A 72,089-nucleotide genomic window follows, 5' to 3' on the forward strand; every position below is an offset into this window, starting at 1 on the left:
TATCAAGTCAGTCTGCTTTAAGTGTGATTCTGAAGTTATCAAGTCAGTCAGCTTTAAGTTTGATTCTGAAGTTATCAAGTCAGTCTGCTTTAAGTTTGATTCTGAAGTTATCAAGTCAGTCTGCTTTAAGTTTGATTCAGAAGTTATCAAGTCAGTCTGCTTTAAGTTTGATTCTGAAGTTATCAAGTCAGTCAGCTTTAAGTTTGATTCTGAAGTTATCAAGTCAGTCTGCTTTAAGTGTGATTCTGAAGTTATCAAGTCAGTCAGCTTTATGTTTGATTTTAAAGTTATCAAGTCAGTCTGCTTTAAGTGTGATTCTGAAGTTATCAAGTCAGTCTGCTTTAAGTTTGATTCTGAAGTTATCAAGTCAGTCTGCTTTAAGTGTGATTCTGAAGTTATCAAGTCAGTCTGCTTTAAGTGTGATTCTGAAGTTATCAAGTCAGTCTGCTTTAAGTTTGATTCTGAAGTTATCAAGTCAGTCTGCTTTAAGTTTGATTCTGAAGTTATCAAGTCAGTCTGCTTTAAGTTTGATTCTGAAGTTATCAAGTCAGTCTGCTTTAAGTTTGATTCTGAAGTTATCAAGTCAGTCTGCTTTAAGTGTGATTCTGAAGTTATCAAGTCAGTCTGCTTTAAGTTTGATTCAGAAGTTATCAAGTCAGTCTGCTTTAAGTCTGATCCTGAAGTTATCAAGTCAGTCTGCTCTAAGTTTGATTCTGAAGTTATCAAGTCAGTCTGCTTTAAGTTTGATTCTGAAGCTATCAAGTCAGTCTGCTTTAAGTTTGATTCTGAAGTTATCAAGTCAGTCTGCTTTAAGTGTGATTCTGAGGTTATCAAGTCAGTCTGCTTTAAGTTTGATTCTGAAGTTATCAAGTCAGTCTGCTTTAAGTTTGATTCAAGTCAGTCTGCTTTAAGTGTGATTCTGAAGTTATCAAGTCAGTCTGCTTTAAGTTTGATTTTAAAGTTATCAAGTCAGTCTGCTTTAAGTTAGATTCTGAAGTTATCAAGTCAGTCTGCTTTAAGTTTGATTCTGAAGTTATCAAGTCAGTCTGCTTTAAGTTTGATTTAAAGTTATCAAGTCAGTCTGCTTTAAGTTTGATTCTGAAGTTATCAAGTCAGTCTGCTTTAAGTTTGATTCTGAAGTTATCAAGTCAGTCTGCTTTAAGTTTGATTCTGAAGTTATCAAGTCAGTCTGCTTTAAGTTTGATTCTGAAGTTATCAAGTCAGTCAGCTTTAAGTTTGGCTCTGAAGTTATCAAGTCAGTCTGCTTTAAGTGTGATTCTGAAGTTATCAAGTCAGTCTGCTTTAAGTTTGATTCTGAAGTTATCAAGTCAGTCTGCTTTAAGTTTGATTCTGAAGTTATCAAGTCAGTCAGCTTTAAGTTTGGCTCTGAAGTTATCAAGTCAGTCTGCTTTAAGTGTGATTCTGAAGTTATCAAGTCAGTCTGCTTTAAGTTATCAAGTCAGTCTGCTTTAAGTTTGATTCTGAAGTTATCAAGTCAGTCTGCTTTAAGTTTGATTCTGAAGTTATCAAGTCAGTCTGCTTTAAGTGTGATTCTGAAGTTATCAAGTCAGTCTGCTTTAAGTTTGATTCTGAAGTTATCAAGTCAGTCTGCTTTAAGTTTGATTCTGAAGTTATCAAGTCAGTCTGCTTTAAGTGTGATTCTGAAGTTATCAAGTCAGTCTGCTTTAAGTTTGATTCTGAAGTTATCAAGTCAGTCTGCTTTAAGTTTGATTCTGAAGTTATCAAGTCAGTCTGCTTTAAGTTTGATTCTGAAGTTATCAAGTCAGTCAGCTTTAAGTTTGATTCTGAAGTTATCAAGTCAGTCTGCTTTAGTTTGACTCTGAAGTTATCAAGTCAGTCTGCTTTAAGTTTGATTCTGGAGTTATCAAGTCAGTCTGCTTTAAGTTTGATTCTGAAGTTATCAAGTCAGTCTGCTTTAGTTTGACTCTGAAGTTATCAAGTCAGTCTGCTTTAAGTTTGATTCTGAAGTTATCAAGTCAGTCTGCTTTAAGTTTGATTCTGAAGTTATCAAGTCAGTCTGCTTTAAGTTTGATTCTGAAGTTATCAAGTCAGTCTGCTTTAAGTTTGATTCTGAAGTTATCAAGTCAGTCTGCTTTAAGTGTGATTCTGAAGTTATCAAGTCAGTCTGCCTTAAGTGTGATTCTGAAGTTATCAAGTCAGTTTGCTTTAAGTTTGATCCTGAAGTTATCAAGTCAGTCTGCTTTAAGTTTGATTCTGAAGTTATCAAGTCAGTCTGCTTTAAGTTTGATTAAGAAGTTATCAAGTCAGTCTGCTTTAAGTGTGATTCTGAAGTTATCAAGTCAGTCTGCTTTAAGTTTGATTCTGAAGTTATCAAGTCAGTCTGCTTTAAGTTTGATTCTGAAGTTATCAAGTCAGTCTGCTTTAAGTTTGATTCTGAAGTTATCGAGTCAGTCTGCTTTAAGTGTGATTCTGAAGTTATCAAGTCAGTCTGCTTTAAGTTTGATTCTGAAGTTATCAAGTCAGTCTGCTTTAAGTTTGATTCTGAAGTTATCAAGTCAGTGTGGATCATGTACTGTATAAAAAATGGACATGGCCTCTCTGCCGGGGCCCTTCTCTCAACTTGATCCAATTGTACTCACCTACGGGAGCCGCCATCTTAGGGGAACTTTAACTCCTCCTCATTTCCTCTGGGGGGAGGGAGATGCGTTTACTGAATTAGCAACATTAGCTCAAATTAGTTCCACCCCCTGGAGCTAGGCTAACAGAACACGTTACTAGATAAACAGCAGTGGGAGTTGGAGTCCCGTGTCTCAAACGGAGACTACACCGGCTCCAGGAGTGAAGTGCAGGCAGCGTTTATGATCTATGATTTATACTGATATTGAACACAGGACCATGCTCGACTGTAGAATCCTCCCGCTGCTCCAGATTAGCATCTGGTGTATGTGTCATAGATAGAAGGCTGTATTGCAAGTCATGGTGCAACTGCGGCTATTTAATTAGCATAACAGAGCTAACGTCAACACGGTGTGTTCCTAAACATTCTGTAGGTTCAGTTGATTGAAGAGCAAACCATCTTGTCACTTACAGTAAAACCACCACACGAATGACCACAGTCCAGGTCGAGATGACAGAGTTAACATGCTAATAATGCTAATCCTGACCATTAGCCACCATTAGCCACCGATGAGAAGTGAGGGCCAGAGGCTAGCTGTCACTCAAGAGGCCACGCCCCTAATTATTCATAAACTTTAACCTCTGGTAAAATAAAAACTTGACTGGTACAAAAAAATTCACCCCCTCAGTGTTGTCATGGAGATATGACCTAAACATACAGACTAGAATGTTTTTTGTACCAGGCCTTAAACAGGTTTAATGATGCTGTGAAAACGGCCTGTTTAACATGGGGGTCAATGAGAAACTGCTCTATTGTGCAAACTGCTCCTAGTGGACACTCCGAGAACTGCAGTTTTTGGCACTTCCTGAATCCACCTGAATTGAATCCACCAGGAAGTCGCTGTGGTGGGGGCTTCACGGCTACAATGGTGCATCTGTGGCTGCTGGTAGTGTAGCCATATAAAAGTCTACTGTACTGGGCTATTTTCATCATCATATGTTGTTCTTGTTTTTTTGTTTTTTTTGGCGGCACAGAGGTCTGGAGCTCAACCCTGAAAGCCAGGGTCTTATTGTAGTGCACTTAGAGGCACGCATGTGAGAGGGGAGATGGATATGTCTGGCTCAGTGATACAAAATATAAATACAAATGTAAATATAACAGAAGTATGGGTTTAATCTTAACTAAGTCAAATAGATGGAGGATACATGTGGAATGGAACAAAGACAAACACTTTTTCTTTTTTTTGCAAGCATTTCATTGCAAGAATACAAACAGCATACACTTAAAGACACACCCACACACACACACACCCACACACACACTTTTCTGTTAATTAGACAGGAAACATCTGATTCAAATCTTCGAACTTATAAGTTAAGAAAGCAAAACACGGCCATATGAACAATATCTATAATATTCACAACTCTCACAAGACTTCCTTCATTTCGGACAGTTTTATTCTTTTTTTTCGAGGCTTGATAAAAAAAAAAGAACAGTTTGTTCACGCTGGCCTCACACAGCAGGTGTGAGGTACATCCAGGGACACAGCTCACAGGTTTGGTATCACATAGCAGTCACTTTGTCGTCTCTGAGGTCTTCTATGTTTTTATATGGAACAGCTAAAAGAGAAAAACACAGATGATATCAGAATCGGTCTGCAGACACTCAACACATGGAGACTACAGCTCCACTTTCAAAGGAAACTTTCAAAGGAAACTTTCAAAGGAAACTTTCTGGGAATTATATGGAGGCTATTATGGAAGGAGGACTATGGGTGAAAAAATACAGAACTGTGAAAATGTATTTGTCTATTTCTTGTGTATGTATTTATTTCTATTTGATGTTTTTAGATTGTATTTCTCAATTTTTTATTTTATTATTTAATTGTTTTATTTGCTGACTCATTCATTTTTTTAAATTAAAATGAAAGCTTTAGTCATCCACAATAAGGAGATCACATTTATTAAATATGTGATATCTGTCGTTAATTTCCTCATCCAAAACATAAACATCCTCTTTTTTGGCAATTCCCCCTAAATGTGGATATTAAAAAAATTCAACTGTGGCCTATTCACTATTATTATAGTAGGCCAATATGCCACAATATCTTCATATAGGTAAATATTGGATGATGATTGGACTCTATGTCATAACTATTAACTGAAACTGCTATTATGGAATCGGTTTTCTTTGATCATATTTAGTATTATGGTTTTAGGACACTGATGTCATAGGAGTGCCATAAAAAACAATACATCTGCACAAGAATAACAAAGTGGAAATCAGACAAAAAATCTATAAAAGAAAAATGATATATTATTTTTTACATTTACTTTTATATTTTTTTCTGCATCTATCATATACAGTATATATATACATCCATATATACATATATATATATATATGGATGCATATACTGTATATATATTAAAAAACAATATTTATTTATTTGATCACATATTTCTCTTGTTCTTTCACTTTTGCTTATCCCTTGTATTTGCATTTCCACATTTATTTATTAATACATTCTTATGACTCCACACTTTAGTCTCATTCAGATTTTTTCATTAAGTTTTCATTAACGTTAACTCAAATTACATCTTGTCGACTATTTCTTAATGTAGATGAAAAATCTGTGTGATAAATGATATTATAGTAACTCATATTTACCCAACATAACCGTATATACAGTATCTCCATGAACAATAAGGAGAAGCCTTACCTGTTGATTTCATGTCGAGTTTCTTCTCCTGAGGCTTGTGTTTCCTGCGGACAGAGAGAACCGAGGTGAGGGGGTGAGACACAAATCAAAAAAGATTAACACCACATGTGTGCCTGCCCTGCAGGAGAGAGTACAGAGAGTGAAGGAGGCCGGAGAATCACACCCTTCCCTTCCCAGTGCTGATACAGTATGCTCCCAGAAATGCCCAAAAAAAGGTGGTGACACTGTAATGTTCTCTCACCCACTGTGAGACGAGTGCTGCCTCTGAATTACATAAACTTCTGACCTGCAATGGAAATGAAACTTTGGTCTGGGCCTTGAAACGAGTGTGTTATGTCTGTGTTTAGTGAATGATGGCAGCGGTGCCCTCAGGCTGGGAAATGCCATTCAGCAGGCATGACACGCACACGCACACACACACACACACACACACACATTTCTACACACAAATGTTTTGATATTCACACAGAATCCCCTAAACTCACTTGGATTTTTGTTTGCAAACGCACACGATGGCAGTCACAATGGCGATGGCGGCGACAGCAGCCAGGACGGCGATCAGTATGATCCACTTGGTTTCTGTAACAAACAACAATTACGTAAAAAGGATAAGATACAAATGGGTTGAAATAATAAAAAAACAAGTCAAATATCACCATTCCTAACTTTTCATGTATACTCAGTCTGTTGATCTGCAGGAAAGAATGACCCTTCGGCCTCCAACCTTATACAGTTACCAGTGTGTGATACAGATGTGATGTGATTCTCTTAGTCATAACTTTGTAAACTGCATCAGTAACTTTATTTTTTTGAGACCCTGAGGAGTGGAACAGATGTTTGAGCAGGCCGTACCCAGTCCTCCACTCTGTGTTATCTCCACCTCACAGTTTGTGCCCTCGAAGCCCTCGGCACACTGACAGGTGTACGTGTTGTTGCTGGCCTCATCGCATTTTCCTCCATTCAGACAGGGGTAGCTGAGGCAGGGACTCGCTGCAACACAAAACAACATTAGGACAAATTTCATTTCATATAGTTTAGTAACATTTTACATGAGAGTGTCAGTATTTAAAGGTCTCATACTCTGCTCATTGTCAGGTTCATACTTGTGTTTTGGGTTTTTACTAGAACATGTCACATGCTTAAATGTTCAAAAACACACATTCTTTTTCTCACACTGTCTCAATATTCCTGTATTCACCCTCTGTCTGAAACACTCAGATTTAGAGCCTGTCTCTTTAAGACCCCTTCTGAAAAGCCCAGTCTAATCTGATTGGCCAGAGTTCTCAGGTCTGCCACATCTGCCACGTCTGCACCGTCATTGCAGCCGGGGAATGACTGTAACATCACTGTAGCAGCACTTTATACTAAATATATAGTAAAGTTGTGACATCACAACCGTACAGAAGTCCTGGCGGCTCGTTTAAAGACAGGTTCTTAATAAAGACAGTGTGCAGTTCTCTGTGGATTGAGCGTTTTGGTACTTGGCACCTCCACCTGCTTTATAATAAAAAAAGACAAATTTTCACTCACTTTTTCTTGTATGGTTCCTTTAGGAAGTCATTCAATATGAAACAGAGCCATACACTAATATAGGCTGCTGACAAGTCAAGTCTATGTGCAGCTAATCTTCAGCCTATTGTACATGTACAGTACATGTCTGACAGCTTAGGGTTCCTCTTGACTGCTAACTGATCACAGATTTAGGAGCTGCTTTAAACCCTAAAATACTTGATACTTGATACTTTGAACCCTAAAAAATGGAGTCATCAGTTTTGTAAATAGTTACTCCTAATCAACTAAGATAGAAGCTTCTTTTAAGCCTAAGATGTTGGTTGAATTTGGGCCTAGATGATGAAAGAATTTTCATTTGGCAGAAACACACACCTCTGTAGCAGTCCCGTTTGAACTCATAGATGGTGCAGACGTCACCGCTCTGGCAGGTCTTGGGCTGGCACACAGCTCCGGTGCTGGTGCATTCACAAGCCTGAGAACAGTCCTCAGTCACAAACTTCTCCTTCAGCTGCAGGACGAAGAGAGAGAGAGAGAGAGAGAGAGAGAGAGGTGAGATGGAGGATGAGATCATTGCACAATGACACACAGTCACTGCTGTAACTGCATGTAAAGGCTTCTTACGGTGTAATATCTGTTGAGGAAGGTGCAGCCGCACTGTGTGTATGGCACACAGGTTCCCTCGCTCATGACGAAGCCCTCGGCACACTGGCACCCCTCCATGCAGGAAGTGGCGTCACACTCGGAGGGTGCTGCCAGGTCGGCGCAGGAGGCGGGGCAAGGCGACATACAGGAGGAGTAGGTGCTGTTGGCATCACAGGAGAGGACTGGGAGAGAGAGAGTAGTCACAACCCTGTGTCATGTAATGGCTCATCACCTGCACTTTACAGTTTAGTTCATTTTAACAAGCTAGTGGTTTTTATTTTGTATATTTCACACACATTACAGCAAATGATGGTATTATGTGTATTGCGTTTATACTATTTGTGTATATGCTTATGTGAAAATCTATAAGCAGACTCCTGAAATTGGCTCAAATTGTGGTTTTCATGCGTTACAACTCAGCGGGTCTGATTTGCATTCAGTAAATAAATGCATGGATGTCTGGAACAGTAGGACCGTAGACTGGATAAAAGAGGTGGACACAGCTTCTGAGTTTTAACAGTGAAGCCAATGGTGAAGTACCTTAAACCTGCATTCTTTCTAATGTCCAGCGGGGGGTGAGTCCAAAAAGTAGTCCGATTGTATAGAAGTCAATGAGAAAATGAGCCTAAACTTCTCACTTGATTTATTTCCTCAGTAAACATTTTCCTAATGAGTTTATGGTCTCAGTCTCTAGTTTCAAGTCTTCTTTAATACAAAATGATGCTCATTTAGAAAATGATGGTCCCATTTAGAGAAGAAATGACCACCAGCAGGGGATGCTTTAGGTTGGGGCTACCTTGAGAAACAGGTTAGAGTGTTAGTAATGTGTGTACACACCACTGTGTACATTTAAATAGCTGTGAACTTGTTAAAGTCTCAGGACTCTGACCGTCTCAGCTGTTTTCACTTCATTAAAATTAATTATAACATTTTGATTCGCTAAAAATGTTCAGCATTTAGTTGCACCTTGCTAACACAGCTAATGTTAGCTAACTAGACCTAGCATTAGCATGGTGACACTAAAGAGGGAAACGATTTTTAACAGGTTCTGTGGAGCTCCACGCTCACCCACTAGCAATAGTCCACTGGATGACTCACGTCAGTTGGTGGAAAATCAGCAGATTCCGTCTTTAGCGTTTAGCTCAGCAAAACGCCATTGAAACAACACTGTCTTAGCGCTCAGCTCCGCCCTCACATCCAAATATGATCCCGTCCGGTTAAAAAAAACAACCCAATATGGTGACAGCCAACATGCCAAACTCGAGGCTTGGAAATGGTAGCCCTCTAACAGATTGGGTGACATCCCGTCGCCTTGGCTACGTTCATCCCTTTTATACAGTCAATGCGAAAATAATACTTTAAAAGCACGCATTCCAAATAGTTACATGGTTTGAGGTTAATGGGCTAAAACAAAGTCCTCATTCTAACATTAGTCTTGCTCAGAGACCCATAGTCCCACATGATGTGAATGCAGTGTGACTCTGTGTGTTTGTGTGTGTGTGTGTGTGTGTGTGTGTGTGTGTGTGTGTGTGTGTGTGTGTGTGTGTGTGTGTGTGTGTGTGTGTGTGTGTGTGTGTGTTTAGAAATTAGAATCTTACCACAATCCAGCTGCTTTCTCCAGGAGCCCAGTTTGACTCCGGCCTCCTGACAGGCTGCAGCGTACGCTTCATAACTGGCACAACGCAGCGCTGCACTGCCATCTTCAGCACACAGGTCAAACACACAGTCACTGTGGGACACACACACACACACACACACACACACACACACACACACACACACAAACGCTGAGCATGAGCAAAGGCAGCCGACTCACACAAAACATTATATTATATTTAGAAGAAAGATGTTAGGAGTATCATGTGCTATACACCCCACCACACACACACACACACACACACACACACACACACACACACACACACACACACACACACACACACACACACACACACACACACACACACACTACTCACTCCTGGTAGGTTTTAGGCGGCAGGGGGTCATGGCAGGCAGCAAACGGCCCCTTGGGGTCAGACAGAGCTCCGCACTGAGCCGCACTGTTGTAGCCATTGAGCTGAGACTGAGAGCAGCCGGATGTCTCAAATCCTGAATCTGGATCCGTTTCCACCTCTCGCCTGGACACAGATGGCAGAAAGGATGGGAGGACAGAGGAAATGATTTAAGTTACAATAACGCCATACCAGATTGCCAGTGATTGTGGCTTGGACTGGACAATACGTCCAAAATCTTCCTTCCAATTCAGGTGATGTTATATCTCAGTAGGTGTGTACAGTATCACGATACAGTACGTTTTCTGATAATTCAATGAATAATTAGTGTATGAAATAACCACAGCCTATTTCTGTGTCTCAATAGCAAAACAGCACCTCTATGGTTCACTGCAGGTCTAGCGAATAAAACATTGTTGCTGTGGATATTCAAGGTCCCCAACATAAAGACCCTAACCTGCAGTAAAATATGTAGTTTTTTTCTAACCAACTTTCAAACGTATGGTCCAGCCTTATTGTGTAGTGTCATAATAATAAATCATAAATAAAGACAGGACTTATGACGGGGATACTCAACTTAATTTGCCCGGGAGGCAATTTTGCAAAATGAGAGGAGGCCGGGGGCCAGTTAGTTAAGATCTCAGGGGGTTGAGGTGATCCTCCCCTGGCACTTATATGGATGCTTTATTATAAATTCTGGCCGTGTATAAAAACGATCCCAGAATGAAAAAAAATATCTTTTATTATGAAAATGATGAATTATGAAAATGAAATGGCCACCTGGCACAGTGAGAATTAGCGATACCAAATGAAGCTTCATGAAGCATTTTCCAGTAGAGCTTCCTCTAGACGGAGCTCTGTGTTCAACAAAGGGTTGAAAACACACTGAATCCCCATTCATTGAGTCCTTGTCTTTTAACACAGAGGCTCCATCTAGTCTCAACAAATACAACTGATGCTTCATGAAGCTTCATTTGGACATCACTGGGGAAATCTCCCCCCAAAATAACCACTTGTTATCATGTGACCAAAGTGTTTCCAAGGTCAAGAATGAATCTCCACACTCATGAACCCTAATCACAACTTTCAACATCTAAATCTACAGAAAGTGTACTAACAGCTGAAGCAGTGTTGGTGGTAGTGCTCCTACCTGTGGGCGTGGACTGTGTGAGGAAGGTTGAAGATCTTCAGTCCATCCGCCTGTCGGTCACTGACCCTCCAGCTGTCTCCGAACGTGTTCAGGTTCCTGACCACTGTTCCGTCCGGCTTCATGTACTCATTTCTGGTGATGCCGTCGTAGTTTCCACACAGCCCTCTGACAGAGTTCTTGTAGGTGCTGGGAAGTACGATCTCTGATACACAAACACGGAGACGGAGGAGGGGAATGAGCAGATTCACAAACAAGCCGAAACTACAAAGTGAAGGCGGAGGTTCCTTCTTCTCTTACCTCCGCGACTGTTGCCATCAAAGCGCACGGTGAGTCCGAAGTCAGTGGTGAGCTGCACCTGCCTGGAGTTCATCGTGATGGTCAAACCATCGACTGGACTGAGAGGAGGTGCAACACGCTCCCCATTCACCTAGAGGGCAAACAGTAGGAATTCACTATGTAGCTTTTACAACGAGCAACAAAATGCTTTAATCAGAAGAAGACAAACCACTGACCAGGACGTGCTTCTTCTGCAGGAAGCGAACATTGACGCCGTAAACGTCAATGTACATCTGATCCAGGAAGGACACCCTCCTGTTGCCCCCACGCCGGATGTTCTTCCCCCTCACCACCAGGGGCGACAGGGAGTTCTGCAGGTTGTGGCCCTGAGTCAGGACGTAGGTGTAGGGACCCTGGAAGTGATGGGTGAAACCATCGAATGTTCGGTGATGAGGATCTCCGGAGATGCTGCACTTGTCGAACTCTAGACGATAATATGAAACAAAACGGGCGAAATGAGTTATGATACCTACGTTTTTGTTTTAAAGTCTCTGAACTGTACACTGCTTCATTAATACATGTTCAAATATCATCGATGATCAGATCAGAGTGGTGCACTCACTGGTGGGTTTGCAGTGGAGGTCTCCATATTTGTCCAGGGCACACACTGAGTTTGAATTACAGCTGTGTTCCTTACACGTGATTTTGCCACCGAGATTACAGGTGCATAAGTCAACACATTTATCTGTCAGCCACGAGTCTCCCACCTACACACACACACACACACACACACACACACACACACGCACACGCACACACACAGACACACACACACACACACGCACGCACACATACACACGCGCACACACACACACACACACACACACACACATACAAACACACACACACACACACACGCACACACATGCGCACACGCACACACGCACACACGCACACACACACACACAGATTTATTTAAATAAACACAATGTGTAACAAACATAAGGATAAATAATCATAAGGATAATGACCTAATTGTGGAACATTCAGTTTGAAGCTTCAGTTGCTGTAATAACAATCCTTTCAGGTCAATATAAGTGCAATAGAAGATTATTGTGAGCACAAGTTGAGATAAAAGACTAACCATCCTTTTACATACACATTTTTAGGGCTTTATTTAATTTAACTGTAATGACTGCCTACTAAGCTTTCAGGGGGAAAGGTATGTTATTTGGTACTAAGCAGGTCAGCTGAACGTAAAAAAACACGCAAACACACAATTCAGCATATACTGTATGGAGAACTCGGTTTTGTATGATTATTTACTTGAGTGTAAATTAATCTTTTCTTTCCAGGATATTCTTATTTTCTCTAAAGTAAAGACCAAATGTCACTTGTACTTTTCATAAAAAAAACATTATTGGGAACTCAGTGTAGTAGTAAAAAGTGTTAGCTTTTTTATCTTTATTATTGCTGTTAATTCGTTTTGAGAGGCTTTATATTTCTCTTTGGATCCCTCGGTGGGTGCAGACTCTGGAAACTACAGATGAAGACCCTGGACCTTTGGCCTGGGTCTCTACTGAGGCCTCGTCCACACGTAAGTTGGTATTTTTAGAAACAAAGTTGCCCTCTCTTTGCTCTCAAAAGAATCCGAACTCTCTCCGAATGAAAACACATTGAAGTGCTGTCAAGTAGTGATGCCCAAATGAAGCTTCATGAAGCATCAGTTGTATTTTTCGAGTCCACCAGATGGAGCTCTGTGTTTAAAGAAAAGAATCAATGAATGCTGATTCAGTGTTTTCAACAAGCCTGTGAATGTTCTCATTCGTCCAGGTCATCGTTATCCTCAAAGCAATTTCAGTCAAAAACAACTGGACTCTATGATTTTCTCCACTCTATGCCCTCTCATAGTGGAATTCAAACATAGGCTAGTTGGTGTAAGCCTTTGTTGTTTGCATCTCAGACTGAACCGTAGGTGGTTTCTGTAATCTGCAATTTTCCGAGCCAACCTTTCATGTTCCCGCACCGTTTTCAGGGTTTCCGACCCAAATTCTTGTGCAATAAGCCTGTGAATGTTCTCATTCGTCCAGGTCATCGTTATCCTCAAAGCAATTTCAGTCAAAAACAACTGGAATAGTGTTTTCAACCCTTTGTTGAACAGAGAGCTCCATCTAATGGACTCAGAAAATAAAGAAAATGCTTCATGAAGCTTCATTTGGACATCACTACTGTCAATATTATGCCAAACCAACGAGCGCCAATATTACAATATTAACCAGAAGCCTGAGAAAAAGCTATTACCAGAAGGCTACCTGCCCGCAATTGCTCTGTAGTGCATTCATACACCTCTGTTCGTCAGTATAATGAAAGAGTAACTGTATATTTATGTCCTGAACCAGCACTATGTTTCCTCATTTGTGCTGCCTTATAGAGGAGACAATGGCATAAAAACTCAGTTTTCCTTGACAGCACTGAAAAAACTTTCCAAAAATCTTCACCCTGGCTGAAGTTTTACAAAAGATCCGTTTTCAGTGACCTAAAACACAGGTTGAGTGTGGACAAAGGGCCAAAACACAGAAAAAGGTAGAATATTATGTACGTGTGGAATAGATGTTAGATCTTCTAAACACTAAGAGAAGCCAATCTGCGCCTTTAATGCTTATAACCTGCATGTGTTTCTAAAGTTCTTTGATATCACATCCTGTTTCGGCCCATCAGCCGGCAGCACCATGAACGGTCCTTTACTCACATCATGGTACCCTCCATCTGAGTCCAGACAGCCACATTTGCTCAGAGGAACACACTTGCTGTCACTGAGGACAAAGCCGGCATCACACTGACAGCCCTCAACGCAGGTGGTTGGAGGGAGGTGGCAGACCATGGGAAAGAGGTCTGAGCAGGTGGGGGGGCAGGGTGCGGTGCAGTCTGAGTAGTGGCTGTTAGGGGGGCAGGGCACGGCTGCGGGGAAGGAAGATGATTAAGTGTGAGGAGAGCAAAACCGGAATCTGTATTCAAACTGTTGATCGGAGTGACGGGGACTTACGACAGAAGGTGTTGTTCCTCCAGCTGATGGTGACCCCGGCGCTCTGACAGGCCTGAGCGTACGCCTCCACGTTGTCACAGAGCGTCGCCTGCATGCCGTCATACTCGCACATGTCGTAGATGCAGTTGCCCAGGAAGGCCTCGGGGGGCACCAGCGAGTGGCAGGGCTTGAAGCGGTCGGAGAGGATGACAGCAGAACACTGAGCCTCGTACAGCTTCTCTTCTTCGGCCGTGCAGTTGGGGTGGATGTCCGGACGAGTGTCTGGCTGGCAGCTAGAGAAGAAAAGGATTTGGAAGAATGGTACTTATTAGACAATTAGATTTGTTCTGAAGTGTAAGGTTTATGTCATAGCTCTCAGACTATCCAGATGATCACTGTAAACCACGTATAATGGCTGTAACCCACTGACCCAGGATCACTGTCCCCATCTGATTTCCAGCTGTTGCCCAATTCAATCACATCCTTGGCTGGTTTCGTGTTGGGCATCAGGTTGTCATCAGAGGAGTTGTGGTTGTAGTTCCCACACATGCCGCACAGCTGGAGAGGAGGGAGATGGAACTGCGTTATACACCGAGGGATCTCAAGGCTGCATCTCATATAATCTAGACTCCAATTCGAGCGCTACGGATGGTGAAACTGTTGTATGTCTTCATACCTTGTTGAAGTATTCTCCGGGAACAGTGATCTCAAGGTGATGGACGCCGTCAAACTTCACCTGCAGACCAAAGTTTGTGTCCAGCAGACTGTAGGATCCACTGGTTATCACCTTGGCTCCGGCCAAACCAACGGAAACTGGAGTTCGCACCCTCCGTCCGTTCAGCTAAGGCAAGACAGGGAGATCCCAGACATACGTCATTACTCTTTGCTGCAGCCAATTTACAGTAATAAATAAAAAAAACAAACAAGAGAAAAGATTTCTAACCAGAACTCTGCGGCTCTTCTGCAGTTCCACCACCGTGTTGTGAGGCAGGTAGACTTTGACAGAGCGGACATAGGAGGCCTCTGGTTGACCACGCTCCTCGTTTTTAGCCACTATCTTGAAGGGAGTTACCTTAGTGGCGTTACACACCTAGAGGACACAATGTGATTTTAAATGTAGTTATTATAACTGAGGTTCAGGAACAGGACCACACCCCTCTTCCACCACTAATTCTACCACCCAGCCCTCAGAAAGTAAACCTCCTAAAGTGTCATCAACACAATCACCTGTGCAACAAATATAAACACACGTCTCTCTCTCTCTCTCTCTCTCTCTCTCTCTCTCTCTCTCTCTCTCTCTCTCTCTCTCTCTCTCTCTCTCCAATTTGCTTCAGTCTTACACAACCCTCCCCCCGAAACCTGTTCTTCTCCTCTCTCCCTCCTAATAGGGTGCCATGGCAGCTCAATGGTGCATACTACCACCAGAAGCTCCTGGACATGAACCGGGGTTAATGGACCAGCACACCATGACAGCGTAACCAGCCTGGACCGAACTCCCCAGATTCTTGGCGCTCGTCCACAACTCAACCCAGTTCGTCCGTATCCATCCGACGATGACCGCCCCCCACCTTCCCTCATCCCTCCCCCTCAACCCCCATCGTCCCTCATCCCTCCTCTGCGTCCCCCATCATCTCTCAGCCCCTTTTTTCCTGCATCCCTTGGTCACTTCAAATGACAAGAAACAAGAAATTCAAAGTACAGTTCAGTCCGTACCTCAACCAGAGTGTATGTGCAGGTGCCCATGAACGTGTGCATCACACCATCAAAGGTGTAGTAGTGAGGATCTCCAGCTACGTGACACACTCCTTTACCTGAGGATAAGAAATATGTTTTTATCTGATGATTGTCTCAAAGAGAAATGAAGAACAAAGAATATGAAATAGGACAATAAAATATTCTTAAAGCCTCAGTCGGCAAGTCTGGCAGCTCACGCTGACTCAGTCAAATTTCAAATGTTTACAGCTCTCACGCCCCTCCCCCTCTACCACCGAGCGCCTCCACTCCCTCCCATTGAGTGTGCGTGCACCAGATTCCTGTGAACACGTCATTGATAAACAGCATGGAGTACACGCTACATGGAGGTAGGCTGGCTAACTTACTCATAGTTAGCAATTGCTAATGTCATTTAGTGTATGCCTAGCTTGATGCGTGTGCCTGTGATATTGTGGGGAGGGGGGATCTGTGGCGTGTGCACCAACTGTGATTGACAGTCAGCTCAGCGCTGTGTGGACAGGAGGATACGGGCGCAGTGGATTTTTGCAAAACAAACAATAAGTTCTAGGTTCTTTTTTTATAAAACCGGATGATTTATGTTGTTCTATCGGAGTGTAGTGTCGGCTTCAGTGAATATGATCAAACAAATGTTGCCGACTGGGACTTTAAGAATGTTGACACAGCTTCAGGAGCAGTGAATCCTCCAGTTTACCTGTAGAGTGGCAGTCCAGTACTCCCTCTACAACCTTACACTCCTGTGCAGGGCTGCACTGCCAGGGCTCGCAGGTGACGTTGCGGTTGCCGTTACACTTACAGCGCTCTGAGCAGTCCGTCTCTGTGAACCAACTGTCACCCACCTGCACACAGATAGTGCACGGACAAAAGGTAAGTGCATGTTCACACATATTTTCTTGCAAACCATCTCCTGCCCCTAAGGACTGTACTGTCTTACCGGCCTGTAGTTTCCGTCTCTGTCAGTGCATCCACACTCACTGAGTGGGACACATTTGTCTCCACTGAGGATGAGGCCAGGATTGCAGATGCATCCCTCCACACAGGGCTGGTTGCAGGAGCCACCGGGGCCCACAGGGTCCTGACAGCTGGGCTGGGCACAGGCAGGGCCGCATGGGTTGTAATGACTGCCTGGGGGGCACTTCAGAGCTGGAGGACAGTTAAAAAAAGGCATGTTTAAAGGATCCTCAAAGCCCAGGCTGGGACCAGTTCCAGCCTGGTCAGATGCGTACATGCACTGATGAAGCCTCTTGGATGAGAGGTGAAACGTCTTTCTAGACAAATAACCAAGTCCAGTTGCTTTCGACTGAAATTGCTTTTAGGATAACGATGACCTGGATGAATGAGAACATTCACAGACTCATGTTTGAAGGATGTTTTGTAAAATACATGCGTTTATTTACATAATTTTTTTCTTCAAATGTAAAGCTGCAGTTGTTTTCTCATACTGGCAATGATTTCATTATGATACAATCCTGTTTCAGTTTGTCCAAATAATAAATATCAACTCTTCGTACTACAGTATATGTATCACATGTCAAACTCAAACCTTCTGTTAAAATTCAATGAACTGAATTTCGGCAGCTTGTCACTTACGGAGGATGTGGATCCTGCGTTCCTAACCTAAGTGAGATGAAGTTTATTTTTTTAAAACAGGCCTTTTGATGAACATGCTACCACACTGTGGCAACAAGTGGCACATACAGGAGCTAAAGCCCCTTTCACACTTGTCCAGAGATTACCTAGAGAAGCTGTATGTGAGAACGCAAATGTCTGGTTCAGTTGGACTGGACACCACAGGGTCTGTTTAATGTTTGACTGAGCCCATGTGGGAATAGAGATGCTCACTGTGCAGACACTTCACAGCGAGTGAGCGGGCGTGTCCATGATGTTTCTATCATGCTGCTGCCACAAGAAAGTTTTTCCATAATTCATACAGTGATTCACCTTTTTTTTTTTTTTACACACACACACGCAGACTTACGACAGAAGGTGTTGTTTCTCCATGCGATGGGGACTCCTGCAGCAGCACACATGTCAGCATAGCTCTCTATGGCCTGGCACAGAGCAACGGTCTGACCTCCGGTGGCACACATGTCGTACACACAGTTTCCAAAGTAAGGCTCAGGGGGCACGACGGCATGGCAGGTCTTAAAGATACCTGAGGTCAAGATCAAGACACAGAGAGGGGATGAAGGCCAGACAAACTCCCTTTGCTCAATGATCACTTCCACAGTGGCACCAGGCTACTGTGTGTGTGCGCTTGTGTCATACCATTGGGATCTGTGATCATGCCACAGCTGGTGGGCTTCTTGGCCTCCTCCTCCACCTTTTTGTCACAGTCTTCCTGTCCTCCGCCGTTGGTGCAGCTGGAGAAGAGGTGGAGGATTTATTAGACTGAAGTAAAGTGATGATTTGTGTTGTGTAATAATGACCATATCTCATATTATGTGACTCACTCAGGCCGCGGGTCAGGAACCTGCCAGCTGTCTCCCAGGTCGTTGGTGTTAGCAGCTGGTGTATTGTCTGGTTTCAAGTTGTCATCTTTGGAGTTTCCATTGAAATTTCCTGTCGGGGACACAAACAGTAAGACTTAGTCAACAGGCTGAAAAAGATTGCTTTGAGTTGGCCTGGTAGTTCAGGGTACTGTACACTGAAGCAAATACAGTGGACACACTGTTGCTGCCATGAAGGAATGACAAAACTTTGACTGGAATTCATTGTTGTGAAAATCCCAGTTGAAAATGTGTGAGTTATCCTTTAAAATGTCTGTGTGTTGAGGTGTATTAAGTGAAATTTCCGGCGTAAATTGCATTTGGTAATCCACTTGAATGGACTTCAAGAGGAGCTGGTACCTGTACGTAAGTCTTTAAAACACTCTTTTAATAAACTCTGGGTTCACTAACTACATTGTTGGTGCTTTGTTTTCTGTTTAGAGACTCATGCTGCTGCAGAGGTTTGCTGTTATATTCAGCAGTATTAGTGGTTAAAAAAAGCCGTTTTCATGTGTTCACCGTGCTGCCCCGAGCTAATCAGTTTTAGCCACATTGAGCTGTTAGCGACTGTTAGCGAATGTCCGGGATTTCTCCGTTAATAGTTGTTACACGAAAAAATTGTCTCGATGGCTTATTTGATGAGTGTATTTGCCGAAAAAGACCCTAGGATTAATTTACGCCGGAATTGCACTTTAAGAGACGGTGATTCTTACCACACATTCCACAGAGGAGGCCATTGTAGGAGGTTGGCACGGTGATGTCAGCATGGTGGTTACCATCGAAACGCACTCTCAGGCCAAAGGACGTCTCCAGGACAACAAACTTGCCGCTCAGGTAAATCTTAACACCGCTGATGGAGGTGACAGGTGGGACAACCACTGTCCCATTGACCTGAAGAACATGGAGATGTTTATTCTGATGCGTATGTGTGTGTATATTGTTCCCGAATTAATCAGATTCATTGACCGATTTTCCCAAAGACTACTATAGAAGACTAAAAAAGACTACTTATTTACATTGAAACAAGACATTTGGGCATTTTTGTTTTGAAAAAAAACGTACTCACTTAGCAAGCACATCTAAAGCTTAAGTGTATCAGTTTGAATAGTTAGTTGAGTCTGTCAGGTAACATACCTGGACCGTTCGGCCCTTGCCAAGGATGACAGTCACACCGTTCACATTGATCACCACAGCCCTGACGTAGGAAATCTTCTTATTACTTCCTCTGTGCTCATTCTGGGTGTCCACAGTGAAGTATGGCAAGTCGGAGGAGACGTTGCAGGGTTTGGACAGGGTGTAGGAGCAGGCGCCCATATAATGGTGGGTGTGTTTGTCAAAGGTGGTGTAGTGGGGATCACCAGATACTGAGCAGATACCATTTCCTGAACGAGAGAGGGAAGAATTTAGCTGAACCGTGTGACATCTGAACTGTCGGGGTTTGCTGAAGAATCACACCATTTTAACACTAAATCGAAAACACTAGCAATAGCATGTGGAATTTTTTGTAAATCACAGAGAGTATACAAAGACTCAAATGGAGCTTTAAAGACTTCATGTACCTCTGCATGTATATGAGTAATATTTCCCCCATTTTCTGCCAATTTGAATTCCCTGTTGCATTATTTAATTCAAATACTGTATATCACTACAAATCTTCAGTTTTGTTTCATATATTCAAGATCGAAACTGAAATTCATAATCCAGAGCTAGCTATAAGTTATTTATAAATGGTTCAAATAGCTAGCTATAAGTTATTGACAAATGGTCCAAGTAGTAGCACGATTGCTGATCAAAACAACCTGTATGTTGTGTGTGTGTTTGTGTGTGTGCGTGTGTGTGTGCGTGTGTGTGTGTGTGTGTGTGTGTGTGTGTGTGTGTGTGTGTGTGTGTGTGTGTGTGTGTGTGTGTGTGTGTGTGTGTGTGTGTGTTTAACATACCCAGAGGACGACATTCATATTCTCCATCGTGCAGCTGGCAGCTCTCAGTGGCTGGTTTACAGGTGCTGTTGTGACACTGGATCAATCCTCCGCTGTGACACACACACTTCTGCCCACAACCCTCCAAGTACCAGTTATCATCCACCTGACACACACACACACACACGAACACAAATGCAAATTGTACAGTGTTCAGATGAGAAACATTACTATGATTTAAACTATAATGATACGATAATGAATCGATCAGTATAAATGGAATGAATTGGAGCCACTTAGTCGTTACTCCCACTTACAGGGTGATAGCTTCCACTGGTGTCCACACAACCACAGTCTTTCACTGACACACACTTGTCGTTGCTGAGGATGAAGCCCGGGTTACACTTGCAACCCTCCACACACACGTCCTCACAGCCGGCTGGTCCGCCCACACCCAGACACGTCTCTGGACATGAACTCACACACAGTGAGTAGGAGCTGTTGGGAGGACAGGCGAGGGCTGCACCGAGGGACAGAGGGACGGAGAGATGACGGACAAAGGCACGGTAGGAGGGTAGGGTGAACACATGAATACATTGGGAATGACAGAAACACTCCCCTAGCAGAAACCGAGAAAACAATCATCTTTGGAAAACATAAAGTTTGACACTGAACACTTACGACAGAAGCTTGGAGTCCTCCACTGGTGGACTTTGGCTCCGGCGCTCTGGCAGGCATCAGTGTAGGCCTGGAGCTGGTCACACAGTACACTCTGCTGGCCATTGAACTGACACATGTCATACACACAGCTCTGGAAGAATGGAGTGGGATTCACCACACTGATACACTCCCTGGAACAGAGAAAAACACTCATGAAATGATATGCTGCAGGTGTCACTTGAACCTTCCTCTTAATCGTTCCTTAAAGAATTACAAATACCAACAAGTACGTATGAAATTCATAAGATCACATCCTAACCAACTGGACCTGAGAGAGAGAGAGAGGCTTTGAAAATGAGCCATTCGAAACATTTTAATAAACCAAAGAGAGACAACAAATTGTGTGTGAATGTGCTTTAATGTGGTACAGAGTCCAATCCTATACATGTGATTTTCCTAGAACAAGCTGTAACTGTAATCTGAAATAGATAAAGGAGTGAGATAATCTTTGTAAAGATACCACAAACACCCATCTGTGCAGTCGTAAAGTAGACGTAAAACAGTCATTTGAAAATATGCACACGGATGTTTGGAGTTACAATCACACCTGTACCTAGCCACAGTATTGTCCACAGTATGTTATCTGATACACACCAGATAAATAAGTGCTGACACGGCTCAGAACAGGGAGTTCACATATGGATTCAATGTAAACAGCTAAAGGTTAATTTAATAAAATCAATTATAAAATGATATATGTATTTTTGCCTAAGGTCAAATATGTTTTCAGAACCATAGTGTGCATGGTCATTTCGCTGCTCTGATTGGTTGTAGGTCTATCCAATGGAATCCAAAATAATTTTACTCTGCAGTGATAAAACCTTTTGGAAAACACATATGAACGTACTATAATACATATATATATATATCTATACATAAGCCATGTGTCCTGTGATAGACTGGCGTCCTGTCCGGGGTGGACCCCGCCTCACGCCCGATGTCAGCTGGGATCGGCTCCGGCCCCCCGCGACCCCGATAGGGACAAGAGGTTGAAGATGAATGAATGAATATACATTAGCCTGGCATCACCAGACTAATTGCAAATGCTAATTAGTCTGGTGATGCCAGACTACTTCTGGTTTGGCGCTCTAGAAAACTTGAATGGGGATTCAATTCTTTAATCACGGGGCTCTGAAATGTTGTTGAATTATCATTGTTTATTTAATTATTGTTATTGGATTGAATGGATCCAATCCTGATTTGCAGATGTCTCTTTGTCATTTAAATCAATGTGAAAAAGTATTTTTGGGCCAGAAGACATCATGTGACAAAGATTCCACCATTTGGCCACTGTGTCAAATTAGCTTCAAAGCCTGACCTACATCCTGAGACCCTGCTCCACAGAAGCCCTTCACTGTTACAGTTGGAACAGGTCAATAATAACAATAATAATCATTTAAAAAAGTTCATTTCTCACCTGAAGGGTCCAGCAGGGTCTTTGATTTTGCCACATTTGTCTGGTTTCACCACCTCAGCCTGCAGTTTGGGGTCACAGTCTGGGTCAGGCTTGGTGCCTGGGCTACACCTGATCAACACAAACACAACAACAGGGTCACGTTCCATCTCATCTACTTTTCAAAACAAATCATTCTTTGCATAATAATAATACAATAATGATAATAATAATACAAATAATAACACTTTCTCTACAAAATATGATGAATGTTTTTCTTTAGTTCTAAATGTCCCATTGTGCACGAGTATGAATCCATTTTTTATTCTCATTCCCAAACTATTAGTAACTTGAGTCCACCCGTGAGTGATGAGCATAGTCGCGTGTGTTTTAGTCACATGCTTGAACTACATGTGAATTTAAAACATTTAAAGGAAACCCTCGAATTCTCAGATTCCAGCGCTAAAGTTAAACTCACGAATCATCCTCATCTTCTTCTGTCTGCCAGCTGTTCCCGAAGTCGTTGACATTTCCCACCAGATTGCCGTCTGGTTTGGTGAAGTCGTTGCCTGGGTTCCCATCGTAGTCGCCACAGAGGCCGCACATCTGGTCGTAGTAGGAGCTGCAGGGACAGAGACGAAGAGACGGCGGGATTAAGAGATGACGTCCTAAGGAATCTTAAAAGGTCAGATAGTGTTTGTCCCTTTCACGGAATTCTAGAAACAAATAAACAGAAAGCAGAAAGCTCTTCATCTGATACTATTGGTCAGGGCATCATTAATGGAACATATATAAAAGCAAAGTATTAAGACTGTTGGAAGGATTTATTATAAATAGCAGATCTAGATGAAGTTTGAACTACAGATTGGACAGATGTACATCTGACTTCTTAGGCTGTTTATATGAAATATACCTACGGCAAGATTAAACTCTGACCTTCTGCAGATTATAGCATCTTGTACTATTTGTTACATATCGTCCTGTCTTCCAGGGTGTGTTTCAGCTGCTTCATGTGCAGTCTATATACTTTAAGTGTTCGTCCTTTCAGCAAAAGAAAGTGAGAATTGCAAAATAATCCATAGCTACTTAAATGTAAAATCACATCTCTCACTATTCACTTTTGCTGTATTAACCGCCATAACATATAAGTCATATTCACATTACTATAGGTATTATTATAGTTACTGGAAGTGTGTCTGTCTTTGTCTCTCTCTGTGTCTGTCTTTGTCTCTCTCTCTCTGTCTCTCTTTCTCTCTCCTTTTCTTCCTCTCCAACCGGTGCAGACAGATGTCCGTCCTCCACAGAGCTGGGTCTGTTCGTTCCTGTCTGTTGTAGTGAAGGTTTTCGTTGCCACCGTACTCTACGGGGGAGTTGTTGGGTCTCTGTTAATCATAAATAAGTCATAGAGTGTGGTCTTTACCTACTCTGTAAAGTGTCCTGAGATAACTTTTGTTAGGATTTGGCACTATAAATAAAATTGAATTGAATTGAATTCAGATATTCTGAAGTGTGGTTATATGAAGCAGCGTCCTGTCATGGAAACTAAGACATGTCCTGCTGTGGATGGGGACAGCAGCTCAACGTATTTTAGCCTAAAAACATCAGCATCAGTTTAAGTGTAGGCTATATTTAGAATATTTTCAATGCTTTACCTTGCTGCCAGACAACCCTATTTACGGGGGTAGAACTGAAGCTATTATCTATGCTCTCTTTAAAGCCACCAGACTTCATTGACAAAGACAGTAAATTGCTGGTCTACTGCCTCCATCCGTTTTTTTTTCGAGGTCTTAGAATATGTTTAACTATTGACTCTGTCCACAGCAGCTTCTGTGTCTCCTCCTCTCTGCTTCTTCAAAACAGCAACATGCTAACATCATCTACTGTAGGAACCACACTGACTACGGAGAAGTAACTCATGCAACCACACTTCAAAAGATCCAAACTATCATTTTAAGGTTTACACATTTTGTTTGATTCCAAATGAATGTAGATTACCCACTCCGTTTTAAGTTGTTTTAATTGTTGTAGTTTTTCCACAAACCCCAAAGAGAGCTGTTGGGAAGTTTGAGTCTGTGACACCATGTTGCAGACATAGATATGTAGATTTACATTAATTCTCCTTGCTGGGTCTATGTAAACCATAAATAAGTCATAGAGTGTGGTCTTTACCTACTCTGTAAAGTGTCCTGAGATAACCCTTGTTAGGATTTGGCACCATAAATAACATTGAATTAAATTGAATTGTAGTGTTGATGTTCTAAGCTAAAAAGTTCTGTTATTTATATTCAGCTCAATAGTTATCTGCTGTATTTGATATGTCTGTGCAGTAACCCTCTGACAGGGTGTGACCACCTGATTGTTACTTTACCAACCTGGGAACTGAGATCTGGGCGTAATGGTTTCCGTCCCAGCGCACCCGGAGGCCGAAGGTTGTGTGCAGGGTGATGTACTGACCGGCGAGACTGAGAGACATGAGAGGGGAGGGGGAGTGAGGTAGGGCCACTCGCAGCCCGTTCACCTGTCGGAGGAAAGGAAACAAAGACAACATAAAGAAGGCGTCAGACAGAAGCTGCAGGGACACTTTATATGTATTTGTTTCCTGTCAGCTTTACTATCAAGTTATTTACTGTTACAGAGAAGCAGTTGTTGCTCATTTAATATGCATCAAAAGAAAATCACGCAACAAAAACAAAACACAAAACAAGGGAGTCTAAGACATTAAATAAGTCAGAAGTTGAAATATAGGGATAAAATATTACATATATAAAATATAAATAAAATAAAATATATTTGTGGTATTTAGCGTTTACAAAATGAATTCATTAAATATTATCTGGAATGTAGATGTATATGCATGGGACGATACGAAAATTGGCCAAAATAATTCACAATATTATCCCGATAATCATTGAAATGTACTTCAAATGGCACCAAAACACACTGGAATTATCTCACATTTAGTTAAGAAACAATAGATTTGAAATTCAATTAAATTGTATTTATACTGTAGTGTCAAATCATAGTTATCTTAGGACACTTTTAAATAAAAAGTGATAATCGTAAAACATGAGATCATCCTAGTATGTCATAAAGATTGCAGCAGAACAGAGAGCATATTACATGAACAAATTTAATAACCTTCTACTTTTTTAATAGACTACATTAAATGAGAAGATGGATTTTCTGTCGAATAAAATACATTCTACTAGATCTGAACTGCTACTTACCAAATGAATGTTACTTTTAGAGGAAAAACTGAAGTAAACTGCAGCAAAAGTCACTCGTGAGGATATTCACAATTATCCCAATAATTGAAATTCACCAGGATTAACTTATTATGACTGTTTTTTTATCACAATCCACATACAGATCCATTATTGCCCCATCCCTAGATGTACATGTGGCATATGTAGTAAATAATATAAGTACAGAGGTGTAAAAACAGGAAGTCAACATATATAAAGGTAATGGGGTAAATTTGAGACATGAATGAAAGCCAGCACACAGGGATTTAGATCTCTAGGCGGATGAGATGACGGAGCATTGACACAGGGAAAACCTTTAATCTGTGGACGGATCAAGCAGATGAGTACATGAGACGATGAGGAGGAAGCGTGTGGAAAGATATCTGGGATTATAGCATTAAAAAGAGATAGAAGTCGGGGATAAGATCAAAGAAAAAGGTGAATAGAACTAGAGACAAGAGGCTGGCTTTCATTTCTCTAAACCACAAGATTAAGATATAGAGAGGGAGATGAAGCTGCTGTGTGCGTGTGTGCGTGTGTGTTGTGCCCAGTCATGCCCCTGTGACACTGACAGCTTGTAACAGCACGCACATAGACACAGACTACATTGAGTACTGTTGTAAATGTTGTCTATACTGACCAGCGTCCTCCTGGCCTTCATCAGGGTCACAGTGACTCCATTCACAGTGACATAGAGCTTTCTCAGGTAGGACACACCTTTCACTCCTCTCTCCTCATTCTTCCCCTCCACTGAGAACCAAGGACCTGCACAGGGGGCATACACACACTTCATTGTCTGCTTTTTGCTTTAAGCTTTCTTAAACAGCACGTAAATGTGGATTTATCACATGTTAAATGTTTAAAAACCACATGTGCCAACATAATTAAATTGCGTTTCTCATGGAAATGTGGCTTTATATAAGTTAGATGAACGGCCACTATGGTTACGTTATTTTATCATGTAGTTGTAGTGCCACCTCCTGGTGTAAGGACATCAGATTCTACAGGATCATAGTGGATCCTCTGAATGTGGTTGTGATTGGACAATGTTTAAGAGCAGGTGGATAACAGATGCACGTCCTCCACAGAGCTGGGTCTGTCCGACGTTCATGCCTGTAATAGGGAAGGTTTTCGTTTCGTTTACCTACTCTGTAAAGTGTCCTGAGATAACTTTTGTTATGATTTGGCACTATAAATAAAATTGAATTGAATTGAATTGAATTAAATTGAATAAGTATGCAAATGTTAGGATAAAAAAGAAGTCCCTCGGATACAATGGGAATGACGGACACCTGTTCCTACCTGTGTTGTTCCTGCAGGTTCTGGCCAGTGTGTAGGTACACGTTCCCATGAAGCTGTAGAACTTCTTGTCAAACGTGTTGTAATGAGGATCTCCGGACACCACACAGTCCTGGGAGCCTGAGAGAAAGAGAGGGACAACCCCAGAACATCAGACTACAGCACAGCTGGAGGTATCAGAGTCAACGTGGAGCCACTCATCATTTTGAGAAGAAGACAACATTGAATAACTCGCATTGAGATGTTGTTCTGTGTGGTAACAGAAAAATGTGTGTTGGCGTACTGCATTTGACATACTGCATCTATGTATTGGGACATACTAAATATTTTATGGCATACAAATAGTATGGTAGTATGGGTATTGGAATGCAGTGTTTGACTGAACATAAAGATGGGGGATGCATCTTCCTCCCACTGTAAAAGTGAAGCCAAAATATCCCAGACATGGACATGGCTAAATTATAACAATTAATAATAACATAAATATAATAATAACTACTTAACTTAACTACTTTGGGAAAACATATTTTTTTATTATGGCTTTTGTCCCATCTGTTAGCATGGAGGAGGCGGGGTTTATTACCCATACTGCAGCCAGCCACCAGAGGGCGATCCAGATGCTTTGACTTCCCTTTCAGGGAGCTGTCCATCTTTATATACAGCATGGTTTAAACAACAACTCATTACCCCATCTTCATCATCTACTAGCTTTGTTGGTACCTCGTAGTACAAAACTATTTCAGCATGAATTATTTGTGACGTAAAGAGAGCTGAGCCGGAAGGCAAAGCTCTCGATCTACCGGTCAATCTTCGTTCCTACCCTCACCTGTGGTCATGAAAGCTGGGTCATGACCGAAAGAACGAAGTTGCGATTACAAGCGGCCGAAATGGGTTTTCTCAGGAGGGTGGCTGGAGTCTCCCTTAGAGATAGGGTGAGAAGTTCAGCATCCATGAGGAACTCGGAGAAGAGCCGCTGCTCCTTAGCGTTGAAAGGAGCCAGTTGAGGTGGTTCGGGTATCTTGTAAGGATGAACCCTGGGTGCCTCACTAGGGAGGTGTTCCAGGCACGTCCAGCTGGGAGGAGGCCTCGAGGAAGACCCAGGACTAGGTGGAGAGATTAGATCTCCACACTGGCCTGGGAACGCCTCAGGATCCCCCAGTTAGAGCTGGTTAATGTGGCCCGGGAAAGGGAAGTTTGGGGTCCCCTGCTAAAGCTGCTGCCCCCGCGACACGACCCCGGATAAGAGGTTGAAGATGAGATGAGATGACATTGTTAACCCTGACATCAGATCTGGTTGCCTTGTACCTACATGTACTGTATGTGTCGTCACGTATTGTACTGAAACACTTTCAGTACAAATAGTTACAGGACAGTATCTTGAGCCAATCCTATGATGCGTTCCATTTTAGATTCATGGGTTTTGGTTCTGGACGATACAACACCTTTTGTTTAGCTGTAGCAACGTCATGCTGACTGCTACAGTTAAGAGCAACATGATTCAGACCCAGTAAAGTGACCTTGACTAGTAGTGTGGTGGTTGCAAACTTACTGGTAGGATAGCAGCCCAGCTCTCCCTCCTGGACTTTACACTCGTGCATTGGGGGGCAAACAGAGGCCGCACAGGTAATGAAGGGAGCATCACACCTACACTTCAGCCTACAGTCCTCCACATAAAACTCATCTCCAGGCTGAGACACACACACACACACACACACACACACACACACACGCACACAAACACACACATACACACACACACACATACACACACACACACACACACACACACGCAAGGACACACACATTTGAACTGCATTAGCATGAGGAAGCTTAAATCAAAGGCCACAGTGTCTTCACAAAGCAGAAATGTCCTCACTACGATGGTTTACCTCATAATACTGTCCATTAGTGTGTTTGCAGCCACAGGAACTCTTCTTGACGCACTTGCCGGCGCTCATGACGTAGCCAGGATCACACACACAGGCCTCGGAGCAGGGCCCACCACAGGAGGGGGGTTTCCCAGAACACGTCTCTTGACAGGGGTCTGCACAGGGCTCATAGTGGCTGTTGGGGGCGCACTTCAGAGCTAAGGGGAGGATAGAGGGCTGAGGTCAGTGGGCATAGAGGCATATGCTGAGAATATGGGGCCTGTATTTCTCAAATGTATTATCAAGATGTGACTTTTTTGGCCATAATTAACTCATAATAAATGTACAAAAACACAATTTACTTAGCAGGTTATAAGTAAACACTTTAGTTCAAAAACATATGTAGCCAAATTGGAAATTAAAATAGTAGGAATAATTTGACTCAGCTAAGGGAAACTATCCTATCAGCCCTGTGCAACTACATCATTTTACAACGTCTTTGCATCTTGCCCTCCCTCCATCCATCCTTCCATTCTTTCACCCAACACTCACGGCAGAAGGTTTCATTCCTCCAGGGTCCGATGTTCACCCCGCGGTCCTGGCATTCATGGACGTAGGCTTCTATGGCTTCACACAGAATGGGCCTCGCTCCATCCAGCTCACACAGGTCAAAGACACAGTCCCTGAAGAAACTCTGAAGACACACACACACACATAGTTGGTTGAGTTACTTAATTTTGTCTCTTCACCTTCAACCAGAAATTCTAATTTCTGTCTCAACCTTTTTTTCAGCTTCTTATTGTAATGACATTGTACAGCTTGTCTTTTACTGTGCGTAAAAATCGTACAGCATCAAAACATGGAACTGCTTCACATTTATGTATACTGTACATGTACTGTATATGCGTGTGAAGGGACTAACATTTGGGTTGATTCTGGGGTGGCACACAGCGAAGGGGCCCTTTTTGTCCAGGAGGATGCCGCAATATCCAGAGCTCTCGTACTGTTCCTGCTCTCCTACTTCACAATCAGGGATGGTGGTGTTGGGTCTTTTATTACACCTGGGACCAAACACATTCAATATTAAATCAATATTGAGACATTATCAAATAAATACTTTTTATAACTTGTCAGATAAAGTCTGTACATGCGGCTTGCCTGTAGCAATATTAATGCATGCTACTCACTCTGGATCAGTGTTCCAGCTGTGTCCAAACTCATTGGCATTGTTGGTCAATGATCCATCCGGCTTACGGAAGTCATCCTTGGTATCTCCATCGTAATCTCCGCACAGTCCACACAGCTTGTTTGCATAGCTGCAGGTTTCAAGAAAATCCGCACGTTAGTGATTTGTTGAAGTGAGAACATGTATTCGGCTAGAGCAACGACACTCTACGTCTCCACCCGTGCAAGACTCCATTCCAAACAAGTACTATCGTTTTCATTGATCAAATTCCTTTTTCATCAGCATCATTCCAAAACTTCCATGAAAAACCAATCATCAAAAAATATCTGTTCAGTCTTCACTCACTCTTTGATCACTTTTATGTCCATGAAGTGGTTTCCATCATAACGAACAGTCACACCAAAGTTCATGGACACAGTGTAGTGCGTTCCTGACTTGAACACAGAGACACCTGGAGCCGGGCTCACTGGTAGGTTTACATTGGTCCCATTCACCTGTGTGTGGAAATCAGTTGCAATTTACATTATATATGATTACTGAGAAAATAGAAAGACAACTATTGAAAATGTAACCCATGTTAAAATATGGTATAAATAAGAATAAGTACTTTAAAAGCTGCATAAATCAGTTTAAAAGTCAAACGTGATTAATTGAATGTAAATGAATTAATCAGAGTTAAAGTTAATACAACAATAACTTAATGTTGAAGATGAAAAGTATGCCGACAGGAAATTCATATCGCTGCCCTTTAAGGGACTAGCGACGCAGCGCGTCAGTGACGCGCAGCAGAGACCGGAGGGGTAGAGCAGAGGAGGACATCGGAGCGAACGAGTGGAGATTAATAAGCAGAAAACGGAGTGAAAAAATGGATTTTGCAGTCGGAAAAACATAACTTGCCTGGTCGGGAACTGACGGGATTTTATGTGTACCAAACCACACCGGTTTTGGTGAGTCTTGTGTTGATTTTATTTTTCATTTTTACCATGTTGTACCTTTTTTTTCATGGCGAGAGCTAACGCTAAAAAGTAGCTGTTTATAAGGAAATGCTCCGTCATAAACTGTTTACCAGTAATATTTTGGGTTTATGAAGACTGTGAATGTCATGAAAGTGACTGTATGCTGTGTAAATGAAAGGCGCTTGCAGTATTTGATGTGTGAGACGGAGCCGTGAGTTCAAAGAGACCGCTCCGCCGCCATTTTGAGATGAAAAAGCACCGTAGCAGTAATGTTACAAACTCAGAGACTGTTAAACATTTATTTGTGTAATTTGAAGATTTAAAGAGATTTATTGTGTTTATGACCTGTTACACAGGTCAGGTTTTATGATTGGTTTGAAGCTCGGTCGGGACGAGGATTGTTCTGCCGTGTGCGGCCGTGCACATGCATAGACAGGATTCAAGATGGCGAGCCAGACCCAGACCTTCCACTCATCTTCTCCATCGCATCAGTGAGGAAGTCCTCTGCGAATGGTGACTCGCTACCAGAGCGGTAGGAGTATCAGAATTGGGTTTGAACTGAACTGAGAACTGATTTATTTTTGGACTGAATCGAACTGAAGCTTTTCATTGAACTGAAACGTGAACTTACATTTGGACTGTGAACTTGATCTGGAAGTGTCATACTTTTATTTTGCGTATTGAGTTCATATTTTGAATGTTATTTGAATGATCGTGGTCCACTATGACCTGATTGTGTAATTTAAGGTATTTTCTTACCTGTAAAAGAAAGGGAAAAAGAGTTAACTCAAGAAGAAAAAATAGGAATTCTAAATAGGTGCAACCTATCAGAAAAGACCGGTCTAATTAACTTAAATTAGCCTGACTTAGATAAATAGGTGAACTAAAGAACCAAAAGAGTGAAATACTTTTTTGTTATACTCAACTAAATTTCAGGAACCTGCAGGATATTTTATTTTATGTACTGTTTTGTATGTGTTTTGGAATTCAGTAAATTGCCAGCTTTTTATATTTTAAGCAACGGCCTCTGGTGTAATTATTTTGCTCCCACTCCTTAGAACCTAGAACTGGTCCAGTGGCGCAGTAAGTGCTGTGACACCGGTGCTACAAAAAGCAGAGAATCTTACATTTTTTTGAACTACATTAGTAGCTGCACAATATCATCAGCTCTTGTCGATACCTTGTAGAAACGGCAATAGTCTGTTCAACAGACTCATTTCTTACCTGTACAGTGCCACCTTTGAGGATGGAGATCTTCACCATGTGTACATACACATGTACAGCCTTCAAATAGGAGATGGTGGGCCTGTTAAAACGATTCTCATTGTCGGCATGGACCTCGAAGTATGGCAGAGTTGTTTCATTGCAGGGTCCAGACATCAAATAGCTGCAGTTGCCCATGAAGTTGTACTTGCGTTTGTCAAAGGTTGTGTAGTGGGGATCACCAGACGCTATGCATGTGGATGTACCTGAGATATGAGAAAGTGTATGTTAGAAGTTATTTTGTTACAAATGTTTCACTGGTATGAACTTTTGCTGAACAGCAGTCGTCACAATTAAGAGTCAGAGGAAAAGGATGGATGCTAAAATGCAACACGAGCAGAGTAATAAAGTCAGTGAACTGACACAGTTCAGTCACAATGTCAGTTACAAAGAAATACTACTAGGATTATGTTTTCAAGGAAAGTTTGTCAAAAAGTGTGTACCTTAACCCTATTTTAACCAATATCCTATCTCGCTATTCGATGAAGACAGACTTTTAAAAACATTTTTGCTTTTTATATTGTTCAAGCTAGATTATTTCAAGCTGCTAGTACCATTCCCAGACAATATTACCTTTAGGATAGCAGCCTGAAACACCATTGATCTCGCGACACTCTTCAGTGGGGTCACAGGAGTTATCAACACATTCCAAAGTGTAGTTCCCTGCACAGCGACACAGCTTTGAGCAGCCGTCCCCAAAAACAATCTCGCCAGGCTAAAACAAAATTGAAAAAAGGATCAATATTGGCAAGTGTCCTGTTTGTACAACTTTCATGTCATTTACTATTTTACAATTGTATATTTTTTACTAAACAGGAATGTATGCATATGGGTATAATTCATAGGACACCTTACCTCATAATAGTTATTCTGATCATCCAGACAACCACATTTCTCCAATGGCACACAGCGCCGTCCTTTGAAGACAAACCCTGGTTTGCAGAAGCAGCCGCTGATACAAGAGCCAGAACAGTTGGTGGACGGTTCCATACAGGTGGGGATACAAGCTGGACCACATTCTATATAGTCTGCATCAGGTGGGCATGGTTCTGTTCAGCAGAAAAACATAAATTGTTTGATGGAAAATGGGGAAAATAGATGTGAGAAAATAAGACGGAAAATATTTTAAGAAATAAACAAAGTATTATTTAACTTAAAACCAAACGTTGATGAGGACATCATACTTGGTGGCTTTGGTGTAGTTGGTCCAGGAGTTGTGGGTTTAGGTGTGCTCGGTCCAGGGGTTGGTGGTTTGGGTGTAGTAGGTCCAGGAGTTGGTGGTTTGGGTGTAGATGGTCCAGGAGTTGGTGGTTTTGGTGTAGTAGGTCCAGGAGTTGGTGGTTTTGGTGTAGTGGGTACAGGAGTTGATGGTTTAGGTGTGCTCGGCCCAGGAGTTGGTGGTTTGGGTGTAGTGGGTACAGGAGTTGATGGTTTAGGTGTGCTCGGCCCAGGAGTTGGCGGTTTGGGAGTAGTTGGTCCAGGAGTTGGTGGTTTTGGTGTAGTAGGTCCAGGAGTTGGTGGTTTTGGTGTAGTCGGTCCAGGAGTTGGGGGTTTGGGTGTAGTTGGTCCAGGAGTTGGGGGTTTTGGTGTAGTAGGTTCAGGAGTTGGTGGTTTGGGTGTAGTCGGTCCTGGAGTTGGTGGTTTGGGTGTAGTCGGTCCTGGAGTTGGTGGTTTGGGTGTAGTCGGTCCTGGAGTTGGTGGTTTGGGTGTAGTTGGTCCAGGAGTTGGTGGTTTTGGTGTAGTAGGTCCAGGAGTTGGTGGCTTGGGTGTAGTTGGTCCTGGAGTTGGTGGTTTGGGTGTAGTAGGTCCAGGAGTTGGTGGTTTGGGTGTAGTTGGTCCAGGCGTTGTAGGTTTGGGTGTTGTAGGTCCAGGAGTTGGTGGTTTTGGTGTAGTTGGTCCAGGAGTTGGTGGTTTAGGTGTAGTTGGTCCAGGCGTTGGCGGTTTGGGGGTAGTTGGTCCAGGGGTTGGTGGCTTAGGTGTCGTAGGTCCAGGAGTTGGTGGTTTGGGTGTAGTAGGTCCAGGAGTTGGTGGTTTGGGTGTAGTAGGTCCAGGAGTTGTCGGTTTGGGTGTTGTAGGTCCAGGAGTTGGTGGCTTAGGTGTCGTAGGTCCAGGAGTTGGTGGTTTGGGTGTAGTAGGTCCAGGAGTTGGTGGTTTGGGTGTTGTAGGTCCAGGAGTTGGTGGTTTGGGTGTTGTAGGACCAGGAGTTGGTGGTTTGGGTGTAGTAGGTCCAGGAGTTGGTGGTTTGGGTGTTGTAGGTCCAGGAGTTGGTGGTTTGGGTGTTGTAGGTCCAGGAGTCGGTGGTTTGGGTGTAGTAGGTCCAGGAGTCGGTGGTTTGGGTGTTGTAGGTCCAGGAGTTGGTGGTTTGGGTGTTGTAGGTCCAGGAGTTGGTGGTTTAGGTGTAGTTGGTCCAGGCGTTGGCGGTTTGGGTGTAGTTGGTCCAGGCGTTGGCGGTTTGGGGGTAGTTGGTCCAGGAGTTGGCGGTTTGGGTGTAGTTGGTCCAGGCGTTGGCGGTTTGGGTGTAGTTGGTCCAGGCGTTGGTGGTTTGGGTGTAGTAGGTCCAGGAGTTGGCGGTTTGGGTGTAGTAGGTCCAGGAGTTGGTGGTTTGGGTGTTGTAGGTCCAGGAGTTGGTGGTTTGGGTGTTGTAGGTCCAGGAGATGTTACCGGGGGTAAAGGAGTTGTGGGCTGAGCTATAAATAAAATGTAAGTATAGTTTCTCATGAAAACATAGAGACAGCATATACTGTACATACTGTATTTCTCATTGTGCAGCAAGTATTTTCAATTTCCTCAGGTCAGTTTCTCACCTTTGCAGGCCATCACACACACGGCATCAACAGCAATATCTGTCTGAGAAGTTTCTCCATAGGTACCCACAATCACAAACTGAAATACATATATAAATATGAAAAGGTTAATATAAACCTATGCACACACACACATACACAAAGAGGGAGAGCTCTAGTATTTACCTGAATAGCAGTATTCCCCAAGTACCGGACCTCTGAAGGCTTCCAGCCCTGACCCTGGTTCCCCCTGACAGTGAAGAGGGCAGGTCCAAGGCTTCCACCTGGCAAACAGAAAAAAACATTCAAGTTAAACATTTTCATGCTGTCTGTGTTCCTGTCTGTATGGACATTATAAGAAATGTATGTCTACCTGTAGTCATAGTGTGGACACTGAGCTGCATTGTGGTGCTTGTGCCATACAGATAGTAGTGAAAGGTGAGATCCAGACATCCAGAAGACGGATTTATTATAGGACTTCTTATCTGAGAGTTCTGTCCAGGGATAGCTTCGAAAGAATCCATCAACATGTAGGCGCCCACTACAAAATAATAAAAAGTGCCATTAAGGTAAGAATAATATAAAACAAATTCATTTAGTTTTAAAAAGTTGTACAAAGTCAATGGAAAGAAGTGCGTGGACATGAAAAGACTTATCTCTATATGAAAAGTCCCAGTGAAATGAAAAATACATCTCCCCAGATTTAATCCCATTTCCCTGTGTTAATTCTTTATTTATCTTTTGTTATATGCCAAATATGTAAACAAAAAACAACAGATTATTTTTACATTTATATAGCTGTCAAATGTTTGATGACTCATCCTGAACTAAAGAGTATTTACAGAATGAATGTGCTGTAATCAGATGAGACTTGACCGGCACAAGCTAGCGTTCATTTAAAACCGCACTTCACATTTATGGTCGACTGGTGGTCGCAGTAGCTAACAGAGCAATATGGAGACAGTGTTTTGCTAAATCAGCTAGCTTGCAATTAATCTGCATTAGCAAGCAAGCTAACAATAGTTGACATTAGCCACAGTCACACAAATCACAGTATGTTTCACATCAGTGTTTCTGCTAGGATTTTTTTTTATCAGAATTGGAGGAAAAGGGAGGAAAGGTATTTCTGATTCTGATTCTGATTTGTTGTACCACGACAACACAGAATACACACATGCTGTTCAGCTGCGGCCCACACTACCAGCCACTGGATCAGCAAGTCAGTTAGTGCCATTACAAAGAACACCCAACATGTGGTGGGTGCTGGTCAATTGTTGATGCTAGCGGACCCCACTTCTTAGCTAACATTAGTTAATGTTGCACACTGTTGGCTGTAGGGGAGCTGAAGAGAGGTAAGGGTCCAGAAGTGGCAAAACATCTCAGAAAATGTGTCCAGAGTCCTTTACATAGAAGTCAGTCCGTCTGTTATAGGCAACCGAGAAAGGTAGGGAAAGTCTCATTTTTTAGGTCACATTACAACCTGTTCTCCCATTGGCAATAAAATGATTAATACATGTAAAATGTTACACTATGTACCTTGAAGCAAAAACATTTTTATCTTAACGCGGGGTCAGAAGAAAAACAATGTTAACCCTGTACAGGTGGTACATTATCTGATCTCGACTTACCAACTGGCCCCTGTACCAGCTCCTCTCATAGTAAAGTCCATTCTGTGTAGGGACTCTTCTCATGCTACTGCAGAGGTTTGCTGTTATTTTCAGCAGTATTAGTGGTTAAAAAAGACGTTTTAATGCCTTCCCTGTACTGCCCCGAGCTAATCAGTGTTAGCCACACCCGGCTGTTTGTGACTCTACCGGATTTCTCCGTTGATCGTACAGACCTGAAAAAAATCATCTCGATGGCTTATTTGATGACCGAATTTGCTGAAAAAGTACCTGGGATGATTTTAAACCAGAATTCCACTTTAACGTGCGTTTGTGTAGATTACAAACAACGCACCATTCTGTGACAGTCATTTCAATAGAGACATTCGAAAAGAAGAACCACTTACAACCAGGTTTGGAGAAGTCGTCATCGGGGCCGGTGCCTTCAGTGTCTGTTTGCCCAATCCACTGGTCAAAGCCAAATATTTCAGCATTGTCAGTATGACTCGACCACCCACACAGCTCACCAAGAGTGTCAAAATCACAGCCAGAAACACAAGCTGTGAAAAAACACACACATTTGGACAATCAGTGATACAGGTAGGGGTGTGTGTGTGTGTGTGTGTGTGTGTGTGTGTGTGTGTGTGTGTGTGTGTGTGTGTGTGTGTGTGTGTGTGTGTGTGTGTGTGTGTGTGTGTGTGTGTGTGTGTGTGTGTGTGTGTGTGTGTGTGTGTGTGTGTGTGTGTGTGTGTGTGTGTGTGTGTGTGTGTGTGTGTGTGTGTGTGTGTGTGTGTGTGTGTGTGTGTGTGTGTGTGTGTGTGTGTGTGTGTGTGTGTGTGTCTGTCTCTTACAGGGACATGCTCCTTCAGTGATGACAATGTTGTCCAGAGCTGTGTCACAGGAAGCAGTGAAGCCTCTCTGAGCCTCGAACACAATCTATAGACAGAGCATAGAACCTTTGAACTCTTTATATACAAGTGACTGACAGTGTGAATCTTGGTAACTTTTTTAATGCAATGCACCTGCCAGTAGACTTGATGGTATGTAAGGTCAGTATTTAACTGTGAAATCTAAGTCTTTTAAAGTCGTTTCAAAGCCAGACTGGATCACAGTCACCATGCAGCTGCTCTCTCCGTCCACATTTCTGATTGTTAAAGCAACATCTACAGTGATCTGCTAACACTCACATTGATGTTCTGACCGCTGGGTTTGGACACGGTGACAGAGCCCTTCAGCCATGATGGACTCTGGATACCTGTCTTCTTCCAGACATCCATCTCACCGCTGGGCCTCTTGGCAAGAACCCTCAACACATTCTGACTGTCTGAGCCGTACATGTAATATCGAAACTGGACACAGATCTGAGAAGCCGATGATGAGATGGCAGGGCTCAGCAGACGAACTTTCTGTCCGTTAGGCACATTGTCACACTCCTGGTAGATATAGAAGCCCTCTGCAAGCAGATTGAGACAGAAAGAAGACGTCAGGGTGAGGATTCTAAATTGACCTCAATCATGGCCTGGTTACCTGTCGAAATTAGACATTTCTAATAAACTGCACATTCAGGACTGACCTCCATCAGGGTAGTCTCCACTGGGGCCAGTACCAGGTGTCGGGGTCGGACCTTTGTGTCGGGTCCAGTCACCGTTGTCTGTGTTGTCCTGACTGAACCTGCAGAATGGTTCACTGTCCTGGTTAAAGTCACAGGAGGTCAGCACTACTTCTGGAGAAAGACAAACACAACATAGACAGTTAGATAAATGGATAATGTATAATTTATCGACAAAGCAATCTGTGGTCCTTGATATAAATTATTAAATATAGTTATGAGTTGTTCTAAAAACGGGTGGATGAGTAAATGTTTGGTTTCAGAACAGGAGGGGGGGACGCTAAAGTCAGGAGGATCTTATAAATGCATTATCTCAACTTAAACTTGTCTACAGTAGTGTGCACAACCTGAGAGGTGAAACCCAGGGCACAAAATGTCCATGGCACTTTTACTGCTGCTTTGTAAGCTTATTGGTGTGATGACAACAACATAAAGACACAAACTTTGAAATGAAGCTGGTATTGTTTTTCAGTTTGTGAGTCTGTGTTTGTGTCATTATTTTGGGTCATCATGACAAAATGTGGTACTGGAGACACCTACTGTAACGGGAACTACCACAGAGGAGGTTTTCAGTATTTTGCCAGGTGTTTATATGTGTGTCTGTCTCTCTGTGGACGGATTTTATCACCGCAATAGAACGGCAATCGTGCAAGATGATGTCATGAAACGTTACAGGTGTGTAGTTTAGATCAAACAATTGGTGTGATACGATCGAGGGAAGTAGGGGGTTGAAATTTGTGGAGTGGCATTGGGCAAGATGCAGTCATGAAACGTTACAGGTGTGTCATTGAGATCAAAATCAAGGCCAGGTGGGTGTGGTTCGAGCGAGGATGGTGGAAGTAGGGGGGTTGAAGGAAGGGACCATCCCATGACAAGATGGTCTCTAATTGGATCTGATTTTGTGCTCGAGTGAAGGCATCTAAAGTTATTAACAGAGCGTGAGAAGAGTCCCTACACATTAACCGAAGCACCAACAACGTAGTTAGTTAGCCCAGAGTTTGTTAAAAGAGTGTTTTGAAAGACTTACTAACTGGCTCAGGCACCAGCTCCTCTCATAGTAAAGTCCATTCAAGTGGATTACCAAAGTCAATCCCAAAGGAAGGAGCCTATTGGTGCTTTGTTTCATGTGTAAGGACTCTTCTCATGCTGCTGCAGAGGTTTGCGGTTATTTTCAGCAGTATTAGTGGTTAAAAAAGACCTTTGAATGTCTTCACAGTGCTGCCCCAAGCTAATCAGTGTTAGACTCGTCCGGCTGTTTGCGGCTATACCGTATTTCTCTGTTTCATACATGAAAAAAATTGTCTAAATAGCTTATTTGATGAGTGTATTTGCCGAAAAAGAACTATGGGATGATTTTACACCAGAATTCCACTTAAATGTGCGTTGGTGTAGATTACATACAACGCACCATTCTGTGACGGTCATTTCAATAGAGACATTCGTAAAGAAGAACCACTTACAACCAGGTTTGGAGAAGTCGTCACCATGGTCTCTAGTCGGATCTGATTTTGTGCGTGAGTGAAGGCATCTAAAGTTATTAACAGAGCGATTCTGACTCCTCTCTGTGAGGACGGATGTCTCTCTGTAGAGTTTGTATTGTATGTGTGTAGGTTTGGGTTGTGTTAACACATCGGCACAGTGTAAAAGTGGATAGTGAAGATAAGAAGCTGTAAAGAGGTAAAGTCCACGTCCATGCCAAGGGCAGCGTGGTGGGGTCACATGCCGTGCTACTGTCTTAACCCATCCAATTCAGATTAAAGATAAAGATACACAGAATTTTTGGTATGATTAAAATCAACCTACCATCTCTGTTTGTGTTCTGCAGGCTGTAAAAGACACGGGAACAAATTCAGAATTGACTTTTGTTGAAAGCAGCCTGTTTCTCTTTATAGTAAAGTTAAGAAGAATAAAAACGTCAATTACCAAATATTACCAAGGACTAATGATCAAATATACGACTTAAAGACACAGTATGCCCAGATGCACATAATATAGGAATATACTGTAAATGAGCCTGAAATTGAAAGTTTAAATTTATCTAAACCACTATAGTTTATACTGCAGTCCACATTAGTATGAAATTACATATAGGACCAACCATGGAACAATCCTATTTGAAGTTTGAGTTAACAAAATCAAGGGCCAGTTTCATCAACATGCAACATGTGCTAGTTTCCTCTCACTTTGATTTAAACAGGTTCAATTGATCAAAACAAACATCATAGTAGTGCCCGTGCTGCACAGCAGGAGCCATAAGCATAGATTAAAAAGTGTAATATGGCATCATTTAAAAACAATTCAGTACAATAAAGTCCCCATAAACTCACTATCACTGCTATTACTGAGTGTGCACTCTTTATCGGGATTTAAAAGGGATTCACACAGAAACCACAGAGCAGCACTTCCCAAGCTGAGGGAAAGGGGATTAACAGGATAAGAAAGAAAAAAACGCACATATTTGACCCTCCTCAGGCCTTTAAATAAAATGAATTAATTCATTAATCAGGGCTGGCTGCAGCATTAGCAGCCAGGATTTTAGATACTCTGAACAAATAATACAATGATCATTGAGAAATGATTGACTGAGAAATACCTATATTAAGTGGAGAGGATTAGATATACTGTGTTAGAAATGATCAGGTTGGAGATGAAAACAAATAATGTTATATACAGGATCTTTCGCTGTCTTTGCTTTTGGGTCCTGTGTTTGGTTTAAGATCTTTTTGTGTTGTTTCATTTGGTTTTGACCCTTTCTTCTTTTCTCTCACTGTATTACACTCCATACGTTTGAAACCGAGAATAGTATTCGTTTCAATTTCATACATGTACTAGTTATCTATACATGGCATTTGTGTATTCACTGATATGATAACACTGGGGAAATGAATGTAAAATCAAAGTAGATAAAACTGTGTGATACGATCTAAACAAGATAAAACTACAAACAAGATCACACAAAGTAAATAAGAATTTTTATATGTATTTTTGAAGATTAAGGATGATAAAATAAGACTGATTTGCACATACTGACATTTAAAAAAGTGTATGAAGGAATTATGCAATGATAAATGCAGGAATTTGAATAATTAGTATTGCAAATGATGTGTGGATTAACAGAACATTAATAACATTGACGATTGAATAAATTGAATTAAATGAGAAAAGTGTAAAAATAAACATATAAATATAGAAGTGAAGCGTCTCGTGATGACATAGAGGAACGTAGGCCTATGTGCCAGTGATGAGACAGGACAGCCCGGTCCAATTGAACCAATGATTCCTTATGATTTTTGATGCAGGACAAAATCATAAATCATTAAAAAGAATAAAAATCCTGATCAGTCTGCTTTGGGGGTATGGACTCACCTGTGCTGTGCCTGTGCCCCTGCTCTGCAGCCACACATCCATAGCAGCAGAAATATAAACTTTAATGTATCCATGGCTAACTCTTGGTTAGCAGCAGAGAAGACAGAGGGGCCGGAGCACAGGACTTTATATAGAGGGCCAGGGTGGGGAGGGGGGTGCTGAGTGGAAACCAGGGTGGATGGGCCGGGTGGTTGGTGCAGATGCTGAATCGCTGCATTACTTGATGTTGCAAAATGTGTAAATCAGTAACCGTGAGCGATACGGACAGGGTGTGCTCTCTTTGGGTGTGACTTCTATCTGAGCCTGTACACTTTTTGACCCCTCAGCAGTTCACGGGGAGGGTGGGGATGCCCATCAAACACTAAATCACAAATACTAACCCGGATTGTTAGGCGCTAAAGAGCACGTTGCGTAATAAACACAATACTTTGATCACGCAGGCACACCTTTTTGCATTCTTTGGATAGGATGTAAATACAGTAACACTGGTTCAGTAAGTCCATGAATCCATTTCATTTAAACTGATGTTTAAAACAAACAATTTCCCCCTGGGATTATTCAAATATTGCTGATTCTGCTTTGAGTTTTGATCAATTAATCTGAGCAATTATATTATGTTTATGATACTGAAACAGTGGGAAGATCTGGAACATTTAGCTATTATTATTATTATTATTATTATTATTATTATTTACTTGAGGCTTTGGACTTTATTTGGTTAAACTGAAAAGGCTGTGTTCTTGTCTCATATTTTCAGCATCATCGCTGTTGTCACACTTCGTTACTTAGACACATAACAAATGATTGTTTATCTTTGTTTGCCATAGAAACCAGACTGATTTAACTTTCCATGTGCACTTTGACCTTGGACTTACTCCATCACCAGTGACGCTCTCACTGCTGAGCTTTATCACATCTTTAGAGAGTGACACATATTAGCCCCTTCACCTGAAATCTACTTCTAGACTGAGTTACTGCCCCCAGGATGCCACTGGTTGTGTCTGTGCTACTGCCATCAGATCTCAGTGTTTAATCCCAGCCCTTAGCCTAATATATAAGTTGAAATCTCTTAATGTGATCCAGACACAGGCATCTGGTCAAGGATGAAGGAGACATTTGCAGTCAAAACTACACTGAGCATCTCTCTAAGGCAGGGGTCTGCAACATTTACTATCAAAAGAGCCATTTTGCCCCCTCTTCCAACTATTCAAATTTGTCTGGAGCCGCAAAACATATTTGATGTCGCAGCTTATGAATGTCTATATGTAGTTATATGATATCTACAAAAAATCTAGAATAAAGAAAACTGTTGACATTTTATTCCTATTATTACCTGTTATAAAAAATATTGTTTGATAATTTCTCACCACATATCAAGAATACGGGGAGCTACCATTATGCGAGAAACTCAAGATTAGCCACCGGCAGGGAAAGGTGTTGGGCCATAGACGAAGGATGTCACACATATTTTAGTTCCACATAATATATATTTTTTTAAATCACCTCGAACTCCAAGATAACAGGTGTTCCCTCTGAAAGATTGTCTCCTTTGTAAAAAAAAAAAAAAACAAACAAAAAACCCTATGTTTTATTTTATTTTACATCTTATCTTTTTGGCAAAGCTACAGGGAGCCACTGAAAGGGTGCCCAAGAGCCGCATGGGCCCAGGAGCCGCGGGTTGCAGACCCCCTGCTCTAAGGTGAGGATGTCAGTCTGTACGATATCTTATGAAATATGATATTCTATTTAACTTGACTGGTATGATATCTTACAAAGCTGACATTCTGTTCTGGATCAAGTTTACAGGTGTTCCTGCTTTCCCATGTGGCACATGTGAGCAGCTCAGGTGAGTTCTACAGTCTATGGTACGGAGGCAAGGGGAGAAACCAGACGGAAAAACCACAGCACTTCAAATTATCTGCAGGACTTTTACAGAATACTTACACATTGTTGGCAACCAAGACGATGGTTAAGTTTAGACAACCAAGACGATGGTTAAGTTTGGGCAACCAAGACGATGGTTAAGTTTGGGCAACCAAGACGATGGTTAAGTTTGGGCAACCAAGACGATGGTTAAGTTTGGGCAACCAAGACGATGGCTAAGTTTAGACAACCAAGACGATGGTTAAGTTTAGACAACCAAGACGATGGTTAAGTTTAGACAACCAAGACGATGGCTAAGTTTAGACAACCAAGACGATGGTTAAGTTTGGGCAACCAAGACGATGGCTAAGTTTAGACAACCAAGACGATGGTTAAGTTTAGACAACCAAGACGATGGTTAAGTTTGGGCAACCAAGACGATGGTTAAGTTTGGGCAACCAAGACGATGGCTAAGTTTGGGCAACCAAGACGATGGCTAAGTTTAGACAACCAAGACGATGGTTAAGTTTAGACAACCAAGACGATGGTTAAGTTTAGACAACCAAGACGATGGTTAAGTTTAGACAACCAAGACGATGGCTAAGTTTAGACAACCAAGACGATGGTTAAGTTTGGGCAACCAAGACGATGGCTAAGTTTAGACAACCAAGACGATGGTTAAGTTTAGACAACCAAGACGATGGTTAAGTTTGGGCAACCAAGACGATGGTTAAGTTTGGGCAACCAAGACGATGGTTAAGTTTGGGCAACCAAGACGATGGTTAAGTTTGGGCAACCAAGACGATGGTTAAGTTTGGGCAACCAAGACGATGGCTAAGTTTAGACAACCAAGACGATGGTTAAATTTGGGCAACCAAGACGATGGCTAAGTTTAGACAACCAAGACGATGGTTAAGTTTAGACAACCAAGACGATGGTTAAGTTTGGGCAACCAAGACGATGGTTAAGTTTAGGCAACCAAGACGATGGTTAAGTTTGGGCAACCAAGACGATGGCTAAGTTTAGACAACCAAGACGATGGTTAAGTTTGGGCAACCAAGACGATGGCTAAGTTTAGACAACCAAGACGATGGTTAAGTTTAGGCAACCAAGACGATGGTTAAGTTTGGGCAACCAAGACGATGGTTAAGTTTGGGCAACCAAGACGATGGTTAAGTTTGGGCAACCAAGACGATGGTTTAGTTTGGGCAACCAAGACGATGGTTAAGTTTGGGCAACCAAGACGATGGTTAAGTTTGGGCAACCAAGACGATGGTTAAGTTTGGGCAACCAAGACGTTGGTTAAGTTTGGGCAACCAAGACGATGGTTAAGTTTGGGCAACCAAGACGATGGTTAAGTTTGGGCAACCAAGACGATGGTTAAGTTTGGGCAACCAAGACGATGGTTAAGTTTGGGCAACCAAGACGATGGTTAAGTTTGGGCAACCAAGACGATGGTTAAGTTTGGGCAACCAAGACGATGGTTAAGTTTGGGCAACCAAGACGATGGTTAAGTTTGGGCAACCAAGACGATGGTTAAGTTTGGGCAACCAAGACGATGGTTAAGTTTGGGCAACCAAGACGATGGTTAAGTTTGGGCAACCAAGACGATGGTTAAGTTTGGGCAACCAAGACGATGGTTAAGTTTGGGCAACCAAGACGATGGTTAAGTTTGGGCAACCAAGACGATGGTTACGTTTGGGCAACCAAGACGATGGTTAAGTTTGGGCAACCAAGACGATGGTTAAGTTTGGGCAACCAAGACGATGGTTAAGTTTGGGCAACCAAGACGATGGTTAAGTTTGGGCAACCAAGACGATGGTTAAGTTAAGACAACAAAGACGATGGTTAAGTTAAGACAACAAAGACGATGGTTAAGTTAAGACAATCAAGACGATGGTTAAGTTTAAGCAACCAAGACGATGGTTAAGTTGAGACAATCTAGACGATGGTTAAGTTCGGGCAACCAAGACGATGGTTAAGTTTAGATAACCAAGACGATGGTTAAGTTTAGACAACCAAGACGATGGTTAAGTTTAGACAACCAAGAAGATGGTTAAGTTTAGACAACCAAGACGATGGATAAGTTTAGACAACCAAGACGATGGTTAAGTTTAGACAACCAAGACGATGGTTAAGTTTAGACAACCAAGACGATGGTTAAGTTTAGACAACCAAGACGATGGTTAAGTTTAGACAACCAAGACGATGGTTAAGTTTAGACAACCAAGACGATGGTTAAGTTTAGACAACCAAGACGATGGTTATGTTTAGACAACCAAGACGATGGTTAAGTTTAGACAACCAAGACGATGGTTAAGTTTAGACAACCAAGACGATGGTTAAGTTTAGACAACCAAGACGATGGTTAAGTTTAGGCAACCAAGACGATGGTTAAGTTTAGGCAACCAAGACGATGGTTAAGTTCGGGCAACCAAGACGATGGTTAAGTTTAGATAACCAAGACGATGGTTAAGTTTAGACAACCAAGACGATGGTTAAGTTTGGGCAACCAGGACGATGGTTAAGTTTAGATAACCAAGACGATGGTTAAGTTTGGGCAACCAAGACGATGGCTAAGTTTAGACAACCAAGACGATGGTTAAGTTTAGGCAACCAAGACGATGGTTAAGTTTGGGCAACCAAGACGATGGTTAAGTTTGGGCAACCAAGACGATGGTTAAGTTTGGGCAACCAAGACGATGGTTTAGTTTGGGCAACCAAGACGATGGTTAAGTTTGGGCAACCAAGACGATGGTTAAGTTTGGGCAACCAAGACGATGGTTAAGTTTGGGCAACCAAGACGTTGGTTAAGTTTGGGCAACCAAGACGATGGTTAAGTTTGGGCAACCAAGACGATGGTTAAGTTTGGGCAACCAAGACGATGGTTAAGTTTGGGCAACCAAGACGATGGTTAAGTTTGGGCAACCAAGACGATGGTTAAGTTTGGGCAACCAAGACGATGGTTAAGTTTGGGCAACCAAGACGATGGTTAAGTTTGGGCAACCAAGACGATGGTTAAGTTTGGGCAACCAAGACGATGGTTAAGTTTGGGCAACCAAGACGATGGTTAAGTTTGGGCAACCAAGACGATGGTTAAGTTTGGGCAACCAAGACGATGGTTAAGTTTGGGCAACCAAGACGATGGTTAAGTTTGGGCAACCAAGACGATGGTTAAGTTTGGGCAACCAAGACGATGGTTAAGTTTGGGCAACCAAGACGATGGTTAAGTTTGGGCAACCAAGACGATGGTTAAGTTTGGGCAACCAAGACGATGGTTACGTTTGGGCAACCAAGACGATGGTTACGTTTGGGCAACCAAGACGATGGTTAAGTTTGGGCAACCAAGACGATGGTTAAGTTTGGGCAACCAAGACGATGGTTAAGTTTGGGCAACCAAGACGATGGTTAAGTTTGGGCAACCAAGACGATGGTTAAGTTAAGACAACAAAGACGATGGTTAAGTTAAGACAACAAAGACGATGGTTAAGTTAAGACAACAAAGACGATGGTTAAGTTAAGACAATCAAGACGATGGTTAAGTTTAAGCAACCAAGACGATGGTTAAGTTGAGACAATCTAGACGATGGTTAAGTTCGGGCAACCAAGACGATGGTTAAGTTTAGATAACCAAGACGATGGTTAAGTTTAGACAACCAAGACGATGGTTAAGTTTAGACAACCAAGAAGATGGTTAAGTTTAGACAACCAAGACGATGGATAAGTTTAGACAACCAAGACGATGGTTAAGTTTAGACAACCAAGACGATGGTTAAGTTTAGACAACCAAGACGATGGTTAAGTTTAGACAACCAAGACGATGGTTAAGTTTAGACAACCAAGACGATGGTTAAGTTTAGACAACCAAGACGATGGTTAAGTTTAGACAACCAAGACGATGGTTAAGTTTAGACAACCAAGACGATGGTTATGTTTAGACAACCAAGACGATGGTTAAGTTTAGACAACCAAGACGATGGTTAAGTTTAGACAACCAAGACGATGGTTAAGTTTAGGCAACCAAGACGATGGTTAAGTTCGGGCAACCAAGACGATGGTTAAGTTTAGATAACCAAGACGATGGTTAAGTTTAGACAACCAAGACGATGGTTAAGTTTGGGCAACCAGGACGATGGTTAAGTTTAGATAACCAAGACGATGGTTAAGTTTAGACAATCTAGATGATGGTTAAGTTCGGGCAACCAAGACGATGGTTAAGTTTAGATAACCAAGACGATGGTTAAGTTTAGACAACCAAAACGATGGTTAAGTTTAGACAACCAAGACGATGGTTAAGTTTAGACAACCAAGACGATGGTTAAGTTTAGAGAACAAAGACAATGGTTAAGTTCGGGCAACCAAGACGATGGTTAAGTTTAGATAACCAAGACGATGGTTAAGTTTAGACAACCAAGACGATGGTTAAGTTTAGACAACCAAGACGATGGTTAAGTTTAGACAACCAAGACGATGGTTAAGTTTAGACGATGAAGGGTGTTGGTTAAGTTTAGACGATGAAGGGCGTTGGTTAAGTTTAGATGATAAAAGGTGACAGTTAAGTTTAGATGATAAAAGGTGACGGTTAAGTTTAGATGATAAAAGGTGACGGTTAAGTTTAGATGATAAAAGGTGACGGTTAAGTTTAGGCTACAATTCAATTCAATTCAATTTTATTTATAGTGTCAAATCATAACAAAAGTTATCTCAGGACACTTTACAGAGTAGGTAAAGACCACACTCAATGACTTATTTATGATTTACATAGACCCAACAATTCCCCTGTAGAGTACGGTGGCAACGAAAACCTTCACTATAACAGACAGGAACGAAGAGACCCAGCTCTGTGGAGGACGCACATCTGTCTTGACCGGTTGGGGAGGAAGAAAAGGAGAGAGAAAGAGAGAAAAGACGGACAGATGGACAGAGAGAGACAGACAGACACACTTCCAGAGATGCAAGCAAAGCCTAACAGTAACTATAATATTTATAGTAATGTGAATATGACGTATATGTTAAGGCAGTTAATACAACAGAATAGTAGAAACAAGCACAGCTAAGGTGACAGAATATGAAAATGATAATAATTATGGTGGCAAACATGATCAATGATGAGTAGTGGCAATAGCAGCTACGATACAAATTTTATAGTTTATTAAACTAGTGATAGTATATATGAGTAACAGTGACAATAGCAGCAGGAAGCGTCATGTAGGACCACAGCAGCAGGCCCCACCACGATCAGCAGAGACCTGCGAGACGACAAAGCACAGACAGCTCCGGGGAAGAAGCTGAATCAGTAACATGCAGTGATGAGACATGAATGATTCAGACAGAGAGGAGAGAAGCTCAGAGTATCAGGAAAAGTATTATCCCCCAGCAGACTAGGCCTATAGCAGCATAATTAAGCAGAATAAAGTCTCATCGTAAGCCCTAGCTGTAAGCTTTATCAAAAAGGAAAGTTTTAAGTTTACTTTTAAATAAGGGGACAGTGTCTGCCTCCCGAATAACATTTGGGAGTTTGTTCCACAGGAGAGGAGCTTGGTAGCTGAAGGCTCTGCCTCCCATTCTACTTTTGGAGACTCTAGGAACGACGAGTAGCCCTGCATTCTCAGAGCGCAGAGATCTAGTTGGGTGATGCGGTACTATGAGCTCATTAAGATACGACGGAGCCTGACCAATAAGAGCTTTGTACGTAAGGAGAAGGATTTTAAATTCTATTCTAGATTTTACAGGTAGCCAGTGCAGAGAAGCTAATACAGGAGAAATATGTTCTCTTCTATTTGTTTTAGTTAGTACACGAGCTGCAGCATTTTGGACCAACTGGAGACTCTTAACAGACTTATTGGAGCAGCCTGATAATAAGGAATTGCAATAGTCCAGCCTAGAAGTAACAAATGCATGAACAAGTTTCTCTGCATCTTTCTGAGACACAATGTTCCTAATTTTTGCAATATTACGCAGGTGAAAATATGCAGTCCTTGTTGTTAGTTTTATGTGAGAATCGAAGGACATATCCTGATCAAAAATAACACCCAGATTCCTTACTGTGGTGCTGGAGGACAACACAACATCATCCAGAGTAACAATGTCTTTAGCTATTGAGTTTCGGAGGCCTTTGGGGCCAAGTACAATAACTTCAGTTTTTTCTGAGTTTAACATCAGGAAATTGCAGGTCATCCAGCTTTTTATTTCCTTAATGCACATTTGAAGTTTATCTAACTGATGGGTTTCTTCTGGTTTGATCGACAAATATAATTGTGTATCATCAGCATAACAATGAAAATTTATGGAGTGCTTCCTTATAATATTTCCTAAGGGAAGCATATATAAGGTGAAAAGAATCGGTCCAAACAAACCAAGACGAACTACAAAAAGACTTGGTTAAGTTTAGATGATAAAAGACTTGGTTAAGTTTAGATGATAAAAGGTGACGGTTAAGTTTAGATGATAAAAGGTGACGGTGAAGTTTAGGCATCAAAAAGACTTGGTTAAGATTATAAAGAAGTGGTAGATTATTCTAGATTGTGCGCTCTTACACTACAGCGTGTCACCTGATGTCCTTCCTGGCTCCGGGCATCATTTCTGCAGTTATAGACACATGGATTCATATGAATGACAGTGCTGGTATCGTTGGTAACCCAGGCTGCGGACTCTGTAGAGTGCAGCCAGTATTTGAGAAGGGTGTGTATGAAGAGAATTCCCTTTCTTTTTCTCTTCTGATCTCTGGAGCTTTTCTAAGGACTTGACTTCCTTTGAGTCACACGGGTGTGATGAATGACAAGCAGACATTGTGTCCTTTCTCATTCTTGAACAAATAAGAGTGCAAATTTGCTTAATAAAGGGATTTTTCAGGCTTACAGTGTTTTGATAACGTCTGATATAGAACCAGGTAAAAGGGTAATCCTTTTAAAATGAGTCAAATCCCTAATAATAAATCCATTCTACCTGTCAGAAGAGCATGTACAAATGAAACACCAAAATAACGTTGACCCTGGGCTGTTGTGTGGGTGGTGACTGGACTTCATAATCCTGAAACTATCACCGACTTGAGTCAGTTATCTGCGTGTGAGTGGATGTCCTGGTCTCGTAAAGATACAGAGACAGGAGGGAACTCCTGCAACGTGAGGACATTTGTCTTGGCTCTCATTATGACGGGGCAAATTTCTGAAGGGTGTGGTTGAAATCTAGCATTCGTTTCAGCTGCTCCTTTCAGCCTATTCTCATTACTGCGGCATCAAATTGTGGTTTTCACAGCCCTTGGTATTTCGCCTTGTGTGCCACATGTACCTGTTTGGGTTTTTGGAGTAATACTAGATGGTGCTTTTAAATTTGACAGGCAGGTTAGTTCTGTCGTTAATTCTTCCAGCTTCGGCTCTTAGCCAAAACTAAGGCCGATCTTCCTCTCAAAGATCTAGAGAGAGTGATCCATGCCTTTACTTCTTCACGGCTGGATTACTGGAACTCTCTGTGTGTTGGTGTGGACCTAAAAGAAAGCGCCACCACATAACACCAGTGCTGGCCTCGTTACACTGGCTCCCTGTCCGCTTCAGGAATGGTTTTAAGCTTTTCTTATTTGTTTTTTAAAGCTCTAAATGGAGCGGCACCGCTGTACTTAACTGAACTTTTACACTGTCACACTCCAGTCAGTGCGCTGAGGTCAGCAGATCAGATGCTGCTAGAAGTCCCCTGGACCAGACTGAAAACCAGAGGGCACCGAGCCCCTAGGCTCTGGATCAGCCTGCCCTGGCATACTAGATCAGCCCAGATCCTGGAGGGTTTTAGGTCCTTATTGCAGACCCAACTGTTCTCCATGGCGTTAATTCAGGCGAAGCATGACACCTGTCTACTGTGTTTTAGGTGCATTTTTTTATTCTTATTGTATTGTACTGTTCACTGAACTGTACAGCACTTTGGTCGGCCGTTGGTCTTTGGAAATGTGCTCTATGAATAAAGTTTAAGTTGAGTTGCTCTGAGTTTAAAGCACTAGGCTTGGATGGACCACCGGTGTGGTCACGAGAGTGTAACATTCAGAAAGACTTATAGAGAAAGTATAATAGGCCCATTGCAAGATATGCATCTGTGGAAACACTCAAAGGGAGTGGAAACACTGATCTTTGTACCAACATACACTTCATCCAAACACTACTGTAGCAACAGACTGGGAGTGGCTCAGAAGTATATATGAGTAATTAAGCAACGTGGAAATGCACAAAAATGGATGGCTACCTCTTCACGATGACGTTAGTATTACTGAAGTGAGACATTGTGGACATAAACCAAATATTCCCTGAAGTCACTCAATGCTCAGAAAGAGTTGGGTTTCCTTTCAAATGAAACCTTCTTTTAGGTTATTTCTTTAAACCACATGGAAGTGGAGGATGGGTCATCGCTCTTCCATGTCAGGGCAATACATTTACTGCTGCGGTGAAGGCCATTTTAATGAATCATACTTTAATTGTGGGTGACTTCCCGCTCCATATAAACCTGATCATAATATCTAAAAAATGATATTGATATTGGGATGGGCAGAGATTTAGTAGGGTATTCTTCCTCACACAGTTCACTCACCAACTGCATCCTTCCGTCTAAGGGAGCACTCACACTGTCCTCCCGGACCGCGACCCGGGCTTAAGGGTACTTGTCCCCCCTCCCTCTCCCCCCGCGCCCCAGCCCCGTTTGTACTCACACTACCAGGGCCGGCCAATGCTTCTTGCTGTCCATACGCCATCACGCCGTAACACGTCACACGCATTGATCGCGTGTGTGTGGCTTTGTTTCCAAATCTTTCCGTAGACCTCGGAGTTTTTGTGCGTCTTGTCGACTGTTTTTGAATATTTTCATCCGACCAAATCTGCAGTAAACACTCCACCTCCGCATCACACCAACGTGAACCTTTCACCACCATTGTTGTTGTTGTTGTTAAATGTCCGCGCATGGTCCGTCCTTCTATTTACATGTCCGAACAGGCGGACATAACGCTACTGCCGTAGGGCTCGTGCTCGTACACGTGCGCACGCTCGTGCTCGTACATGTGGAAACGGCTCCGCTAAAGCCCACCTCTTTCCCACCATACTACAGTGGGAATTGAGACGATTGCAGTAAAGCTGCTCAGTGGTTGGCCGCAGTTGTGCGCAGAGCAGGTGCACTCACACTGCTTAAAGGTACAGTGTGAGTACGCTCTAAATCATGTTTAACCCTCCTAGGGCGCACTCACACTGTCCGTAACTTGCCCCAGCACGTTTCACAGCTAAAGTCTAGTTTGTTTGACCAGTGTGAGTGCACGCTTGCCGTCCACAGACCGTTTGGGAGAGGTGGGCTTTTGTAAAGCACGTTTGCACATGTACGAGCACGAGCGTGTGCACATGTACGAGCACCAGCACAAGGGCGGCTCTGATGTCATTGTATGTGCGCCTGTTGGGACATAGAAAAAAGGAGGGACCATGACGCTCGGACATCTATAACAATGGCGGTGAAAGGTTCACGTTGGTGTGATGCGGAGGTGGAGTGTTTGCTGCAGATTTGGTCGATGAAAATATAGATATAGATATATAATATTGAAAATTGAATAGATAACATTTAATAGATAATTCATGAGTACGACAGAAGAGCCCTGCAGCGGGGAAAAGCATTGGTGCCCCGTTCCCCTCTCTCAAAGACTTGTACACCACCCGGTCCCAATAGTGAGTGATCCAAGCCATCCCACACACAAACTGAGCTTTGTCCACCAGGCTGTCAGGCTGCTGAACTCTCTCCTCTACCCTCAGCCCGACCCAGCAGGGCATCAGGAAGATACAAACCCGCCCTCCAAGAGACATCTTCAACTCAGAACAGACACACTTAAAATGACTATGCAATTTGCACATATGGACCTGCTACTGTTTTTGCACAGTGTGCCACCAGCTGCACTTTATTATTAATATTATTGTATTCTTTCTGTTGTTACTATAGCAGTTAAATCATGTATGTTGTGTCACTTACCCTTGTGTCTTGTCTGTGTCTTGTCTGGTCTACGCACGCGAGAGGGAGAAACCAAGTTTAGATTCCTTGTTTGTCTTGTTCATGTGAAGAATTGACAATAAAGCTGACTTGGAGTTGGATGTATTTTTTTTTTCAGAAAAACTGTACTGTATCTAGTTAAATTAGACAAATATATGATTAGCACCACAATTCGTTATTGTTCATTTAGCTCAGCGGTGTCAAACTCAAATGCACAGTGGGCCAAATTTCAAAACTGGGACAAAGTTATGGTCCAAACTCAATATCTACAAAAGAAAAAGAAAAAAGTCTGCAAATGTGCATGTGTTCCCTTCTCTCCAGATGTGTACTGTTGAACCTTTCCAGTGCAGGTCCTTGTTCTTGTCGTGGTGTTTCTGCTGTTTGATTCTTTGGTTACAGCCACGGTGACAAACAGCTCTTTACCTTCAGACACAGATCATCTGCCTCCCACCCAGGCTGAAAGCTCCTGTTCTCCATCTTTCTTTTGGACGTTTTTGGGGAGGGGTGGATGAAGTTTGTCTGCAGAGACTGGCAGCATGGATGCTCATGTTTGTTAACAGAAAGTAGACGTGTATGTGCTTCATACTCACGGGCCAGCCCTCACAGATCCTTGATATGATCTTGAGGGCCAAATATAATTACACCGCGGGCAATGTTTGGTCCACGGGCCTGAGTTTGACACCCCTGATTTAGCCTATTGGAAACTATAGTTAAAGTGGCCTATATAACCTACATCAATGATGTTCACTTTCCAAAATAATGTTATTTATACGAGTCTTGTTATATAGTCCTTTTCAACAGAATTCCATTGCTAGGCAACAGCCTTAGTCCTTGATACCTTCCTGTCAGTTGATGCCATTCACATTCACTGCAACAGGAAATAAACTAGGACACATTTAGATGTTTATGTCTTTGAAAAGGTCTATACAGTAGATACAAGCTAATGTGCGTAACAATTTGTTTTCAGTGAGAATATGCCAATAAAAATAAGTTACTGTTTTGGGGGCATTTTATGTTTTAGTGTATACGGACATGTGACTGGAATCGAACCCTGTCCGCTGCGACAGGACCTTATACTGTATGTGCCCTACCAGATGAATTTACCTCGACACCATGAGACTTTGTTTATAAATGTCATTGTAATACATATTGATAAACACATATGCTGATGTTTTGACTGGTTCAAAAATCAGTCACTAAATTGTTCGATGGCCTTATATGGAATATATATATGAATCCAGTGGCCACAGCCTAGCATGTTGGCGCTAGTATCGGCTGCTTGATTTATTAAAATGTCCAGGAACATACATAGGGTACGCTGGTATTCATAGTGATCAAATAAAGTTTGTAAATAAGCACTTTGTTGTTATAAACTGTGTTGCTTTAGGTAGCATATGAACCGCTGCTAGTGTCACCACCGTTAACATATACGTTTATTCATAGACATTAACCCAAAGAGAAAAGCTCGTTGTTCTTTATCGAATGAATAGATTATAATTACAGTAAGTGTACACATCAGTCACCTTGTGGTTTCCACATTTGCAGGTTATTTCCTTGCCGAGAATTTCTCTGTGTCAGACGGGAACGTTGAATGCCTTATTCAGCACCCCTGTTGTGAAATGCACCCCTCGCATTATAGGTGATATTCTGGATCAGAAGGCTGTTGTTTCCACCTAGAGGAGTAGTTTATATACAGTTAACCCACAACGGTCAGACCATTGGTTACTTACAGTCTTTAAACTATTTTAAAGAGTTTAAAATCACAAACTTGGATAATAGTGAACACAAAACAACACCTTTTTTTATGTTCTGTGGAAATAAACTCCAGCCATGATTACAAAATGAACGAAATGGATCTTTTGAGCAAGTTGAATGTATTTGACTCAGTGTTTCCTAAACATAATCCCAGCTTTTCTTGTATCCTAGGTTCAAAAGTGTGCTTTTAATGTGGTTACCTGTATATAAGCTACTCCTATAGGTGGAAACAACAGCCTTCTGATCCAGAATATCACCTATGATGCAGGGGGTGCATTTCACGGCAGGGGGGCTGAATACGGCATAACACCAGCGTTAGCGGGCAGTCATGGATGAGTTTAATCACAGACTTCCACTTCTTCTTCTTACCTGTTGTAAACCGTAATGTCCCCTGGGCATACTGGAACATCATTCCTGTCCAGTATGTAATGGTAGCCGAGTACTTGACTGCGGTTGAAGAAGCGTGCGTGCAGCCCTAACTTGAACGTTGGCTTTCTCCTCCTCCTCCTCTTTCCCCTCTCCGTTTGTTGGGACTTGTTCGGAAACTGTTAGTAAACGGGGTCGCTAAAGTGTAAGGAATTGTAAGTAGTGTGTTAGGACTTGGTAGAGGCTGTAAGGAGTGTGTTGGGGTTAGGGCCGCGGTGGCAGTCCAGTTGCTGGAGGAAACGAATAATTCCTAACACTTCACCGACCCATTCCTAACACTCTACCGAACCGTTCCTAACACTTTACCGACCTCACGTAACAACCGGAAGAACAATTCGTCTACCTATACAGTGTTGTTGAAATTGACTGCTGTTACGTATATGTATCACTGGCTGCGATGGCCGAGTGGTTAAGGCGTTGGACTTGAAATCCAATGGGATCTTCCCGCGCAGGTTCGAACCCTGCTCGCAGCGTTTTTCGTTTGGGAAAAAAAACGGTGAAGAGCAACGCACTTCGGACACCACCATCGAATGCGTCATTTTCCCCGGAGTTGTTAAAACAGTCCCTTGCTCGGCTGCGAGAATCGCGGTCTTGCCTTCTATTTTGACTTTTTCAGTATTTATATGGCGTTGCAAAACCTACGGCATGATACTGCTTATGATACGGATATAACACGTAACCGTTGTTAATATGAGAGGGTTAGCGTTAGCATTTCCTGTGCATCTACAAAAGGCACCGCTGGGATTCGAACCCAGGATCTCCTGTTTACTAGACAGGCGCTTTAACCAACTAAGCCACGGCGCCACCTATCATCCAATCATGGTATAACGATTTATAATGGTACACCAATAGTGTTGTATATGTGAGCTCATATTTGCATATTACAACAAACACTCTTCAAATTTAATTAGATTTGACTGGATTGGATTGGATTGGATCGGATCGGATCGGATTGGATGTTGACAGTGGGTTTTCTGTAGTAACTATAATGTACCACAGAGAGGCGCTGAGAAGCCATTTGATTGACACTGGACTGATTTTCAGATGTTTGTAATATGCAACTTTTCATTCTGTCTGGAAGAACTCAATATCTTACAAAACGTGGACACAGAGGTTATTTAACCACACACACTTGTGATGCTTCAGAGAGGGGATGATTTCTGCCTTCAATTTGTTCATGGTATTTTGTCAGAAAGTGGTGCTTTGAGTTACTTTTTAACTCAAACTCTCTCTGGTGGTACTTGAAGGAATCTCCCCAAAAAGGAAACAGTTATTACTAAATTGATATACTAAGAGAATACTTAAACGTTTAAGATCTGTGAAATGTTATTTAAAATAATTGTTGCATTCCCTGTAATGTTTTTGTTTAAATATCAGCCCGTGACGTAGACCCGTTCATGAATAAAGAGCTAATCTGTGATAGAAGAGAGTGAGCAGAGGTAAAAGGATTGGTTTAAAAACACTGACATGAGACAGTCAACAATAAATAATCTTCTGATGAGGAATAAACCCCCCTGTCCGTAGCTAAACGCTGTATTTGAACATTGGTGTTAGTGGTGGCGCTTGAGAGCCTGATATTTACTGAGGTGGTACGTTGTGTACAAGTTTGAGAACCACTGATATAAGTCATTTTTTTTATTTGTCTCGTATTCTGTCAAACAAACAGTATTGTTTCCAAAAGCACTGTCTGTCCTTGGCATGCTGGTTTGAAATATGTTATCAATTACAGAATTGTATTATTGCAAAAAAAGCCCATCCTTTCACAATCCATACTAATGCCTGGGACAACAACATCGAAAGTAACGCGAAACATCATCTCTGTGCTGGTAAGTGAGATCCAGTGCACATCTGGTTCTGATTGGGCCCTGGCCTTTACTGTCTCCCTCCGTCATTGTGAAGGCATTTAACCTTCAGTGACTATAGTTCAGTTAAATTCTGAACATTTCTTATTCTTCTATAAATAGAACACACACACACACACACACATATTTTCTCCTGTGTGTAACTTTAACTTTCCATGAGTTACTTCCTGTTACTAATCATCCTCAGCCTCCAGGCCGCACAGCTTCCTCCTCTCTAACCACATTCAGCCTCTTTTATTCAGCCATCCCCTGCTTGGAATGAACGCTGTGTTCACTGTTGTTACTGGCAAAGTGTGCACAGGAATCAAACAAAGCCAAACCATGCCAAACATGCGTGTGTTCGGCCAAAATTAGAACAATGTCAAAAAAACAAAACTATCTCAGGTTGGTTCAGCAGCTGATTTGAATCTCTTGGTCACACGAGCTTCATCAGCAGGTGGAAATGACTATTTTGGCCTTCTTCAAATGCTCAGACAAAATGCAAATGTACACTTTTTCCAGGGTTTATCAACAGACACCAAATGCTGCTGCCTGTCTTATCTCGTATGCACAGATATATATATATATATATATATATATATATATATATATATATATATATATATATATATATATATATATATATATATATATATATATATAGCGTGACAACTCAGATACATTTTATGATCCATCATAAATTCAATTCAATTCAATTCAGTTTTATTTACAGTGCCAAATCATAACCAAAGTTATCTCAGGACACTTTACAGAGTAGGTAAAGACCACACTCTGTGACTTATTTATGGTTTAAATAGACCCAACAATTTTATTGATTCCTTTGGGATGAACTCCAGCAAGGATATTGAGTTTCCAGCAGCTTACAAAAACACAAGGGAGGTATAAAAAAAATACAGTATAGAATAGCCAATAAACTCTTAGCTCAATAGATACAGGAAGTATACACTATATACAGTAAACAATAAACTCTTAGCTCAATAGATACAGGAAGTATACACTATATACAGTAAACAATAATCTCTTAATCAATATATATATATATATATATATATATATATATATATATATATATGTATATATGAGGTAGATGTAAGAATCCAGGTCAAATCAAATTCACAGAAAATGAAATCAGATAAGTTAAATGTAGAGGAAATGTATAAGGTAAAACATGGTGTGTGGTGATGTTAGGTGGGGATTAAGTGATGACTGACTTACAAAATAAAGCTACACAATGTCACATAGACAGGAAGGTTACTGCCTAACGTTATTCACCTTACGTTAGTTAGCCAGTCACGTTAATGACGAGGCAGTGCACTCTTAACTGTTACATGTTATCAGAAACAACAAATAGGGTATTTAAAGTGACTGGAGTCGGAATTCAATCTTTATTAAAAAATAAAATGAGCTTTATGTGACATTAAAACATTAAATCACAGCGTATATGACCCTTTTTAAACGTCATTTCCCGGCATGCTCCTGCGTAATTAGCGGAGCTGTGTCATGAGTCGGACCGTTTTTGGCTCAATTTTATCAAACTTTCTGCTTAACCTACGAATATTAATGATGGTGTAATGTTTTGAGGTAATTTAATGGTGTTAAACTAAAGTCTAACTGCTTACCTTTGTAACCAAATATCGTTTTAACGATGGAGTATAGCTTTGTGTTTAGACGGGTCGTCAAAAGGACGCTAACACCGGTGAGTTAGCACTAGTTTTGTATCAGCCTCTCTGCCCAGGTCTACCTCGCCGTAAACACCGGGAGCTGCTGCTTCTCCACGTTAACATCAACCGGAACCACAGTTCAGTCCTTCACAATAAGAGTACACGCTTTAACGGTCCCAAAATACACCGTGAAACATCACTTTATTCGACTAATTTGACATGTAAATGCCCATGTACAAATATGAAACTTCACTTGTATATTCTTAGAAGTGTCATTTATTCCACTTGCACTTTGGTGATGCTCACCCAGTCAAAGCAACACGACAAGACCGGAAACTGCGGCCAAGCAGATGGGTCCGGATAGGGCTAATACCAGCGAACGGCGTCCGACTGGTGACACATTCCCCTATACGTTGTGTTGTAACATTACTTTTGTTTAGCCTTCACCAAAAATCCAGTCACAACATCCTGCTCTGCTTTAACGTTAGCTAACATTAAGATGTCAAAATAAATGCGTTCTTAAAAACAAACAAACAAACAAACATGAACATGTTGCCAGGGCAACCATAGGGGATTCGAATGAGTGTGGTCTATACCTATTCTGTAAAGGGTCCTGAGATAACTTTTGTTATGATTTGGCACTATAAATAAAATTTAATTGAATTGAATTGTTGAGGAGGAGGAGGAGGAGGAGGGTGTTGTTGAGGTGGAGGAGGAGAGATGGCTGCAGTGAGGCTGGGGGTGGGGAGGAAAAAGGGCTGGTGAAACCTGTTGAAAAAAGAAACACAACAGTTGACGTGCACAGAAACCCTGAGCTATACAACCCAATCAAACAAACACACGTGTCATTTTTAGATATACACCCTACAGTTATGTGTTGTTTTTTCTGATTTTCACTACGTCAGACCACTTTTGAAGAGTTTTGTTATTGCTGTTATTGTTCTCATCTTTATTACAAAAACTCTGCCTTCATGTTTTTGGGATTTTTTTTTGTATTATTCATTTATTTCAGACTTGTAATCCAAAGATGAGAAAAAAAAACAACACATTGAGAAGAGAAAAAAGAAGAATTAACAATTTACACATACAGTCTGTAAAGGGGATGGAAGGAAGCAACGCTTATAAATTTCCAACCCCTCACCCAGCACCACCCAACCCAAAATAACATATTATAACAATACAATATATTGTAGTGACACAAACTGACATACATGACAAACAGACAGACATACAGACAAACAGACAGACAAACAGACAGACAGGCCCAAACTTTTCCTGCTTCTACACCCCCTCTTCCCTCCAGAACATATAAGCAACAGAGCAAATGCCAGACAGACAATTAGACAGATAGACAGGCATCCAGACAGACAGGTGTTTAGACAAACAGACAGACCCTCAGACTGAGAGACAGGCAGGCATCTATACAGACAGAGACAGACAGGTAGGCAGAGTGATAGACAGACGCCTAGACGGACATCAAAAATCAAATGGACAGAATATACATTCAACTGAATGAACGAACTATGAGAAATAAAAAGCTATCTTTTGATATGGACCTTTCTAAAGTCCTTAGAACTATGGCCCTGCATGATGGATGAGAGCTGTTGTAACTCTATTGTGACTGTGTTTGTGCTAAGAAAACGTCTTCAAACACTGAGGCATGTAGTGATCGGAGGCCCAGAGTGTGTGTGTTGGCTGTGTAAACGCTAAACGCTAAAAGTGTGAACTTGGTCCCAAAAGTTATTTCCTGCACATGTGTATCATGTAACAAGCTAAATAAAGAATATGAAGAACATGTTTTCACACACAGTCCTCCACTGTGGGGCCAATGAGTCAGATTTGACAGACACTTTGTTAAATCCTTTGTCATGTTAAATACAGACATGGAGGAGATATTAGATGAGACAGCACAACTCTGACTCAACGTTACATCATGATGTGACCCGCGGCTCCATCATCACTCTTCTTCTCACCTGCTGTTTTCATTATTGAACCAAATTGAAATGCTTGTTTTGTGTAATGGTGCATAAACATTAGATTTTCAGTCATGACTGACACTGAATCAACGCAAATTCATTATATATTAAAACAATGATAGGGTTCACTCACACTGTTCATCCGTACCGTGCCCCGTGCTTTAGGGTTCTTGTCCCCCCCTCCAGGCCCGTTTGTACTCACACTACCTGGGCCTCAGCGAATGCTTCTTGCTGCCTATACGTCATCACGCCGTAACACGTCACACGCATTGATGACGTCATCGCGATGCGTCGCTTTGTTTACAAATCTTTCCGTAGACCTCGGAGTTTTTGTGCGTCTTGTCGACTGTTTTTGAATCTTTTCATCGACCAAATCTGCAGTAAACACTCCACCTCCACATCACACCAACGTGAACCTTTCGCCGCCATTGTTTTAAATGTCCGCGCATGGACCCTCCTTCTTTTTTCTACGTCCCAACAGGCGCACATAAAATTACCTCAGAACCACCGTAGGCCTCGTGCTCGTACACGTGCGCACGCTCGTGCTCGTACATGTGCTAACGTGTTTTACAAAAGCAAAAGCCCACCTCTCCCAAATGGGCTATGACCGGCAACCGTACCGCATCTAGGAGCGGTACGGTTGCACTCACACTGGTCAAACAAACAAGACTTTAGCCGTAAAACGTGCTTTGGCACGGTACGGATGGAGAGTGTGAGTGCGCCCTCACACAAATTAACTACAAGAAACCAGACTTTCCCCTTTCCCCCTTCATGCAGGTTACTGTATGTAGGAAGCTCCCTGTAGTTTGAGGGCGGTGTCATTTGTATCCATTAGTTCATCTGACAGAACAAGGAAGGAAACTCCTGTCTTGTGTTTCTGCTTTTTTTTTTTTAAACTTTCTTCTTTGTATTCTGACTAATAATTCAGTACTCTCACAGACTCATTCATGTTTTCTGATGCAGACTTTAGCGTGAAACTGGGACACAATAAGGACATAGAGTCCTAGCCCAAATGTACCGCAGGTGAGGTGAGAGGGCCTGGCCACTACAGAGACGTAACCGTAGTACCTGCTTAGATGCCACCACTTTATTACCGTCACACCTGAAAAGTTTGGGAGGCAGGGTCTCATTGTCCTCTCTCCTCTGATGCCAGTGGACAGAGATATTAGGTGCGTTTCCATTTAGGTAAAACGTGGCACCTGGGAAAGTTTCAGGACACGCCCTCTCAAATGTCCCCTCACTTGGTGTGTCTCCATCAGGGGGAGACTCTCTTGGGAATAGCTCCGGACCTCTGTGCCATCCAGTTGAACATAATGATGATGAAAATAGCCCAGTACAGTAGACTTTTATGTGGTTGCATGAGCAGCAGCCACAGACGCAACACTGTAGCAGTGAAAACCGCAACATTCTGACGTGTCCACACTGACAAGAGATCAGAATCAACTTATAGCAGACTGACCTGATAACTTCAGAATCCAACTTAAAGCAGACTGACTTGATAACTTCAGAATCAAACTTAAAGCAGACTGACCTGATAACTTCAGAATCCAACTTAAAGCAGACTGACTTGATAACTTCAGAATCAAACTTAAAGCAGACTGACTTGATAACTTCAGAATCACACTTAAAGCAGACTGACTTGATAACTTCAGAATCAAACTTAAAGCCGACTGACTTGATAACTTCAGAATCAAACTTAAAGCAGACTGACTTGATAACTTCAGAATCAAACTTAAAGCAGACTGACTCGATAACTTCAGAATCAAACTTAAAGCAGACTGACTTGATAACTTCAGAATCACACTTAAAGCAGACTGACTTGATAACTTCAGAATCACACTTAAAGCAGACTGACTTGATAACTTCAGAATCAAACTTAAAGCAGACTGACTTGATAACTTCAGAATCAAACTTAAAGCAGACTGACTTGATAACTTCAGAATCAAACTTAAAGCAGACTGACTTGATAACTTCAGAATCAAACTTAAAGCAGACTGACTCGATAACTTCAGAATCAAACTTAAAGCAGACTGACTTGATAACTTCAGAATCAAACTTAAAGCAGACTGACTTGATAACTTCAGAATCAAACTTAAAGCAGACTGACTTGATAACTTCAGAATCAAACTTAAAGCAGACTGACCTGATAACTTCAGAATCCAACTTAAAGCAGACTGACTTGATAACTTCAGAATCAAACTTAAAGCAGACTGACTTGATAACTTCAGAATCAAACTTAAAGCAGACTGACTTGATAACTTCAGAATCAAACTTAAAGCAGACTGACTTGATAACTTCAGAATCAAACTTAAAGCAGACTGACTTGATAACTTCAGAATCAAACTTAAAGCAGACTGACTTGATAACTTCAGAATCAAACTTAAAGCAGACTGACTTGATAACTTCAGAATCAAAGTTAAAGCAGACTGACTTAATAACTTCAGAAACAAACTTAAAGCAGACTGACTTGAATCAAACTTAAAGCAGACTGACTTGATAACTTCAGAATCAAACTTAAAGCAGACTGACTTGATAACTTCAGAATCACACTTAAAGCAGACTGACTTGATAACTTCAGAATCACACTTAAAGCAGACTGACTTGATAACTTCAGAATCAAACTTAAAGCAGACTGACTTGATAACTTCAGAATCAAACTTAAAGCAGACTGACTTAATAACTTCAGAATCAGACTTAAAGCAGACTGACTTGATAACTTCAGAATCAAACTTAAAGCAGACTGACTTGATAACTTCAGAATCAAACTTAAAGCAGACTGACTTGATAACTTCAGAAACAAACTTAAAGCAGACTGACTTGATAACTTCAGAGTCAAACTTAAAGCAGACTGACTTGATAACTTCAGAATCAATCTTAAAGCAGACTGACTTGATAACTTCAGAATCAAACTTAAAGCAGACTGACTTGATAACTTCAGAATCAAACTTAAAGCAGACTGACTTGGTAACTTCAGAATCAAACTTAAAGCAGACTGACTTGATAACTTCAGAATCAAACTTAAAGCAGACTGACTTGATAACTTCAGAATCAAACTTAAAGCAGACTGACTTGATAACTTCAGGATCAAACTTAAAGCAGACTGACTTGATAACTTCAGAATCAAACTTAAAGCAGACTGACTTGATAACTTCAGAATCACACTTAAAGCAGACTGACTTGATAACTTCAGAATCAAACTTAAAGCAGACTGACTTGATAACTTCTGAATCAAACTTAAAGCAGACTGACTTGATAACTTCAGAATCAAACTTAAAGCAGACTGACTTGATAACTTCAGAATCACACTTAAAGCAGACTGACTTGATAACTTCAGGATCAAACTTAAAGCAGACTGACTTGATAACTTCAGAATCAAACTTAAAGCAGACTGACTTGATAACTTCAGAATCACACTTAAAGCAGACTGACTTGATAACTTCAGGATCAAACTTAAAGCAGACTGACTTGATAACTTCAGAATCAAACTTAAAGCAGACTGACTTGATAACTTCTGAATCAAACTTAAAGCAGACTGACTTGATAACTTCAGAATCAAACTTAAAGCAGACTGACTTGATAACTTCAGAATCACACTTAAAGCAGACTGACTTGATAACTTCAGGATCAAACTTAAAGCAGACTGACTTGATAACTTCAGAATCCAACTTAAAGCAGACTGACTTGATAACTTCAGAATCAAACTTAAAGCAGACTGACTTGATAACTTCAGAATCAAACTTAAAGCAGACTGACTTGATAACTTCAGAATCACACTTAAAGCAGACTGACTTGATAACTTCAGAATCACACTTAAAGCAGACTGACTTGATAACTTCAGAATCAATCTTAAAGCAGACTGACTTGATAACTTCAGAATCAAACTTAAAGCAGACTGACTTGATAACTTCAGAATCAAACTTAAAGCAGACTGACTTGATAACTTCAGAATCAAACTTAAAGCAGACTGACTTGATAACTTCAGAATCACACTTAAAGCAGACTGACTTGATCACTTCAGAATCACACTTAAAGCAGACTGACTTGATAACTTCAGAATCAAACTTAAAGCAGACTGACTTGATAACTTCAGAATCAAACTTAAAGCAGACTGACTTGATAACTTCAGAATCACACTTAAAGCAGACTGACTTGATAACTTCAGAATCACACTTAAAGCAGACTGACTTGATAACTTCAGAATCAAACTTAAAGCAGACTGACTTGATAACTTCAGAATCAAACTTAAAGCAGACTGACTTGATAACTTCAGAATCAAACTTAAAGCAGACTGACTTGATAACTTCAGAATCAAACTTAAAGCAGACTGACTTGATAACTTCAGAATCACACTTAAAGCAGACTGACTTGATCACTTCAGAATCACACTTAAAGCAGACTGACTTGATAACTTCAGAATCAAACTTAAAGCAGACTGACTTGATAACTTCAGAATCAAACTTAAAGCAGACTGACTTGATAACTTCAGAATCACACTTAAAGCAGACTGACTTGATAACTTCAGAATCAAACTTAAAGCAGACTGACTTGATAACTTCAGAATCACACTTAAAGCAGACTGACTTGATAACTTCAGAATCAAACTTAAAGCAGACTGACTTGATAACTTCAGGATCAAACTTAAAACAGACTGACTTGATAACTTCAGAATCAAACTTAAAGCAGACTGACTTGATAACTTCAGAATCACACTTAAAGCAGACTGACTTGATCACTTCAGAATCACACTTAAAGCAGACTGACTTGATAACTTCAGAATCAAACTTAAAGCAGACTGACTTGATAACTTCAGAATCACACTTAAAGCAGACTGACTTGATAACTTCAGAATCAAACTTAAAGCAGACTGACTTGATAACTTCAGAATCAAACTTAAAGCAGACTGACTTGATAACTTCAGAATCAAACTTAAAGCAGACTGACTTGATAACTTCAGAATCAAACTTAAAGCTGACAGACGTGACGGTGTTTGGGTTTAACAGTGACCCCGTTAACTGGAGACTTTCAGCTGAGTGCGTCTGCGGTTGCCATAGTGACGGCAGAAGTTAATAACAGGAAGAGAATGCGTAGCTGTCCACGTGAATGCCTCTGTGTTTAGTTTTTCATGAATGTCAAACATAAAGTTACATATGCAACATTGAGTTACAACATATAGTTTTGTCTGAGTAAATGTGTCAGTGGAGTTTTGTCTTGTTGTTACAGTCAACAGGAAGAGAGCGAGTTGCTCTTCATAATAATATCCGTCTCTAATTCATTTTCTAAATAAATCAATTTGTTTCCCCACCCGTTTAAGTAAACAGTCACCAGGTTGCTGCTCGTCCTTAAGAGGCGATAGCTGGAACTGCTGCACATCTGGATGTGGTTTCTGGTGCTTCACGTGATCCGTTTTTTTCACATATTCTCTCATTCCTTTCCCTTCTGTGTGTTGCTCATATGAATTGACAAGGGAGCCAAAAAAAAAGGAAACCCGTGGTACGTATGTCACAGAGGGGGACTCCTCAGGAGAACGTGGGGAGAATGACTAAGATCTTATAAATAAACGGACTGTGCACTGTTTTTCCATGTCAGGCCTGGGAGAACAAGCGTGCACAGTTGGGTAACAGTGGTTTGGGGTGGGCTGGGTTAGCACATACCCTACAACCGGAGGAGGGCTCAACCGAATCTGGGCTCCATTTATCACAAGCCACTCTCTGTCGGTGTCCCTTTATTGTCGTAAAGCTCTCACTTTACTGGAAGTGTGTGTGGTTTGTTGAGCCCAAATGTGAATCGAGCAAATGGAAGAATGTGCCCGGGGTCGAGGCCTTGACTTGTACTGACAACTCTGAGGGATTGAACCTTCATCAGTGCGCAGAGGGAGATGGGAAACACAGCAGGGGAAAGCTGACTGAGGTTGAAGGGGCATGTTTGTCATAGTGCTGTGAGGAATGAATCACAGCAGGGAGGTGTGTGCGAGTCCTTGCACGTAGACTGTGTATCTAAAAGAGCAGACAAAATGTCCACAAAGCCAGGTTCAAATTAAAATTAAAGTAAGGGTGAGGGTCCTGGGGAACATGAGAAGAGGAAGAATTATTACTTTATTAATCCCACTCTGTTATTATTCAGGTTACACACACACAGGCCTGAAATACACACACATGCAATTAATTAAGAGATGTCAGAGCGAGGGGGCTGCCAATGACTCAACGCCCCGAGCAGTTGGGGGTTCGGTGTCTTGCTCATCAGCACCTCAGCAGTACCCAGGAGATAAGAAGAAGAATTACGTTATTTTTATCCCACACGGGGAAATTGAATTTTTTCACTCTTATTATTAATCATGTTACACACACAGGTCCGAAATACACACACATGCACAAACAGGATCTATACATGCAATTAAGGAGAGATGTTAGAGCGAGGGGGCTGCCAGTGACCAGCGCCTCGAGCAGTTGGGGGTCCGGTGCCTTGCTCAACAGCACCGAAGCAGTGCCCAGGAGATGAACTGGCACCTCTCCAGCCACCAGTCCACGCTCCATACATGGTCCACACAGGGACTTGAACCAGCAACGCTACGGTTCCCAGCCTAGTCACCTAGGGACTGAGCTACTGCCATAGGTTTATAACTAAATATAATTCACCGGGAATCATGTAATCAGTGTATTTTCAGCATTATTTCTGTACACAACGCTCAAAAAGTTGTTTTCCAAGACAATTTTTTCTTAAAAAATGTTGCCGTTTTCTTTATCTGTTGATGTTTTTCATAAAATGTATTTAAGGAGTGTTAAATATTGGTATCTTTAAATCAATGCTAAATTCCCGGAGACATGCAGACGACATAACATCTGTACACTCAGTGGGATCTGCGGCCCTGAGCCTGGACTGTTATCACTCTTCTGCTGAGTCTATTGTCCAGACATGTGCATTTATGTAACAGTGTTATGAGACACAGTTACTGGGAGCCACAACAGCAGCTGTGCTCCAAGGTGGAGATCAGACCGACAGGAGAGAACAGTGAGACAAATAAAAACACCACACAAGGGAAGGCTGCTCATCCAAGGGCAAGGCACTCTCACAGTGTTTGTCACATTCACCCATTCACACAGACAGTCACACAGATGGCTGTGGACATCTACATACCATCTAATCTGATCTAACCATTCACACCACATTCACACACCCATGTGATGCAATTCGGGGTTCAGTGTTTTGCCCAAGGACACTTCGACATGCAGACAGAGGAGCTGGGGAATCTCAAATGGAGGACTACCCACTCTGCCACTGAGCCACAGCCGCCCCGGTCTAAAACAAGACTGCAGCTACTAAAATGACGGAGCCCAAAACTTTATTTTTTACCTGCTGATGAGTTTATAGTATAATTATGATTACAATATATATAATGACCCACACACATAACTTAACTCCTGATCCCCTCCTGTGAAAGTGGAGGGATACAGATACATGTTCCAGGGCTCGACATTTCAGGAAATGGCAACCGATTCTTGGACTTTTTAAAAAAGTAGGGACAGCAAACATCAAAACAGGCACCCCAAAATGTGTTGCATTAGCCCTGAAACGCCGCAGACAGCGCTGCATGCTGCATGCGGCATGCTGCACTTTTTAGAAACACTTGTTTTAAAGTTTTCCTGCTGGACAAAAGGTGTCTCCTACTTCACTACAAGCCCATTCCCAGTGTGTGTGAGATTGACTTCCAAACTAGTTGTGATGTCACAAATCATGCTTGTAGTGACAGTGAAGCTTAAAGGTTGAATATGTAGAATCTTTCTTAAAAGCTAAATTAAAAAATAATAATAATAATAATACACTCACGGGGCGTTTTGAGGGGTAAAAGTATTGCTTTTCCATAAAAAAATATATTTAGTCTGAATGAATATTTAAAAAAAAAAGTTTTGACAGGTTTGACAATGACTTTCTGTCAGTTCTGTTTGTAGCAGCCAATAGCGTTGGACGTTGCTGGTTGCCAGGGTTGTCTGTTGTTGCTACAGACACAAGAATCATTTAGAGTTGAGAGCTAGCTAATGGATTACACACTACTCAAAGAAAGACTTCCAGTTGAAGACTGGCTAATGTTAAATGCTGTTGTAAATTTAATTGATTAGTCCAAATTAGTGGTTCCCCTGTTTGATTCATCACTGACATGCTGCAGGCTGATCGCTGACACACTCTGAAACAAAACAAACCTGGCAACCGGACTACTGGAATTATTTTTTGTTGTTGCGACTACGATCTTGAGTTCTGTTCTGCTCGTTCTCCATATTCAACCTTTAAACATCCGGGTCAGGATGGTCAAAGAAGAAATAACATGTTTTTGAGTGGAGAGGGACTTAAAATATAATATCAGTTGACTGATGTTAAGACATTTTGAGTTCTGTAATGTTTGAAATGTTTAAGCTACAATATTAACCTCATCACACCACTGTTTATCCATCACTGTTCAGACTGTGTGCAGCCAGTGCTGCAGAGAGCTGACAACAGTAGTACAGCAGGAAGGACTGTATAACCATATCTTGCACTTTCACACTTTCTGCAGAAAACACACCTGGCGACTTTACATTGATATTACCAGTAACAACGTGTAATCTTAAAGTGACAATATCTCTTCGGTTCTGTAAAAATATCAGTAGGAAGGAGTCAGTGGTGCTCTGACATTGGTGGGGTCATGTCTATATCTAGATCTAACACACACATATTGAGAATCTATGACAAGGATGTTACTAACACACAGTTTGTTTGATCCATTTAAATGGCTCCAAAAATGAGAGCCTGGGGCTATCTTTTAAGGCGGCCTGTATTTTCTCGTGGGTAAGGTTAGATGTGTCATTGGGTGAGGAATAGGGTTGGGTTAAGGGTCACTGAATGAGTGTATTAAGTGGAAAGTTCTCTTATGTAATCTTAATGTGTTTGCGTGTGTTTTGCTTGTGCAGACAAATACACACCCAAGCCCACTGGGCTAAAGAGCAGCAGACTTTACTCTGTTTGTTATGTCTTCCCGCAAGACACAGTTATCAAAGTTATGGGAGACGAGGGTGCAACTCTCAAACACTGACTCATTGACCCTCATGGGTGGTGCAGATGTGGTCAAAAGAGACAGTGAGTCACTTTCTGCTGCAGGTAGGAAGGTATGGGGTGGAGGTAAGTCCGAACTTGATGTGCAAATTTGATTAATATTTATTTAACAGAATTCTACTTTATGGGACAGCTAACAGTGAGGAGAGAAAGGCAAATACTAAACCATGGATGAGTAAAGAGAACTGGATACAGCCTTGGAGGCAGAGCCCTGTTCGTTCCTATCAAAACTGCTCAGTGGCCCAGGACGCCAAAACTGTTTGACTGCCATGTATGAAAAACCCCAGATGATCTGCAATGCTTGTGCACTGTCGGGCCCATAGAACAGGACTGGAGGCTTCTGTCAGCTGAACTGACTACTTGTGGTTTAACACTCTTCTAGCCTGAATGGGGATTTAAAGATTTCATCTTGCAGCTCTTCTAGACTTTCCAAATGTTATCAGACTGAATGGATTCAATTCTGCTTTGCTGTTATTGGCATTCAACTTCTCTTAGAGCCTGCATGTACGGGGCCTAAACTGATTTTGTTCTGCTTAATTTGTGTCTGTCTTTGTCTCTCTCTGTCCATTTGTCTGTCTTTGTCTCTCTCTGTCCATCTGTCTGTCTTTGTCTCTCTCTGTCCATGTGTCTGTCTTTGTCTCTCTGTCCATCTGTCTGTCTTTGTCTCTCTCTGTCCATCTGTCTGTCTTTGTCTCTCTCTGTCCATGTGTCTGTCTTTGTCTCTCTGTCCATCTGTCTGTCTTTGTCTCTCTCTGTCCATCTGTCTGTCTTTGTCTCTCTGTCCATCTGTCTGTCTTTGTCTCTCTCTGTCCATGTGTCCATCTTTTCTCTCTTTCTCTCTCCTTTTCTTCCTCCCCAACCGGTGCAGACAGATGTCCGTCCTCCACAGAGCTGGGTCTGTCTGACAATCCTGTCTGTTAAAGTGAAGGTTTTCGTTGCCACTGTTTGCACAAGATTGCTGTTGCTGCTCATGGGGGAATTGTTGGGTCTTTAGTGTGGTCTTTACCTACTCTGTAAAGTGTCTTGGGAAAACCTTTCTTATGATCTGGCACTGTAAATAAAATGTAATTGAATTGATAGTGGAAATGGGGATGTGATGCTAAAATATGTATCCACTGAATTACAGATGTCTCTGTCACCATGTAAGTCGATGTGAAAAAGTCTTCTTGGGCCCCATGGCATTACGTGACCGACACAGAAGTTGTAATTCCACTTTTTGGCCACTATGTCAAATTGGCTTTAAAGTCCAGCACACTCCCTTGGGGCCTGGATCCAACAGAGACAGGGTCTGTTTTTTACAATGAAATTCTGTTTTTTAAACAGGCTCAGCCCAAAACTATTCGGGCTCGGATAGAATTATGCAGGTTCCTGTAGGATCTGTCCTCATTTTTTGAGCCTGATCATAGCTCTAGCTCCAGTAACTAAACTCACCTACAAACCCAAGAAATAAAACTTACTTTAGCACATTTATTTTTGCATTTCACATCTTCTGAAGCAATCAAATGGTTCCTGGAAAAGTTTGTGCTGTCTGTTTAGTGAATACACCAGGCCATCCAAGGAAACACTGGGTGGATCCTGGCCAAATCCAGAGCGGGGCCAAGATACCAAGAGCCCAGTGTGTGTGTGTGTGTGTGTGTGTGTGTGTGTGTGTGTGTGTGTGTGTGTGTGTGTGTGTGTGTGTGTGTGTGTGTGTGTGTGTGTGTGTGTGTGTGTGTTTTATCTGTGAAATCAGTGCAGGGCTATTCTAGATGTCTGCCTGATACAGTGTGTGAGGTGTTCCAGACTCTTTGCGTTGTGTCTGGTTTTATGGAGGGTCAGCAGGAACTGGTGGGGTTATGTAACTGTGCATCTCAAGGTGTTTAGATGAATGCAAGTGTATTCATGAATGCAGCGTACCAACCTCCTGTCTGTACAGGGTCTGGTTCGCCCTAACCTCAGCCACTTACTCACTCTAACCGCACGCAGGTTAACACAGGCCAAACGGAAGAGTTTCCATTCCTTTTTTTTTTTTTTTTAACTTTTAACGCCTTCTTTGTGGTTTTACTTTCAGAAAGCACAATTTCTAAGGACACCATAACAAATAGATATCTTCTATCCATAAATCCACAT

The 72,089-nt window shown here is 41.8% G+C and overlaps 1 protein-coding gene across 1 annotated transcript; it reads right to left on the minus strand.

The window, feature by feature from the left end:
• Positions 1 to 4,162: 4,162 nt before the first annotated feature.
• Positions 4,163 to 42,759, minus strand: zanl (zonadhesin, like; the record flags this gene model as incomplete). Its single annotated transcript, XM_083936955.1, has 52 exons — positions 4,163 to 4,218; positions 5,322 to 5,365; positions 5,807 to 5,900; positions 6,174 to 6,311; positions 7,206 to 7,341; positions 7,455 to 7,657; positions 9,074 to 9,204; positions 9,452 to 9,613; positions 10,638 to 10,839; positions 10,935 to 11,064; positions 11,150 to 11,397; positions 11,536 to 11,680; positions 13,663 to 13,871; positions 13,957 to 14,228; positions 14,366 to 14,493; positions 14,612 to 14,776; positions 14,879 to 15,025; positions 15,649 to 15,746; positions 16,361 to 16,505; positions 16,601 to 16,809; positions 17,645 to 17,821; positions 17,935 to 18,029; positions 18,120 to 18,228; positions 18,869 to 19,046; positions 19,290 to 19,537; positions 20,093 to 20,237; positions 20,389 to 20,591; positions 20,753 to 20,922; positions 22,209 to 22,316; positions 22,663 to 22,806; positions 24,557 to 24,702; positions 26,070 to 26,194; positions 26,732 to 26,848; positions 28,278 to 28,416; positions 28,618 to 28,814; positions 29,149 to 29,290; positions 29,519 to 29,657; positions 29,784 to 29,912; positions 30,128 to 30,276; positions 31,963 to 32,207; positions 32,575 to 32,716; positions 32,857 to 33,050; positions 33,186 to 34,454; positions 34,806 to 34,884; positions 34,971 to 35,068; positions 35,158 to 35,325; positions 36,796 to 36,948; positions 37,240 to 37,324; positions 37,576 to 37,841; positions 37,962 to 38,111; positions 39,801 to 39,823; positions 42,731 to 42,759. 52 exons carry the CDS (start codon positions 42,757 to 42,759, stop codon positions 4,163 to 4,165), a joined length of 8,823 nt encoding a protein of 2,940 aa, XP_083793081.1.
• Between the last annotated feature and the right edge of the window lie 29,330 nt (positions 42,760 to 72,089).

This window comes from Echiichthys vipera (assembly GCF_963691815.1).
Source record: "Echiichthys vipera genome assembly, chromosome: 22".
In the NCBI taxonomy this organism is placed as follows: domain Eukaryota; kingdom Metazoa; phylum Chordata; class Actinopteri; order Perciformes; family Trachinidae; genus Echiichthys; species Echiichthys vipera.